The sequence below is a fragment of the Papaver somniferum genome, chromosome 1 (assembly GCF_003573695.1).
Source record: "Papaver somniferum cultivar HN1 chromosome 1, ASM357369v1, whole genome shotgun sequence".
Taxonomy (NCBI): Eukaryota; Viridiplantae; Streptophyta; class Magnoliopsida; order Ranunculales; family Papaveraceae; genus Papaver; species Papaver somniferum.
Window position 1 is genome coordinate 4,806,187 of NC_039358.1, and position 72,089 is coordinate 4,878,275.

Genomic DNA, 72,089 nt, shown 5'->3' on the forward strand with positions numbered 1-72,089 from the left:
GTAAAAAAATTCAAAAACAAAAAAAAAGAATTCTACTATAAATAAAACTCTTAAGAAAATATTTTTTGGAATTAATTTCCTAAAGAAAAAACTTCCAAAAATAAATTCTATTATACACGGGACTTGGTACATGTATATTTCGGCCCATCCCTTCCACCCTCATTTGTCAATATATCCATAAGCAAATAGTTATATAGTGGAGCTCCTCTTTAGTTTTCCACATTGTGGGACTAAAGGAACATGCATTTCATTTACTCATAAAATGAGTAAGTATCCTTGGACCCATAGGTCATTAGATCAAACTACACCAAGTCTAAAAATGAAAAGCGGGTCTAACAACCTCACCCAATATTTCATTTAGCAATCTGTATGGACTAACTCCAATATACTTATAAGAGAATTAACTACACAGTTAGACTCAATCTCAATAAAAGTATATCAAAGAGTTATTATCTCAACCTCTTGATTCAATCCTTACTCAAGAAAATATAATATGCGAGTCTAATTGAACACAAGAGAATAAACTTGAACAGTACCAAAGACCAATGTTCAAGGATCAATCAATTTCAATCAACAACCAAAGGTTGGATTTCACAATTTATCGATACAATGCACAACCTGTGATATTTCAATTATATAACAAAATATAATGCGGAAGAGAAATAACACAAACACCAGAAGTTTTGTTAACGAGGAAACCGCAAATGCAGAAAAACCTCGGGACCTAGTCCAGATTGAACACACACTATATTAAGCCACTACAGACACTAGCCTACTACAAACTAACTTCGGTCTGGACTGTAGTTGAATCCTAGTCAATCTTACACTGATCCAAGGTACAGTTGCGCTCCTTACGCCTCTGATCCCAGCAGGATACTACGCACTTGATTCCCTTAGCTGATCTCACCCAAAACTAAGAGTTTCTACGACCCAAAGTCGAAGAATTTAATAAACAAATATGTCTCACACAGAAAAGTCTATAGGAAATAGATAAATCTGTCTCCCACAAAAATAACTACAAGTTTTTGTTCCGTCTTTTGATAAATCAAGGTGAACAGGAACCTATCGATAACCCGGACTTACATTACCGAAGAACAGCCTAAATTATGAATCACCTCACAATAATATAAATCGTATGGAAGCGAAACTAGATATTGTGGAATCACAAACGATGAGACAAAAATGTTTGTGACTACTTTTATCTTGTCTATCGGAGATCAAATCTCGAGCAAATATTAGAGAAGATAGTAATCAGACAATAAAATCGGGCAAGATCGAAACACGCAACTACAAAGAAAATAGTTGGGTCTGGCTCCATAATCCCAATGAAGTCTTTAAGTCATTAACCTACAGGGTCTCGAGAAGAAACTTATGGTTAAAGGAGAATCGACTCTAGCTAATACAACTGGTATCACACAAGAGGTCTGGGGATTAGGTTTCCCAGTTGCTAGAGTTCTCCTTTATATAGATTTCAAATCAGGGTTTGCAATCTTAGTTACCTTGGTAACAAAGCATTCACTATTCATCCTTAGATGAAAAACCTGATTCAACCAAGTAATATCTTTCAATATTAGATCGAGTCTTAGCTTGTCATACACAAATGAAATGTGACTTATTTAGGTTTGAGTAACCGTACCTAAACGTATGTTCCTAGTTGGTTCAACAATATTTAACCAATGGTTAGCCATATGAGAACTTTCATATCAACCTTATTCATCTTCACCATACCTAGTCCAAATGACTCAAATGAACTAGTTTGAAAGTTTTTCAATTGCTTAGATCTCATAGAAGTATACAAGACACAATTGAAGCAAAAAAAAAATTGATTTACTCGAATCGATTCATGAACATTATAGCCACATTTTGCAAAATGCATTCCTTAATTTATAAATGTCATAGTTCACGAATTAAACTGCTTTTAGAAAATAACCCACTTAAGTATGCATATTGGTACGCATACTTAAGTACCCGTACTGAGCTTGTTTACAGTTCACAAACTCCAACAGAAATTCACGGGATGTGAACTTCCGACAGTACGCGTACAGGTACGCAGACTTAGCTCCGGTTATCCGGATCAAAAAAGTACGCATACTTTGGTTCAAGGATGTAATGATAGTAACAACTGATGGGAGGAACCTTAGATAAATCTGTTTCTTTCACTCAAGAAGACAGCCAGTAACTTCACTCTTTTCATTCATCAGAAACACAGAGAGTACAACTTCACTTTAAATACTCATTCGTATAAACCCTAATCGAATGAGTACACTCTGAGCCCATCTCAGCCATTCATCTCCAATCTTATCTAAACATTAATAAAAGTTATTTATTACTAATTAACTTTCTAATTAAGTTACTGATAATTAAGTAAACCCACACAGAATAGATAAAGGCACCACTACTCCTCTTAGGGTTAGCCAGGGATATGACAATGCATTCCCCTAAATGAGTTCCTTGTCCTCAAGGATAAAAAGCTGGAAAATGTGCCCTGATGTTACTGACATCTTCCCAGGTACTATCTTCAGTAGTAGTGTTGGACCGTTAGATAAGAAGTTGAGGAATGGTGGTGTCATTGCGTGAGATAATCCTTTCTACCATTAAAGCTACTGGCTTGACCATGATTTGTCCTTGTTGGTCCACCAGTGGTAGATGAGGGATAGTTGTGATAGAGGATCATATCTTCTTCTTGAGTTGAGATACATGGAAAATAGGGTGTACCTTAGAATGTGCAGGTAACTGTAGTTTATAAGCCACAGATCCAATCCTCTCAATTACTTGAAATGTCCCATAGTACTTCGCAGATAATTTGAAGTTCTTCCTCAGAGCTATAGTGGTTTTCCTATAAGACTGTAACTTGAGATATATCATGTCATTAACTCTGAACTGCCTATCAGTCCTTTTCATGTCTGAGAAGTACTTCATCCTCTCTTGAGACTTGAGTAGTGACTCCTTGAGTAGGTTGAGTACCTGATCCCTTTCCTTGATATAATCTTCAACATCTGCTACTGAGGAGGTGACTGAAATAGGAAAAGCCATATGAGGAGGGTTGTATCCATATAGATCCTTGAAGGGAGTCATATGTAGGCTAGTATGATAATTGGAATTATACCACCACTAAGATAAAGGTAACCACTTGTACCAAGATTTGGTTTGTGGCTAGTTGTTGTGACTAAGAAACGTAGTCCTAAAAATTCTACTGCAAGTGCACAGTGTCGGCAAGCAACACAGGGCAAGCACAGGTCAGTTCCACAGGGACAAGGGGGAGCAAGTGTGATCTTTCTTATTGTGACATTAAACAGAACTAATCATTAGCATTCAACAGAACTAATCATTAGCAGTTATTACTTCCCAATCATTACACAGAATTAGCATTTATTTTTCACTAACAACCATTAACAGAACATGCATTAAATTCTCAATCATTAACAGTTATTAACTGAGCTAGCATTAACTTCTCAATCATAATCAGAACTAGCATTTATTAGACAGACTAACATTAATTTTCCACTAACATTAAATCTTCACTGCATTGACTTCAGGTTAGCATCAAAATCAACACAGTATTTATTCCTAAAGCATTAATCACTAACTACTAATCATTTACATTAACTAAACATTAACATTAATCATTAACCACTGACTAAACATTAATACTAGCATTTATTTCTGGAGAACTAATCATTAATCATTGATACCAATCATCCACATTAACTGAATAGCTGATTTAGAGGCAGAACATTACACTAATTCAATCATTGAGATTGAAGCAAAGTTACAAAGAGAACTGAAGATGGACAAGCTAATGAGGAGGGTAAAAATTCTGAACAGTAATAAGGATAGGGTGAATCAGATGAATGGAAACTAGGGTTGAGAATTCACCTCTCAGCCCATACTAGCATGTGAACCAATGCACTACTCAGCTTCTTTAAGTGGATAAATTACCTCCAATCACTCAATCAAGGCAAGCATTAGTTGTCTGTTTAAAGCACAACTAATCAAAACACAATAACAAGCAATTTAGAGTCAGTGAACATACATAGGGGAATTCTAACTACCTAGGATGCTTGACATTCTAGGTGAAAGCAACATGTTGTTCAACACAAAAATTATATCCTACACAGTGATAATGATCATACATCAGTAGCAATAGACACACATTCTAATATTAAGGCTAAGGGTTTCATCTTAACCCTAGTTAAGATGCTTAGTTCATAATTAGAGAGCCTAACATGATACTAAGAGTGTTGGTGTTCATGGAGAAATCAATAGTAACAGGACACAGAACAATTTTAATTGATAGAGAAATTTTTTACTGAAATTCAACTTGGGTCTCCCCTCTTCCTCCTCTCACAATATTACACAGTACCCATTTTATATCAGACACTCAACCTAATGGTAAATCCCCAAAAAACAGAAAATTAGGTTTTCTAGAAATACAAAAAATTGGACTTACAGACTCCCAAAATCTGCTCGACCCATGCTGTCTTCTGCTATTTGCTGTGAATCACCCATACTTTCTTCTGCTATGAACTCAGTCACCATCACCCTACTTCTCTCATTTCAGAACCCTAACAGTGAGTAGAGTTAATGAAATGGGTGAAATAGGGGGATGGGCTTTGTTGTCTGTTGATGGAGATGGTGGTGTTGTCGGGTGTTTGTGGTGGTGGTGGAGCTCGAGGTCTGGTGGTGTTGCAGAGAGTTGCAGGTGATGGTGGTTCTGGAAGTGGTCGGGTGGAGGAAGATGAGATCGAGTTTTGGGAAGAAGGGGGTGTTTGGGTGGTAGTATAGGCTTTGGTGCTAGGGTGTGAGGCGGGATTATCTGAGTCGATGTTTGGCGAGCTGATCCGTAGGATGTGACGATGGTAGGTGGATCCAACGATGAGATGGGAGGCTGTGGGTAGCGACCGTCGGATGGAGAAATACAGCGAAAAGGACGGCCCAAGATGGAGATGGGCGTTGCGATGTAAAGCGGGAGCTTCGGAGTTTGATGTGCGATGATGGAACGACCGTAGGATGCTGAGATGCTTCAATCTGACGGCTGAAATCCGATATGGGTTTGGGTAGTAGAAATGGGTTTGAGAAAGGGTATTGGGCCTTGGGTATGCTGGGCCCATAACTTCTTTAAGAACAATTCTTCCTTCTTGAGCCCATTTCTACCCTCTTGGCCTTGTGCACAACATTCTTCGCGGCTTCCTCGCGTAATTCCTCCCGGCTTTTTACTACTTTTCTGCTCTTTTTGCTCCGCAATTCATCCAGACTTTATTTATTACCTAAAAATATAAAATTAAGTAAGAAAAAATATTTATTCTTGAAAACACTGAAAATACAGAATATGGGATAAAATGTAGAATTAGTGCACAAAAGATGAGTTAAATGCCAACAAAAATATATATAAATATGCATTATTTAGCACTCATCAAATACCCCCAAACCTGAATTTTACTTGTCCTCAAGTAAAAACAAACTAAGGAAATCCTACCTATACCACTGTCGCTGGTCTCTCGAATGCATTTAGCGTATGCACTAAGCCTTTTAAACCACTAAGTGTCCCTAGTGGACGAGTTGAAGTCTCGTGAAGGTTTACCAGAGGTGTGCCTACAAAACCTAAGGACAAAATATAAGCTCATATTCCGTCAAATGTGACATGTGCAAAACAGTTTAAAGCTCACAGCAAAATGGAGGTGTCAATCTAGCTATCAAGGCACAATCCTAGCACTGATAACAAATAAGGACATGTGATAAGAGTGTAGAGTGTATCTACACATGTGTAAAGAAAGATCTGAAGTCATGACTACTAATCACCAAGAGATAGTTTCTCAGGCTAAGAACTGAGGTCGAAATCTAGCTAGCTGTCCGGACTTTACGAGAATTGTGAATGAGTTGGAGGTATTTCACAATTACCCGCGTTGTACATCAATGGCATACACCCTCCTTGCTTAAAAGAAACAACAAAAGATGACTATTTACATGACTCTTATTTACATTGACAATTCTCTTTTTATTTTTTGGAACAAGAGATGATGGAATTGATAAATACTTGATTTTTTTTTGGTATTTGTCTGATATTTTTTTTCTGAATATATACATCGATTTTTTTTTTTTTTTTTTTTTTTTTTTTTGACTAGAATTTACATATGGTAGCACTTTTGATAATAACAAAAAGAAACAAAATTACATGACACTTTGCAAGAGGTAGCCCTTTTTGATGCACCCAGTTAAATTCGATGGTTGTTTTCTTAATGTAACCTCCATCTTCTATCCCAACCAACCAAAGAACAAGCTAGTCAAGTTTCGTTCAGTATTCTAAAGTGATTGGCAATCGTGACTTCCTATCCAACACCTTGAAGATCGAGGCCATACATGTATTGGTAGATCGTGCGCGTGCAAATTTCTTATCACTATGTGAATTGTGCTAGAATCAGGGTGCCTAAATATCTAGACTAAGACTCCTAATAATAATACATATTTGCACAAGAGTCAACATTTCAAGGTAAATGAGCTCCATTTTTTATGATTTTCATTTTTAATTTTTTGAATTTTGATTTTTTAATTAATTTTTTTTTTTTTTTTTTTTTGGAATTTTTTCAATTTTTTCAAAAGATGGAGTTCGTTTTCTATTATGGCAATTTATCATGGTATCTACTCTATACCCCCAAACCTAAACTAAACATTGTCCTCAATGTTTCAAAACATGGAAAGAATTATAAAACAATATATGAAGAGGAACATGCTGAGTAGAGTAAAAGGAGAGAGAATACCCGATTGTATGGTGGTAGCTCGATTAAAACTCCGTTATTCAAGGCAAAAATCCATCATATTAGCAGTCACAATGGATGAGCACAAAATATATACAAAAGGAAATTTAACTAACACATTATCTACAAGAAATTTTGGTTTTTAATGGGATTGGACTTTTTGGAAAATTTTGGTTTTGTCGGGCGACATTTGGTTTGGATGGGAAAAAGAAAATTTTTGGTTTTTAGGGGAGAAAAACATTTCGAAAACTTTTTGGTTATTTAGGGAAAGAGTGGACCAGTTTAGTCCACATAGACCGGGTCCTCCAGGTTGGTTGTTTCAATGTCGGGTGGGAATGGCTCAAGGAATGGCTTTAATCTCTGCCCGTTGACTTTGAAAACGTTTTTGTTGGAGACATCCTCCAACTCTACAGCTCCATGAGGAAAAACTGTGCGTACTAGGTACGGACCCTTCCATCTGGAACGCAGTTTTCCTGGAAAAAGATGTAATCGGGAGTCATACAGCAAGACTTTCTGACCAGGAGTGAAAGATTTGCGTAGAATACGCTTGTCATGAAACATCTTCATCTTCTGCTTGTACAGCTTGGCACTGTCATAAGCCTCATTCCTCAATTCTTCCAACTCGTTGAGTTGAAGTTTCCTTTGAATTCCAGCTTCGTCCAGAGAAAAGTTCAGCTCCTTGATTGCCCAGTAGGCACGATGTTCTAATTCCACAGGTAGATGGCACGGCTTTCCATACACTAGACGATAGGGGGACATGCCAATTGGTGTCTTATAAGCTGTTCTATAGGCCCACAAAGCATCATTCAATCTTAATGACCAATCTTTCCTAGACGGGTTGACCGTCTTCTCCAGAATGTGCTTAATTTCCCTATTAGAAACTCTACTTGTCCACTAGTCTGAGGGTGGTACGGAGTAGCAACCTTGTGAGTTATGCCATACTTGCGTACTAAAGACTCAAAGTACTTGTTACGAAAATGTGAACCGCCGTCACTGATGATAGCTCTAGGGGTACCAAAACGTGCGAATATGTTTTCCTTTAGAAATGAAAGTACCACCTTGTGGTCATTTGTTCTGGTTGCTATGGCTTCTACCCACTTAGAGACGTAATCAACTGCGACTAGGATGTACAATCTACCGTCAGAAATAGGGAATGGACCCATGAAGTCGATCCCCCAAACATCAAAAATCTCCACAATCAGAATGGGGTTCAATGGCATCATGTTTCTCCTCGAAATGCTTCCTAGCTTTTGACAGCGTTCACAAGCAACGCAATAATCATGACAATCCTTGAACAATGATGGCCAATAGAATCCACACTGCAAGATCTTTGCAGCGGTTTTCTTGGCACTGAAATGGCCTCCACATGCCTGGTCATGGCAAAAAGATATCACATCTTTCTGTGCGGTGTTGGGGACACATCTCCTAATGATTTGGTCCCGGCAATACTTAAACAGATATGGGTCATCCCAGATGAAGTGTTTAACTTCAGCCAAAAACTTATAGCGGTCTTGTCTCGACCAATGTGAGGGCATCCTACCTGCAGCAAGGTAGTTAACGATATCAGCAAACCAAGGAAGGTCTGAGATAGACATCAGCTGTTCATCTGGGAATGATTCTCTAATCAGCTCAGATTCATGAATAGACTCTAAAGTTAATCTAGACAAGTGATCAGCAACCACATTTTCACACCCCTTCTTATCACGGATTTCGATGTCGAATTCCTGTAATAAGAGTATCCATCGAATAAGGCGAGCTTTAGCATCCTTCTTGGAAAGAAGATACTTCAAAGCCGCATGGTCTGTGTATATGATGATCTTAGACCCTATCAAATACGATCTAAACTTGTCTAATGCAAACACCACGGCAAGTAACTCCTTCTCGGTAGTCGAATAGTTGAGTTGAGCATCATTAAGAGTTTTACTAGCATAGTATATCACATATGGTAGTCTATCAACACGTTGCCCTAGAACAGCGCCAACGGCATAATCAGAGGCATCACACATGAGCTCGAACGGCAGTTTCCAATCTGGTGGTCGGACTATAGGAGCGGTGGTGAGGAGAGTCTTGAGTTCTTCCCATGCCTTCACACAAAGCATCGAAGTTAAAGACAACATCTTTGGCAAGTAGGTTACACAAAGGTCTTGAGATTTGGCTAAAGTTTTTGATGAATCGCCGGTAGAACCCAGCGTGACCTAAAAATGATCGAATCCCCTTCACAGAGTGGGGTTGAGGTAATTGCTGAATGAGGTCGACTTTAGCTTTATCTACTTCAATTCCTTTTTCCGATACGATGTGTCCTAGAACTATGCCGGAGTTCACCATGAAGTGGCATTTTTCCCAGTTTAAAATCAGATTCTTTTGCTTACATCTTGATAGCACAAGGACTAGATGGTCCAAACATTCGTCAAAAGAGGAACCAAACACAGAGAAATCATCCATAAAGATCTCGAGAAAACTATCTATCATGTCTGAAAAAATGCTCATCATGCACCGCTGAAAAGTAGCGGGTGCATTACACAGCCCGAAGGGCATACGTCTAAAAGCAAATGTCCCAAATGGACACGTGAATGTATTTTTCCTGATCTTCTGGTGCTATATGGATTTGGTTATAACCGGAAAAGCCATCTAGAAAACAGTAGTGACTGTGTCCAGACACACGTTCTAGCATTTGGTCTATGAAAGGGAGCGGGAAGTGATCCTTCCTTGTTACTGTGTTCAACTTCCTGTAGTCGACACATACTCGCCATCCTGTGGTTGTACGTGAGGGGACTAACTCATTCTTTTCGTTCCGAACTACAGTAATGCCTGACTTTTTAGGCACAACTTGAATGGGACTAACCCATTTACTATCTGAAATCGGATATATGATACCCGCATCAAGTAGCTTCAAGATCTCACTCTTAACGACTTCTCTCATGTTAGGGTTAAGTCTCCTTTGCATTTCCCTAGATGGTTTGGCGTTCTCTTCAAGATTAATGTGGTGCATGCAAATGGTGGGGCTTATCCCTTTGAGATCTGAGATGGTCCATCCTAAGGCTTCTTTCTGCTCCTCAAGACTCCTAAAAGCTTGTTTTCCTGTTCTATGTTTAATTGTGAAGAAATGATAACAGGTAAAGTATCAGAAGGACCTAGAAATGCATACTTCAAAGTCTCAGGTAATGGTTTCAATTCCTGGTTGGCCTTAGGCGACTCATCCGAAGATATAACAAACTCCTCAGAAAGTGGGGGTTGTTCCACTGTATTCTGCCACTTAGTGATGTCCATTTGAGGTACAGATTCGAGCAAAGATTGGACTTCACTAGTGTATTCATCATCATACAACTCCAAGTTAACACCTTCCAAACATGCTTGCAGGGGATCTTTTGACATAATGCTAGTCAATGAATCTTGTATCAAACTCTCAATCATATTGACTTCATGTACCTCCTCATCATCAAGATTCACAGGTTGTTGACTAACATTAAACGCATTCAATTCTACAGTCATGTTTCCAAAAGAGAGTTTCAACACTCCATTCCGACAGTTGATGATCGCATTGGACGTCGCCAGGAATGGACGTCCTAGAATGACAGGAATGTGACAATTTGGGTTTTGGACAGGTTGGTGTCTAAGACAATGAAGTCTACAGGAAAATAGAATTTTTCAACCTTAATCAAAACGTCTTCTACCACTCCACGAGGAACTTTGACAGATCGATCTGCTAATTGGAGAGTTATAGGTGTAGGCTTCAACTCTCCAAGACCTAACTGCACATAAACAGAATATGGCAGGAGGTTCACACTTGCACCTAGATCTAATAAAGCTCTATTGACCGTGTGTTCTCCGATAGTGCAAGAGATTGTTGGACAACCTGGGTCCTTAAACTTGGGTGGAGTTTTGTTGAGAATAATGGAACTCACTTGTTCAGCTAAGAAAGCACGTTTGTGCACATTAATCTTGCGCTTTTGAGTGCACAAATCTTTGAGGAATTTGGCATATGCAGGGATTTGCTTAATTGCCTCAAGAAAAGGAATGTTGATGTTGACTCTTTTGAACAGTTCTAACATCTCATTGTAGTGGGTGCTTATCTGTTGGCGAACTAACCTCTGAGGAAAAGGAGCAATAGGAACATTAGGAGGTAGAGGGACATTCCTAGCAGTAGGTTTGTCGGCTTCACTAATGTGCTCGGATTCTTTTTCTGGACTGGAGGTTTCCTTAGGTGGTGTAGGCAATGCTAAGTTTGGCTCGGATTCACTTGTTTGTGGTATGCCTACATTGTTCTCAACAACTTTACCACTTCGGAGAGTGGTGATGGAATGGACTTGATCGGGTGAGGTTCTTTCGCAAGATGATGTTGTGCCTGCTTGAAATATCCTCTTTGGTTCTTGTTGGGGTTGGCTAGGAAGTTTACCCTTTTCTCTTGTATTCAATGCATCGCAAATTTGACCCATCTGTAGTTCTAGAGCGGTGACTCGCTGATCAGTTGCTTTCTCGTTTTTCATCAGATGTTGGGTCAATTGATTGATACTTTCTTCAATGTTGGACAATTTCTTGTCAGCAGTGTATTGAGGGTACGACTGCTGTTGAGGATTTCTCGGGTATTGATAGCCTTGGTTGTTTTGATAGCCTTGATTTGGTTGAGATGGTCCTCCTTGGGCAGGGCCTTTGGACCATGAAAAGTTGGGGTGGTTTCTCCATCCTGGATTGTAGGTCTGTGAATATGGGTTGTGCTCTTGTTTTTGAAACATAGCGTGTGCTTGCTCAAGCTTAGATTCCTGGAATGCATGCATTTCCGGACAATCATTGACTTGGTGATCAGATCCATTACATAGAGCACAGATAGCCATTTCGACATGTTCACAAAAGGTAGTGGGAGAAGGGTTTGCGTTTTTCTGTAGTTCTAACGCTTCTATTCTTCTTGCTAGCGCAGCCATCTTTGCACTTCCTTCAAAATCAGACTCAATCCTATGGACTCTAGCTACAGGTGTAGTCTTTCTAGGTTCACGAATGGATTCCCACTGTTGCGTCTTCTCAGCTACTTCAATCAGGAAGTCCCAAGACGCATCAGCAGTCTTTTACAAAAAGACCATTGCACATTGACTCAACCGTTGTTCGGGTGGACACATCTAGACCTTCATACAAAATTTGCACAAGTCTCCATTTTTCAAAACCATGATGGGGACATTGGAGCAATAATTCATTGAATCTCTCCAAGTATCTAGCTAGGGTCTCACCCTCTAATTGCACAAAGCTATTCAGACTTTGACGAATTGTCGCAGTCTTGTGATTTGGGAAAAACTTTTTGAAAAACTCCTTGATGAGATCATCCCAAGACATGATGGATTGAGGCTGTAAAGCATACAGCCAGGCCTTAGCCTTATCTTTAAGGGAGAAAGGAAAAAGCCTCAACTTTAGGATTTCGTCAGACATTTGAGTGAAACGCAGAGTTCCACAAATCTCCTCAAACTCTCTCACGTGATGGTACGGGTTTTCATTTTCTACACCTTAAAAACTGGAAGCATTTGTATTGTGCTCGATTTCAGCTCATAATGGCCATTGGCTTCGGGTAGCACAATACAAGATGGTTGACTAGTTCTAGTTGGGTACATATAATCCTTGAGTGTACGGGGTTCTCCCATTGTTTCTGATTGATCTGGACTGTCTACCTCAGAACTAAGGATTTCGATTGGATCGTCCGGGTTAATTCTAACGAGTCTGTTTGTTTGGTCTCTGTAGGTCACAATCATGTCCTAGCAGGTACCTCAACTAACATGTTGGTCAGAGCAGTCGGAAACAATTTTTGAACCACAAAAGGCCCAATATTTTGGTTTAAAATGGGTTTGGTTTTTGGTTTTTTTCACAATGGGTTTTGGTTTATAAAATGTAGAGCCCTAAATTTTTTTTTTTTTTGTTTGTATAAAGTTGGGAGCCTAATGGATGGGATATACACCTAAAGTCCAAATTAAAAGACAAGCCCACAAAAGATAAGAAAAAGAATAATCACAAACAATAAATACAAGCCCATAAAAGAAAAAAGAAAAAAAAAAAAGAAAATTAAAAATTATTACAGGCCCAAATAGAAAAAAAAGAAAATTGAAAATTATTACAAGCCCAATTAATACTTAAATACAAGCCCAAATGAATTTAATGAGGCCCAGTTGGGTTATCTCATGGGTTAGGCCTACCTGAATAGCACAGCCCAGCTGTTCGGTTTTAGTTGCAAAAGCCCAGTTGGGCTTGGATCGTCCTACACAGCTTTGGTTTTCTGAGGCCCAGTTGGGCTTTGATTCACTCTGCAGTTTACGCAGCTTACAGCCCAGTTGGGCTTTGTTCTTTCTGCACTTTGCAGCTTCAGCCCAGTTGGGCTTTTGGTTCAGCAAAGCTGCAAGTGCAGCAGCAGCAACACAACAGCAGCAGGAGCAGCAGCTTGGAGAGGCTAGCAGGTCAGAAGCACAAAGCAGCAGCAGGACAGCAGCAGAGGAGAGTAGGTTGGCAGGGAAAGAAAACTGCAGCAGCACAGCAGCTTGGCAGCCCAGTTCAACAGGTTCACAACAGCAGAAAGAAAAGCACCACAGCAGTTCAGTGAGCAGCAGCAGGAGCAGTTTAGGAGCAACCCACAAGAAAGAAAGATCAAGTGCGCCGCAACCGAGTCCCCGGCAGCGGCGCCAAAAACTTGTTGTGACTAAGAAACGTAGTCCTAAAAATTCTACTGCAAGTGCACAGTGTCGGCAAGCAACACAGGGCAAGCACAGGTCAGTTCCACAGGGACAAGGGGGAGCAAGTGTGATCTTTCTTATTGTGACATTAAACAGAACTAATCATTAGCATTCAACAGAACTAATCATTAGCAGTTATTACTTCCCAATCATTACACAGAATTAGCATTTATTTTTCACTAACAACCATTAACAGAACAGGCATTAAATTCTCAATCATTAACAGTTATTAACTGAGCTAGCATTAACTTCTCAATCATAATCAGAACTAGCATTTATTAGACAGACTAACATTAATTTTCCACTAACATTAAATCTTCACTGCATTGACTTCAGGTTAGCATCAAAATCAACACAGTATTTATTCCTAAAGCATTAATCACTGACTACTTATCATTTACATTAACTAAACATTAACATTAATCATTAACCACTGACTAAACATTAATACTAGCATTTATTTCTGGAGAACTAATCATTAATCATTGATACCAATCATCCACATTAACTGAATAGCTGATTTAGAGGCAGAACATTACACTAATTCAATCATTGAGATTGAAGCAAAGTTACAAAGAGAACTGAAGATGGACAAGCTAATGAGGAGGGTAAAAATTCTGAACAGTAATAAGGATAGGGTGAATCAGATGAATGGAAACTAGGGTTGAGAATTCACCTCTCAGCCCATACTAGCATGTGAACCAATGCACTACTCAGCTTCTTTAAGTGGATAAATTACCTCCAATCACTCAATCAAGGCAAGCATTAGTTGTCTGTTTAAAGCACAACTAATCAAAACACAATAACAAGCAATTTAGAGTCAGTGAACATACATAGGGGAATTCTAACTACCTAGGATGCTTGACATTCTAGGTGAAAGCAACATGTTGTTCAACACAAAAATTATATCCTACACAGTGATAATGATCATACATCAGTAGAAATAGACACACATTCTAATATTAAGGCTAAGGGTTTCATCTTAACCCTAGTTAAGATGCTTAGTTCATAATTAGAGAGCCTAACATGATACTAAGAGTGTTGGTGTTCATGGAGAAATCAATAGTAACAGGACACAGAACAATTTTAATTGATAGAGAAATTTTTTACTGAAATTCAACTTGGGTCTCCCCTCTTCCTCCTCTCACAATATTACACAGTACCCATTTTATATCAGACACTCAACCTAATGGTAAATCCCCAAAAAACAGAAAATTAGGTTTTCTAGAAATACAAAAAATTGGACTTACAGACTCCCAAAATCTGCTCGACCCATGCTGTCTTCTGCTATTTGCTGTGAATCACCCATACTTTCTTCTGCTATGAACTCAGTCACCATCACCCTACTTCTCTCATTTCAGAACCCTAACAGTGAGTAGAGTTAATGAAATGGGTGAAATAGGGGGATGGGCTTTGTTGTCTGTTGATGGAGATGGTGGTGTTGTCGGGTGTTTGTGGTGGTGGTGGAGCTCGAGGTCTGGTGGTGTTGCAGAGAGTTGCAGGTGATGGTGGTTCTGGAAGTGGTCGGGTGGAGGAAGATGAGATCGAGTTTTGGGAAGAAGGGGGTGTTTGGGTGGTAGTATAGGCTTTGGTGCTAGGGTGTGAGGCGGGATTATCTGAGTCGATGTTTGGCGAGCTGATCCGTAGGATGTGACGATGGTAGGTGGATCCAACGATGAGATGGGAGGCTGTGGGTAGCGACCGTCGGATGGAGAAATACAGCGAAAAGGACGGCCCAAGATGGAGATGGGCGTTGCGATGTAAAGCGGGAGCTTCGGAGTTTGATGTGCGATGATGGAGCGACCGTAGGATGCTGAGATGCTTCAATCTGACGGCTGAAATCCGATATGGGTTTGGGTAGTGGAAATGGGTTTGAGAAAGGGTATTGGGCCTTGGGTATGCTGGGCCCATAACTTCTTTAAGAACAATTCTTCCTTCTTGAGCCCATTTCTACCCTCTTGGCCTTGTGCACAACATTCTTCGCGGCTTCCTCGCGTAATTCCTCCCGGCTTTTTACTACTTTTCTGCTCTTTTTGCTCCGCAATTCATCCAGACTTTATTTATTACCTAAAAATATAAAATTAAGTAAGAAAAAATATTTATTCTTGAAAACACTGAAAATACAGAATATGGGATAAAATGTAGAATTAGTGCACAAAAGATGAGTTAAATGCCAACAAAAATATATATAAATATGCATTATTTAGCACTCATCACTAGTCATACACCTCAAATAGTTTTCCAAGCATGCATTCACTCTCTCAGTCTGGCCATCAGTTTGAGGATGATAAGTTGTACTGAAGTTCAGACTGGTGCCAATGGATTTGAACAAGTCTTGCCAAAAATTGCTGATGAAGATCTTGTCCGCTGGTAATCCATGGAGCTTGAACACATGGCTCAAGAAGTCTTGTGCAACAATAGCTGCTGTATAGGGGTGACTGAGGGCAATAAAATGACTGTACTTAGTCAAACTGTCTACCAATACTAGTATGACATCCTTCCTATCATAGTTTGGGAGTCCTTCAATGAAGTCTAGGTTGATGTATTGCCAAGCATGCTCTGGTATGGGAAGGGGATGTAAAAGACCTGTAGGGTGAGTGAGATCTCCTTTATTTCTTTGGCAGACATCACAAGAGACTACATATTCCAGTGTTTCCTCTCTTATCTTTGGACAGTATAAGTATGCTTTTTCCCTCTGGTAGCTTCCTTGAATCCCAGAATGGCCCCCCAATGGCAGAGGAGTGAAGATAAGATGGAACAGTTTACTTGACACCATTACTGTTACCTACATAGATTCTGGATTTATACCTCAACACTCCCTTGTTGTAGGTGTAATCCTCTACTGAGGTTGGTGAAATTATAAGTTTACCTATAATGTCTTGAGCTTATGTATCTTTCTCATAGCTTCTATAAATATCCACTGCCCATTCTGGTTGAGAAGTAGTAATGGTGTTACATGAAGAGCTAGGAATTCTGGAGAGGGCATCAGCTGCTTTGTTTTCCAAACCCTTCTTGTATTTCATCTCATAATAAAAACCAAGAAGCTTCATCAACCACCTCTGTTGCAATGCAGTTGACATTCTTTGCTCTAGGAAGTACTTAATACTTTGTTGATTGTGTGTATGATGAAGTGGCTGCTCATTAAATAACTTATCCGCTTGGTGACTGCCATAACAATTGCAAGAAGTTCCTTCTCATATGTGGAAAGAATTAATGATCTAAGACCCAAGGGCTTGCTGTAATATGCTATTGGCCTCCCTTCTTGCATAAGCACAGCCCCTAACCTTTTAGAGCAAACATCAGTCTCCACTATAAAAGTTTTGGTGAAGTCTAGCAAGGCTAACACTGGGTGATACTCATAACTTGTTTAAGATCCTTAAAGTCCTGTTCAGCTTCTACTGTCCATGAAAAAGCATTTTTCTTCAGTAGATCAGTGAGTGGTCTGCATATAATCCCATACCCCTTGACAAATTTTATATAGTAGCCAGTTAAGCCTAAGAACCCCCTCAGCTCCTTCACAGTTATGGGTGTAGGCCAAGAAATCATGTTGGAGACCATAGAAGGTTCAGCTGCTACACCACTCTGAGTAATGATGTTCCCTAAATATTCTAGCTCTTCTTGAGAAAAACAGCACTTGGATTGCTTAGCATAAAGTACATGACGTCTCAAAACCTCTAAGACTTGTCTCAAATGCTGAACATGCTCTGTATGTGACTTGTTGTAGATAAGAATGTCATCAAAGAACACTAAGAAAAACTTCCTCAAGAATGGTTTGAATACTTCATTCATAAGAGCTTGAAAGGTTGCAGGAGAATTTGTCAAACCAAATGGAATCACCTTGAATTCATAATGACCCTCATGAGTCCTAAAGGATGTTTTGTGGATATCTGGTACATGCATTCTTATTTGATAATAACCTGATCTTAGGTCAAGTTTGGTGAATACCTTTTCCCCCTTCATCTCATCCAATAACGCATCTATCACAGGGATGGGAAACTTGTCTTCGATAGAGATTTCATTTAGTTGCCTGTAATCTACACAAAATCTCCATTTGTTGTCCTTCTTCTTGACAAGTAAAATGGGTGAAGCAAAAGGGCTATGACTATTTTGTATGATTCCTGCCTTAAGAATTTCTTGAACCAATGATTCTATTACTGATTTTTGAACATATGGACACCTATATGGTCTTTGATTTGGGGTTGTGGAGTTTTGTTTCAACGGAATGGAGTGGTCAAGGCTCCTGTTGGGTAGTAGTGAGTTAAGCTCTTTGAAAACATATGTGAATTCTTGTAAGAGTTCTTGAATGGGTGAGGGTATTGATTGAGATATGGGTATTGCTGCGACTCCAAAGAAATGACCCATTACTCCATGGGTGTTCTTTTTTAAGAACTTCTTAACTGCCTTGGCACTAATCATCTTTAATGATGTCTTCTCCCTTGCTCCAGTGAGAGTAATATTCTTCCCTTGGTGTTTGAAACTAATGCTAAGCTTATCAAAGTTAAATAGAACATCACCAAGTGTCCTCAGCCAATCTTCCCGTAAAACCATGTCACACCCTCCAAGTGGTAAGAGCCTCAAGTCACTCTTGAATTTACTACCTTGCATTGCCCAGAGAAGTTCTTTGCATACCCCTGAACTGATTGTTTTTTCCCCATTGGCCACAGTTACTAATAGGTGGGCAGTTGGCTCTATCACACACTTTAGTTCTTGTGCTAAGCTGCTGTCTATAAAACTGTGTGTGCTTCCTGTGTCGATGAGAATTGAGATAGATTTTCCTTTTAAAAGGCCAGGAATTCTTATTATCTCACCACTAGAGCTCCCAGTTTGAGCATGTAAGGATATTTCCATGTCTGTCTCTACTGGTGGTTCTTCAACTTCTTCTTCTTCTTGAAAGTCTTCATGGTTCTCCACCTCCTCTGTCTCATCTACCTGCAACATGGATAGTTGTTTCTGCTTGCACTTATGTTTCCTTTGAAATGGTTCATCACAGTTGTAGCATAACCCTTTGTCTCTCCTCTCTTTCATTTGATCATAAGTTAACCTTCTGATTGAGGGATTGTTGTAATTTGGCCTTGTAGTGGAAAGTTTAAAAGGAAATGGGTTTTTGTTAAAACTTTTCTTGGGTGGTAGATAAGTTGTGGGAGCCTTTGAGGGGATTGGGTTTGAAGAAGAAGAGGGATAATGAGTGGTAGGTTGTAGTTTAAGAGTAGATCTGAATTTTTTTATGTTGGCCTTCAACTGTAAGCTCTTGTAATTTAGCTAGGCGAAAGGTTTAATTGAGTGTGGTGGATTTGAACATTTGGACAGTGTTTCTAAGTTCATCTTTTAACCCACTTCAGAAGCTTAGGATGAAATAATCTTCAGTAAGATGGGGATTTTTGCTTAACATAATTGCCTTGAGAGTTTCAAACCTCTCATAATAATGATCAACGGTAGAGATCTGTATCAACTTATTGAACATTCCAACATAATTATCATTTGCTAAATCCTCAGAAAGAGTACAAATGGCGAGAGAAAAATGAGACCAAGAGATCAGATCCTTACCAGTTTGGTAATCAAAGAACCAGGAATATGCCTTCCCAATGAGGTAAAGAGATGTTGTGTTAACTTTTTCTGTTTCCTCTACACCCTTCATACTGAAAAACCTCTCACACTTTTGGATCCAAGCTCTAGGATTATCACCATCAAACCTGGGAAAAATCAAGTTTAAGGGGTCTGTGATTTTGAAAGTTTGAGTGGTTGCTCATCTCTCTTGCTTTGGGTGATTCTGAAAAGAAAGGGTTTCAAGAGCTCTCAGCTTCTTGATGTGTAATAGTGATTTTTTTATTTAAGGAAGAGAGAATCTATGTATTTATAAAAAGTAACTCTTGCAATTTTTCCTGTGTGGTTGAGCTTTTAATGATAAGGTTGCGTATAGTCTCCATCGATTCTTCTGAACGTTTTGCTGCTAGTGTAAGAGCCTTAGATTCCTATGTGGAACTAGAGATGATCTGAGCCACGAGTGTCTCCAGATCTTTCACGTGATTATCAACAACTTTGACTGAAGGACCTGTCATGGTTGGATAGTAACCTGCTCCTGGTACCAATTGTTATGATAATAACAACTGATGGGAGGAACCCTAGATAAATCTGTCTCTTGCACTCAAGAATACATCCAATAACTTCACTCTTTTTATTCATAATAAACACAAAGAGTACAACTTCACTTTAAATACTCATTCGTGCAAACCCTAATCGAATGAGTACACTCTGAGCTCATCTCAACCATTCATCTCTAATCTTATCTAAACATTAATTAAAGTTATTTATTACTAATTAACTTGCTAATTAAGTTACTGATAATTAAGTAAAACCACACATAATAGATAAAGGCACCACTACTCCTCTCAGGGCTAGCCAGGGATATGACAAAGGATTTTGGACTTACAAAAATATGAATGTACATACACTGTTTATATCTAACCATGGTTATATATATTCTAAACTCTCTATTTCAATCATTGAAATATTCTTAGAGGATGTTATATAGTTGTTATTCACAAACTATTTTTCGTCAAAGCAATATTCAAGACATTGAAACAATCATCATGACAATCGTCACGAGTAAAGATGAACTTGGCTAAAGCGAAAGCTTACCAACACCTATTTCGAGAAATAGATAAGCGAGATAAACTCGGATCGAAATAGCAAATGTGTATGATCGAATTCTATATAGAAATACGAATTTTGTCTCAAGATAGGAGATAAAATAGATAGACTTTTGAGTGATAGATAAGTTCAAGTCTCCACATATCTTTTTGTCGATGAAGTTCCACCAGTTCCTTGAGTAGTTCTTCGTCTTTGGATGATGAACTTCGTGGAGTCTAGATCTCAACTACACTTACTATCCTAGTCCGAGACTTAGCTATAAGTAGACTAGAAATTAAGACTTATAGTTTTGATCACTAACATTGACAAACATGCTTGAGATAGCAACCATGCGAGTTCGACCAAGTAGTTCTCTAACAATCTCCCCCTTTGTCAATTTTAGTGACAAAACTATCAATACATATGGAATATAAAATAAATAAACTTTGCAGCTTCTCTTCCACATGCTTCATCCTCTTGGTTCTTCGACATTACTCAAAATCTTCGTCACTTTCAAGTACTCCAATGATTCCAAAGATATTCAAATCAAAATCATGGTTGTTGAAGATCCGTAGCCATAACAATGAGAAAACAATAGCTCTCAATCATTCTTATACAGTGTCATAGTATTATTACACAACTGTTTGTGGGTGAAAACGTTTTCTGCTGATTTTGGTAAATTCGTGTGTGTGGGTGAGAAACTAGTCTAAACCCTAAACAATGTACTGCATGGGAGTACTTTTGATTCGAGAGATCAATCTGTACAAATCTTGCCTAAACCAAGAAATGGTCGTTCCAGGCTTGCTTCGGTCACAAAGTGAATGAGAAAGGTTGGTCTTAGGGAGGGAAGCGAAGAAAGTATTGAGATCAAAATCATTGATTCAAGAAGTGTGGCGTTTTGTGACTTGTATCAAAAAATTGGACTGGCTAGCTGAGTGAAAAGCTATCAGGTGATTTCAGGATGTGTATTGTTCTCTGATCAAAAACTTGTTTTTGGTGGAAATAGGTGAGACTTATTTATACAAGTCGTAATAAAACGTACCCTGGTCCCGTAGGAAGTGAAAACGGTTGATTGGTGGAAGAAAAGAGTAATGGGTAATGCCTGGAATTGATGTTTCCATAATGAAGGATACGTTTCACCATTACTTATTTCCATTACTAACCGCCTCACTTTATGACACTTTCTTGTAACGGGCGTATTGCATGCCGCACGTTGTAAACCGCCAGACAAATACCCTGATGAGTATCCCCAAGTTTGTGACATGTTTTGATGTCTCAAGTGTTTTCGTGGAAAACATGTAGCACTTTGCTACGTGTGTCAAGTTGAAATTGAGAGGCTTGCCACAGGTAAATAGCATGTGATGCTATTAGGCTCGTCTTGGATGGTCGCCTAAAACTTGTCACAAGCTCGTCGACTTGGTGATGAACTTAGACGGATGAGATCGCATCTTATGAAACAAGGGTAGTCCTTGATTGTGGCTACCTTGTGTGGGATCCTGAAGATGGCACAGTGGCGTTTTGGTTCACGCCAGTAGCAATGCGGCATGACTGGCATGGCTCGTGCATGCCAGTGGCACGGTGGTGCAAGTGGTGCTTGGTGTATCCATGGCCATTAATTTTAGGCGGCTGGTCACCTAAAAGTTTCCACAATTTTGTTATCTCGGTGGCGAACTTGGATGGCTGAGATTGCATTTCATGAGGAAGGATAGTCGTTGATTATGGCTACCTTCTGTCGGCGCCTGGCAACTATGTCTAAATTAGGGTTTGGTATGCCGAAACCCTAACTAGCGCATGCCGCTTGGCATGTGCGCCTGGCATGCGCGTTTGGAAAGTTAGGCATGCCGATTGGCATGTGCGTATGGCACGCGTGTTTTGGCGGGTTTGGCATGTTGCTTGGCATGTTGGTGTGAAGAGAAAATGACTGCTCACAACTTGCCTGCAAGTATACAGGGATAAGTTGTAGCTAGTGGGTAAGAAGGGTCAGTTCCACAGGGATTAGGAGGTTGTAATTGAAGTTGGGCTAAGCTAGGCAGTGGATGCAAGACAAAGGTAGCAGTTCACTAAGTCACAGTGGAAGTAAAACAAATATGGCAATGAAGTAAACCAAAACTATGAGCTAAGGGCAGAGGAGAGCAGTGCACTATATCCAGTGCACAGCAGGATTGGAGTTGCACAAATTAAACCAAACAGTGAAGAAACACTTAAGAAGGCAATAAACAAAACAGAGAGAGAGTTACAGAAAGTGGAGTTACTAAGGCAACTGAGTCCACCATGTGCCTATATCAAACAATGCAGTCAAGGTTGAAATGGAATTCCTAAGCATACATCTAGAATGAGATGAAAAACAGCTTGCTCACTGATATGCCCCTAGAATTGATTGTCTTTTGACAGCACAATCAATCACAAGCATGCCAGAGCACTGAGTACTTCTCATTGCTCAAGCAAAATTGCAAGAAGAACACTATCCTAACCATGCATCATCCAACATTACACTAGGCTTCATCAGAGCCCTAGTTCAGTGCTATTTAGCTCATGCTCAACATTTTACTAACAGCATACATAGATTAAGCAAACATAACCTCAACAAAAATCAACCGATGAACAAGTTCCACACATACACTGTTGCTAAACAGAAATTTGAGAATTGATGCAATAATTTGTTCCTGGCTAGCCCAGAGAGCTTTCCTACCACACCCATATCATGCATTTATAGTTTTTACAGGGAAATTATATTTCTACAAACCCTAATTGGAAAATCCCCAAATTTGAAAATTAGGGTTTTCAAAATTAATAAAAATTAACCTACATACTGACCAAAATAGCTTCAACCCATGCTTGTACGATGCTTTCTCTGCTTTCCCTGTCGCTCCAAGTGAAACCCTAGCTCGAGATTTCTTATCAATTCCATACCTAGGATGCAGAGATATGAGTTTGATAAGAACTCTAGGCTAGGGGGAAAGTACTGATGGGTATGGGTCTCTGTGGTGTTGGGAGGTGATGAGAAGCGGCTCGAGGTGAACTGGGATGGTCGGGGAAGACGGTGGCAGGGTAGAGCAGGTGGTGGTGGTTCTGGAAATGGGGATGGCAGAGTGTGGTCGATGTTTTGGGAAGAAGGGAGTGTTTAGGTGGTAGTATAGGGTTTGGTCACTATGGTGTGTAGCGGCTGCAGCGAGGGATGATGTTTCGCGATCTGGTCTGTAGGATGTGACGATGGTAGGTGGATCCAACGATGAGATGGGAGGCTGTGGGTAGCGACCGTCGGATGGAGGAATGCAACGAAAAGGACGGCCCAAGATGGAGATGGGCGTTGCGATGTAAAGCGGGAGCTTCGGAGTTTGATGTGCGATGATGGAGCGACCGTAGGATGCTGAAATGCTTCGATCTGACGGATGAAATCCGATACGGGCTTGGGTAGTGGAAATGGGTTTGAGAAAGGGTTTTGGGCCTTGGGTATGCCAGGCCCATAACTTCTTTAAGAGCAATTCTTCCTTCTTGAGCCCATTTCTACCCTCTTGGTCTTGTGCACAACATTCTTCGCGGCTTCCTTGCGTAATTCCTCCCGGATTTTCACTACTTTTCTGCTCTATTCCGCTCCGCAATTCATCCAGACTTTATTTGTTACCTAAAAATGCAAAATTAAGTAAGAAAAATATTTATTCTTGAAAACAATGAAAATACAGAATATGGGATAAAATGTAGAATTAATGCGCAAGAGATGAGTTAAATGCCAACAAAAAAGGATAAATATATACAATATTTGGCACTCATCACATGTGTGGCATGCCGAATGTCGTGTGCATCTGGCATGCACGTTTTGGCGGGTTTGGCATGCTGCTTGGCATGTTTGGCATGAAGATTTGCATGTGCATGTGGCATGCATGTTTTGGCGGGTTTGGCATGCCGATTGGCATGTGCGTCTAGCATGCACGTTTTGGTAGGTTTGGCATGCTGCTTGGCATGTTTCGCATGCCGATTGGCATGTGCGTCTGGCATGCACGTTTTGGCGGGTTTGGTATGCTGCATGTCATGTTTGGCATGCCGATTAGCATATGGTATGGCACGCGCGCTTGCTTAGTTTGGCATGCTGCTTGGCATGTTTGGTGTGCCGATTGGCATGTGCGTATGGCACGCGCGCTTGGTGAGTTTGGCATGCTGCTTGGCATGTTTGGCGTGCCTATTGGCATGTTGGCGCAGGTTTTTGGGAAACCAACTTAGTATGGAAACCTCTTTTAAGGCTTCGGCGGGTTTGGAGCAACCTAATTGGTCAATGAAAGTAGGGGGCCGACCAAGCATTAGGGTAGCTCTCTGATTAGTGCGCGTCGCATATGGGCTTTGATCAAGGATTCCCATTTCGTCGCCAGTTGAAGCCCCCAAAATAATTGTTGCCAGCCGTCTTCGATAACCGCGTCTTCGTGCCTCACAAGAGTCTCCCTTTTTTTCCTAGTGGAGAAAACCGGTAACGACTCCTGGGGATAATGCCTTTTGGCGGGATGAGTTTCTTTCCATTCATCATTTCATATAGGATGTTGTGACGAAACCACGTGAAAAACCTTCCTCTGCGGTTCTGGCCAAGCATAAATTGTTGAAACAGCTTTCTTCGGGCAAGATAAAATCATCTATCTCGGATGCAGACAGTCCCCGGGTAAAGGAGCGAAGGTCGAAAAGTCATGTAGGTGGCTTCCAATCGGATTCGACGACGCTTGTGACCTTCAGTTCCTTCAACACGCATGTGCGTATGATCCCCTTAATGTCTTGGCCGAATTACACAAATTTTTCATTTCATTACTGACTTCTCTTTTTTTTTTTTGACTCAGGGTCTCGACAGCTCGAATATCTTTGCCAGGCTTGCTGACGGCCAAAAGACGGTGCCTCTTGATGAAGGAGACGACAAGACTGAATCTCTTGAAGAAGAATCCGAGGAGGAAAGGAGTTCGAGATCTGGTAGTGAGAGGAGCACTTCTAAATATAACAGTGAGTCTTCTTCTAGTGGGCCTACAAATGAATCGGTAAGTCTTCCGTACCCCCCCTTTTTTTAGGCCATTTATTTATTCGGAATAAATAAATCAATAGGTTCTATCACAGGAAGAAGCCATCGAAGATAATCCTGAGATGGAGATTCGTCGCGATAAAGATGTGGCTTTGTCTCCAATCATGGAAGGAGTTCCTGCTAGCAATCCAGAGATGGAAATTGATCGTCGTGATGGTTCTGTCATGCTTCGGATGTCCGAAAACGCTCCCACGGCTGCAAGTGCAATTGTTGTTAAGGAAGCTCTGCCGGTTGTGGGATCAGTTGCAGGTGCCAGTTTTGACCCCCCCATTTTTGACTCCTCACGAAGGTCATGTGCTGATCGGAGGCTTTAGCGTACCAGCTAAATATGAGAAGTTGTATACCAGAATATGGGAAAGGTATGGACATATTGCAACAACCATAAAGGTCACTAGCCGGTTTGTGCTAGTCAAGCGTGTGGAGGAAACTTTGTCCTCGGTTCACGACATGTGTAATGTCACTGGTCACACTGTTTTCGAGGATGTAATCTCGAGCTGGAAGTTTCATCGGGACATGTACGTTGATTTGGAGTTCAACGCTCCCTGGTTCATTGAAGGATTTAGTGGATGTGGTCCATAATTTTTTCATAATTGGCTTTATTCCTAGTAACCTAAATAAGACTTTTATATCTCTGATACCTATCTTAGTGAAGATAAATCCCTATATGACTTTAGGCCAATAGGTCTTTGTAACATCTCTTTAAGGTTATCTCTAAAATTTTGGCAAATATAATTTCTCTTTATCAGACAGCTTTTGTGTCTGATAGATCTATTCATGACAACATTATCGTTGTTATTGAGCTTATTCACATTATGAAGCAAAAGGAGGGTTGGAGTGGTAAAATGGCCCTTAAGTTAGATTTTTCTAAGGCCTTTGATAGACTTGAATGGCCATTTCTATTAGGTATTCTTAGGAAGCTTGGTTTTAGTAGTACTTTTTGTGATCTCATCAATCAATGTATTGCTATTACTAAGATTTCTATTTTGCTGAATGGTTCTCAGTGTCATGAATTTTCTCATACTAGGGATCTTAAGAAAGGGTCCCGTTGTCCCCTTACCTCTTCATTATATCCATGGATTATCTCTCTAGGTATTTTATTCATGCTAAAACTACTCACCCTATTGCTGGATTTAAAGAAGCCAAAATAGCTCATGTTGTCTCTCACCTTATGTTTGAAAATGACATCTTGATATTCACCAAGGCTGATATGCACAATGTTAGAGTATACTAAGTATTCTTCACAACTTTGGGATTTATTCAGGTCAACTTATTAATTTTAATAAATCTTGTGTTTATTTTAGTCATAATCTTAGTGATGGAGCTTATGATGACATTGCGAAAGAACTAAATATATTTAGAATAAAGGATACTGAAAAATATCTAGGTGCTCCTCTTTTTCTAGGGAGAAATAAAAATAAATCTTTCAAACCAATTCTCTGATATTTTGGCAGTCGCTTTAAAAACTGAAAGGGTACTATAAACCTACATGGTAGAACTACTATGGTCAAGACTGTCATTTACACTCTCCCTTCTTACCAAATGAGTTGTTTTAGGATTCCTAAAGATTTGATTAGGAAAATGGATACTATAGAAAGAAATTTTTTGTGGGGACATGCTGATGGTAAAGGAATTAAATTTATTGCATGGAAGGCTGTAAGTAAGCCTAAAGCTTTGGGTGGTTTAGGTTTTAGAAACCTTGAGATGTTTACAGGATATCCTTAGCAAGTTAGCCTGGAAAGCTTGCTCTTTAGAGGATGCCTTGTGGGTTCAGATCCACATGGCCAAGTACTGTAAAGATAAGTCTTTTCTTCAGCTTGATAAGCTGAAATGACTGCTCCTGGATTTGGAGGATCATTTATTCGGGTATTTGATACCATAAAACAGTTATCTATTTGGGTTGCTAGATGTGGTACCAAGATTAGCATATGGTTAGATTGTTGGGTTATAGGTTTCAATAGCCCACCTGAGCCAATTCCTGGTTTAGCTAACCTTTCTCAATTTAATTTGGTTTGTGACTTGTTTGTTGCAAGAAGTAGATAATGGGATCTGAACATTGTTGATACAATATTTTCACCTGATTGTGCTAGGAAAATCTTAAACATGCATGTTCCTTCTACTATGGAAGACACTTTAGTTTGTAAAGAAGATTAAAGTAAAATTTTATGTTAAAAGCGCTTATAATACTCTATGTAATTTTAGCAGTAAGGGCGATAATATAATCTCTGTTGTTTCTTATCAACTTGGAAAAAATTCTGGTCAACTAAACCTCCCCATAGAGTACAGATTTTTATTTGGAAATGCTTAAAGGATATCATTCCAACAAGGGATAAGATATATAGGTATAAGGATAATATCGAGATTCAGTGCAATTTGTGTAATGTTGAGTATGAAACTTCATATCATTTATTTTTGGAATGTCCCTATGCTATGTCTATTTGTCTAGGGATCAACATAAATACTCTGCATATTCAAAACCAATATTCTAATCTTTTAGCTGGTTTCACTATGATGGTAGTAATAACTCCATTTATATATTCACCTGTGAAGAATTATTATACAGATGCATGATTGCTTTATGGATGATCTGGAAGGACAGATGTTCCCTTGTTTTCCAGCAAACTAAACCTAATATAATGTGTACCATTGACAAACTTCTTAAGTTTTCTAATTATTGTTATGTTAATCTCAGGATTACTAATCTTGCTTCTAGTGTGCAGGTCAAGAACTGGATACCCCCAGAAAATGACTACATAAAAGATTAATGTAGATACATCTTTTATTATAAATAAAGGTGTTGGCAGTATTGGTCTAATTATTAGAAATTTTGCAGGGAGGTGTCTTGGAGAAAAAGGTAGGTATTATACTGATGAACTGACCTTGGAGTATGGAGCTGCAGGGCCATGGAAGAGGCAGTGAGATGGGCAGATACATAATTTTGGGTGCACGGGAGTGTGTGTGATAGTGGAGTCGGTTCAAGGCGAAAATTCATGCGACGTTGACTTAATCAATTTTGAATTCTTCTTCGTGCTCCTGACCAATTCAGAAATTTTCTCTATAATTCATTGATAAATTCATGTTCTCCTCTTAATTTTTACTTCTGTCTTTTAATTGCTGATTGTATTCCTATTTCTCAAATCCTTAATCTTAAGATATGCCCTAATTTTCTTTTCATTACAATTGAAATTTTCGGTATTCTTTGGATTTAACCAATCATGATTTTCTAATCTTATTGTTTTTTTTTATTCTTTTCCATCTAATCCTCTGACTATTTTGATTCGTTTGTAGTTTTTCTCTTTGGTTTTTTCATTTTAGGTCATGAGCTAATGGAGGTGAAGCCATAGAGTTTCCGAGTCTTCATCATGAGATTCGATAAATCAAAAGTGATAATTGAGAAGACTGGTTTAGTTTGGATTTTGGGTATGGTTCACTGATACTTCATTCTATTTGTATTTATCTCTTAAAAGATCTTGAAGTTTCTCTTTATGAAAGTTGTGAAGTTTAGTCATTCGAAGGATTTTGGGGAGTTTGAGATCCTACTATGTGTAGAAATTTGATAATATTCTATTTAATTAAATATTTTTTCTCTAAATCAAGTTTAATTTGAGAATTGTTCTGTATTGGTGTTGTTAAATATGCTTTAGTGTTGTGAAGTCTTTTTTTCATATGATTATGGTGAGACTTTTTCATAGACTCTTAGGCGCTAATCTACAGAGGGATTCTTGTTGGAATTAAATTGCTGCAACTTTGCATTAAAAGTTGTGTTTTCTTTTTAATTCCTCATTAAGAAGATAATTTTATATTAAGGTGATAGAGTATTTTTTAATCAATCTACTAATTCTCTCTGTTAGTGGGTGGATGTCTCAGAAGTTTTGATACACTTGGCAGTATTTTTGTTCAATTCAATTTCTCTTTGATTTCCTGTGCATTGAGAATAAGCATATTTGTCTTTTCAGTTACCTGCTCTTAATGGTTAATTCCAACTGAGCGTGATGTCTAAATCATTATTGCAGGCCTATCCTCTTTCAATTCCAAGGATTGATTTAATGCATATGCTAGGTTTTAGCTTTATATATTCCTTGGTTACTCAAGTTTTATTCCTTACACCTCTTCAGTTTCTGAGTTTTTCTAGTTACATTTTATCTACTTCATGTATTGATCCTGCTATGGAATTTTTTGCTGATCAAGTTAGGGTTGCTAGACTTAGATGAAGATGTAGAAGAGTTTCCTCACAGATTTGCTTCTTTACTATGTGATAAATCTTGTAGCTACTATAAAACTTCAGTGAAACATCATCTCAACAGAATCTGGACCATTAACTCTCCAGATTTTAAGCTTCCAAAACCTTATGTCCAAGGAATGGGTATTCAAAATTTGTTTGTTGTTATGTTCAAGAAGAGTTAAGATAGATATAGCATTTGCAACTAGACCTACCTTATTGTTTGGGCAGCTTTTTGTAGTTCAACCTTTAGGCAATCTGGAGTCTGTGTTTGATCTGGTTTGGGAAACTACCCTAATGCCAGTTCAAATTACCATACCGACAGATTTGGTTAACAAAGGAAAGTCTAGAGAAGTATTGGATCAGATAGGTACTTTTGTCACAGTTGATACCCCTTTTGGAAATAATTATGAAGCTAAGATTATGGTTCATTTAACTTTTCTTCTGGAAAGAAAGGTAGTTTTAAATACTAATAGTAAAACTTACTGTATGACTGCTTTTTATCCAAAGCTTCCTTTTCGTGCTTGCAAGAAATTCTTTGTACTCTACCATGATGAAGAAAAAATTAAGGAGATTCAGACGATAATCTATGTGAGAGCCCTTCCTGCTCCATCCCCTCGAGCTACTCATGTTGTTGTTACAAATGTGATGGTGAATCAAGCTGGTGGTGTGACCTCCAAGGCGACAAGATTTGTTAATGCTGTTATTGATGCTTCCTCTCTTCAAGTACAATCCAAGACGTCTGCCTTTTCAGTCAGCCTTCGGGGGTCTTAGGTAACAGAAGTTCGCCATTCTCTTCTCAGACTTTCTCCTCTGTTATGCCTACAGTTTCTGCTCTGTCTATTAGGGAGCCTTCAAATCCTGGCCTGTCTTTGCCTGCACCTACTATTTTGAACTCCTCGAGTTATTGGTCGCCTTTTGATAATATTTCACTTGGTCTCAATGGTACTACTTATGATAGAAAAGGTAAAAGACCTATGACTGCCTTTGAATCTGGTTCCCTAGTTTCTACCACCTTTGCTACTTCTTCATCATTAAAGCCTACCCCTCATTGGCCTCCTGTATCTTCTTTGCCCCCTTTTACCCCGCCTTTAGATGTTTCTTTTCATGTTGGGGGCTTAGGGGAGTCCTCTTATATTGGTTCTTTTGGAGGGAATGTGTTCTGGTCTACTTCATCTTCCTCCTTTTCTCAAACTGTGGTCTCCTCTTCGGGTTTTATTTTTAGCTCTGCTTCGGAAATGAATTACTCCTCAGAATAATTTATGTCCCTTAGCTCAGGAAATGATTTTATGGGTAATATTGGTCATAATGATGATTTTAAAGATACTATTGTCCTTGAACCGACTCCGTTATCTTCTCTTCCTCCTGAACCTGTTGTCACTGATGAGGAATTTGAAAAGGAAATAGATCTCATGATGTTGGACTCTGACTCTATGGCAGCTGAAACCTCCTCTGCTCATGATCTCGTAAGTAATTATCTTAAGCTCATATTTACCCTTTCTATTACAGTTAATTCTGTTTGTTTAGTTCACACTATCTTTTTATCTCCCATTTTGTTTTTATTGTCGTTGTTTCCTTTTGCTATTGAATTTTCATCCTTTTGAGCTGGTTTTCTTTTTATTCAAAAAATGAAGTTCTTGTGTTGGAACATAAATGGTTGTTGTTATGATAAGAAATGGCGACATCTGTTTAATCTTGTTAGGAAATATAAATTAGATAGTGTATGTCTTCTAGAAACTATGGTTGATGCTGATACAGTTAGAAAATACACTCATCACTTGCCTTTTGATGCTTGGACTTTCATTCCTGTTGTTGGTAAATCGGGTGGTCTTTCTTTTGGTTATTATGAAAAATCAAGTATTGAAGTGATAGGTAGTTTTTTAAACATGATTCATATCTTATGTGACATTACGCCTGCAATCAATAACTATGTTATTTCTTTTATTTATGGGTCTTTAAATTTGGCTGCCATGAGAAACCAATGGAACTTTCTGAGTGATATGTTTGATAATAACAACAATCCTTGGTTATTAGTAGGAGATTTTAATTTTATCTTACATAGATCTGAAAAACAAGGAGGTAATGTTGATTGTTCTTTTCCTCCTAATTTTGCTAGAGAAAACCTTTGAAAGATGAATACGAATGAAGTGTTTTCTTATGGCAATCCTTTCACTTGGTGTAATAGAAGATTCAAAAACCCTTTAGATTTGATATTTGAGAAGCTGGATAGGGGCTTTATGAATGATAAATGGGTATCTTCCCTTCCTCAAACTAGAGTCACCAACTTAGGTAGAATTTATTCTGATCACAGTCCTATCATGGTTAAGTGTTTTCATTATGAGAGGAATATTAACATTCCTTATAAGTTCTTTTAATGTTGGAATCTTAATCCTGAATTTAAAAATGTTCTTCATAATTCGTGGCCTAAAAGGGTGATTGGTTCTCCAGCTTTTGTTGTTGTTAATAAACTCAGTAATGTGAAGAATGATTTAGCGAAATGGAACATTAATTCCTTTGGACACATTAAAACAACTATAGGAAGGTTAAATTCTGAGTTAGAAAAACTTCAAGCTTTTCCTTATTCTCCTCAGATAGGAGGATATATTTTGAATTACTCCAAACAACTTGATATCTGGTATGAAACCGAACATAGTTTCCACAAACAAAAATATACGATTAATTACTTTACTCAATATCATAGGAATACCAATTTTTTTCATAATACTGTTAATCTAAGAAATATGTATCATACCATTCACACTATTAGAGATGATCAAGGCAATTGGGTAGAAAAACAGAGAACAAGTAGCTGGTTTGCTTTCTAAGCATTTTAAGAAAATCTATACTTACTCCAACCCTAGTAATCTTGATATTGAAGAAGATTTAAGGTTTGTTAGAACCATTATAATTGAAGATGTTAATACCTCTTTAACTGCCACTCCTTCGATTCAAGAAATCATGGATACGGTTAATATGATGGCTTCCTGGAGTTTTTCGGGTCCGGATGGTTTCCCGGCTCGATTCTTTAAGGATAATTGGGACATTGTTCATTCTGATGTTATCAGTCATGCGCAGAGATTTTTTACCAATAAATGTATTCTTAAACAAACCAATTTCAGCTTCATTACTTTAATTCCCAAAATCAAGAATGCTTCCTCCCCTCATGATTTCAGACCTATTAGTTTATCAAATTGTGTGTATAAATTCATTTCTAAGATTTTAACTATCCCTGATTTCTCCATTTCAGCCTGCTTTTATTGCTAATCGTCAGATTCATGATAATATTGTTATAACGCATGACATTATTCATTCCTTTAAAAGAAAAATAAAACTTCTGAAAATGGTCATTTAGCTACAAAGCTTGATCTTTCTAAAGAATTTGATATATTGGAATGGTCTTTCATACTTGTTGTTTTTCAAAAACTTGGTTTATCTGAATATTGGTGTAAGATGATTTACCAGTGTATTAGCACGGTGTCTTACTCGGTTCTGGTTAATGGTTCTCCTGGTGAGACTTTTCTCCCTACTCGGGGCATTAGGCAGGGTGATTGTCTTTCGCCTTATATCTTTATTCCCTGTATGGAGGTTTTATCCAGTTGCTCCTTAGAGCTGAAGAAGAGAAACTGATTCAGGGTTTCAAATTCAAGAAAAATAGTCCTTCTATTTCTTATCTGTTTTTTGCAGATGATTGTATGATGTTTGCCAAAGCTTCAGTCACCTATGCTAGGAATATTCTTAAGGTTATTAATGTTTTTGCTAAGGCATTAAGTCAGGCGATTAACTTTGAAAAATCTGGTTTTATTACTAGTAGTAAAATGCATCATAGACATATTAAAATCTTATCTAAAACTCTTAAAATGAAGTTCCTTAGTAGTTCTGAAAAATATTTAGGAACTCTTATTCATATGTAAGGATAAGACGAATCTTTTAACTTTCTCATTGACAACTTCTATTCCAGATTGAATTCCTCTAAGAAATCTAACTTATATGCTGCTGGAAGAAATATTGTTACCAAGCATGTGTTGTCTAGTTTATCTGTTTATCGTATGGCTTGCTTTCCGCTTCCGAAAACTGTTACTTCTAAAATTGATTCTATTCAGCGAACTTTTTGGTGGTCTAAAAAGAACCCTAAGCATGCTACATATTTTCGCTCTTGGGGTGATATTTGAAAATCCAAATTGAGTGGTGGTTTAGGTATTAGGAATACTTATGCTACAAATAGGGTCTTCATCTGTAAACTTGGTTGGAGATTATTGAAAAATCCGAACAATTTTCTTTTATCCTTCTTAAAAGACAAGTATTTTCCTTATCGGAATCTGTTAGAAATTGATAAGGCTGTTAATTCTTCTTCTTGGATTTGGAAAGGCATTGTAAATAGATTACAGTTCATTAAGGAAAATTAAGTGGTAAAAATTAATAATGAGGCTTCCTCTTATATTTGGAGTTCAAACTGGATTCCAGGGTATAGAAATCCTCCAGTTTCTTCTCATCCCGGTCACAGTAAGTATATATTTTTTAATGAACTCTTTGACTATCATCATAACTGTTGGAATGTTGCTCTGTTATTTTCTTTGTTCTCTCCTGAAGAAGTAACTAGGATTAGGTCTATTAGATTAAACCATAATCAATGTGATACTCTAATGTGCGCTCATACTAGAAATGGAAAGTTCACAATAGAATCATCCTATACAGTCTATATGAATGATTCTTGCTCTTCTGTTGATTCTGCTTTTCGGAGAAAAGTTTGGGGTATTGATTGTTTGCCGAAAATTAAGTTCTTTTTGTGGAAAATTTTTACGCATATGCTTCCGGTTAACTCTTTACTTCATATTTATAACCCGAATGTGGATGTGACATGTCCTCTTTGTCATTCTCATGAAGAAACTGTTATGCATTTGTTTATTAACTGCCATGTTGTCTCTCATATTTGGTTTGGGCTTTCTTTACAACACCTTACTTTGATTGATTTGGAGTGGATTGATGATATTTTTCTATATTGGCATGATTCTGCTCTTGGAATTTCTCCCTTTAAAGTTTCTTGGCCTAGTGTTGGTGTTGTTGTTATGTGGTGTGTTTGGAAGTTGAGGTGTGATGTTCTCTTCAGAAATGTCTCCATTGATTTGGAAAGGGTCATTATGGATATCAAGAGAATGATTAGTTCCTATATCACTCCTCAGTTACGCTCTTCTGGTATTAGTCGTGATGTTAAGATCCCAATTTCTGAAGTGGATCATTTTATGTTTGTTGATGGATCGTATAAAGATTTTAAAATGGGTGTTGGTGTTATCTGGTGTGATGTAGCAGGAAATGTAAGAAGTTCACGCTCGGATTTTGGGTTGATTCCAGATGTAGTAGGTGCTGAAGTTTCTGCTCTAATTTTGGCGATCTCTTGGGCAGAAGAGATGAATCTTCCCAAAGTTGTTTTTGTTAGTGATTGTCTCCAACTGGTGAATTTTGTGAATGGAGACAGTTCTAATGTGGAGTGGAGAAGTGTGGATCTTCTTGAACATTGTCAGAGTTTACTTTCCAGTTCTTTGTCTTTTAAAATTATGTATATTAAGCAGGTAAATAACTCTCTAGCAGACCAACTTGCACGTCGGGCTAGAAAAATCAGTCTTAAGGGTCCTTGGGTCTCCTTTCCTACTTTTTTGAACTCTCTTATTAGGAAGGACAACTTGAATGTTGTCTATAATTCTCTTTTTTGTTAATGCAATGATGTCTTTCTTAGCAAAAAAAAATAAAAAATAAAATAAAATAAAATAATGAGCAGATACTTTGTGTGTCATTTAAATAATCTTAGAGTAAGATAGTGAGACAATAATTAACTCAGTGAATGAACATGAGTCAACTATTCATTGGTTTAATCAGGGTCTGGTTTCAGATATTAAAAATAAAGTAGAAAACAACAATTTTTGGTTCTATAAGAAAGTACACGGTCTGGGAAATAGTGTTGCACATTTCCTTGCAAAAAAAGGCAAGGGAGGAGCGTAACAACTTTGAATTTTATGATCTTTTTCCACCTGATTTACAGGAATGTAATGTCTGGAAAAAAGACTTTTACTCTGTACTTTCCTAATCCTTCGATAAAAAAATTTGCATCAAAAAGAAAATGTTTGTTTCGGTGCGGTCACAATAGGGTGAAATCGAGCCTGGGAGGAAGAGATAAAATTTGCAATTAACCAGATCAGGTTCCAGGATGAGCCCACTCAATGGACACTGACCTGACGGTCTTATCCACTGATCAGCCTACATGGATTTGAGTTATTTCTTCTGATCAAAAAATAAAATAGAAAATAAAAAATTGAGTTATTTCAAGCCATGGAGAAGAGAATAGCGGAACAGACTTGAATAGCAAACATGATGGAATGTTTATTGACATTTATAATTTGACATGCATAATGTAGTTCTGCACTCTTAATCAATACAATAACGGTTTTACAGTGGACATACATGTCTGCACAAATCTTATTTTGGATGAGGATGTCCTCAACTATTTATTTTAACTGATCATCGTAGATCACAGACGCCATACACATAAACCAATCCTTAATGGTGCGCTCTTAGCATAAAATGTATAACCGACGCAGTAATACTTCTGTCATCTTCACAGACAGTGTGCATAGATAAACACTATCAAAGATTTTGTCGAAACGTCAGAAACGGTTTGAAGGTCATTAGTAATCCTATCACCTCAACCACATTTAGGATGAAAAAAACCATCTGAGTGCCTGCACAAGAGGAATAAAAATTAAGCTTGAATGAATTGACTCTTTCAATATTAAGGAAGCGATGGAATTGAACATGCTGCTATCAAAAGAGATTAAGACCAGGAAGAAATGAAGCATCCATGCGCGTTTGTGACCACGAAAACCTGGAAAATGAATGACAAATTAATTCAAGATCGAATAATATATTAAGATATGCAGCACAATGTTGGAGCTTAAATGGATGCTATACATAATGAGGTTACAAATACATTCATAACTAACACCATATCAGGAACACGAATCAAAACGACTAAAGGATCGAGTTCTTACAGAACACCACCACCAGCTGGACCAAACGCTTTAAAAAGAGACATCGCAGTCATTGACAGACCATTGGCAGCTCCTCTTTGGTTTTGAGGCTGTTTATTAAACATTGAGGCACAAAATTATCTAGTAAGTACGAAGATTTCACGAGAATCGTTAGCTAGAAATGTATGGTGAAAATTTCAGGAAGGGAGAGAGAGACCACTGCGCTGTTTTGAAGGATGAACATTCCAGTGATAATGGCAAGCTGAGGTTAACAGTCAAATTAATATAAGTTTTGTCGAATAGAATGATGAAATAGCAAATCAAAGCAACCTATTTGTATTCCTATGCTTTGTGTATAAAGATGAGATTTTAGTACTTACAGAAAGAACATTCTTGAACAGGGATGCCAAATTTAGTGCTATTGCGAGACTGATCCCAGATAGTTTTGCTATTAGTGTGTAACTTGTTAACAATGGTACAGATAAAATCTGCATTTAGCACCATAAAAAAGTAAAACACCATCAAAATAGTTTTGCTAGTAGAACTAACTCTGACGTACGGTTATATATAAAAAGGTGTTGATTAAGAGCGTACCGCTGCAACACGAGTTATCTTTATGTGTCCAAAAATCTTCTCAACAACCGGATACAGAAAAATTTGAAACGCTAGAAGACTGAAACCTGTGATTGCAAGAACTTCGCCAACGTTCTCAGTGGTAAAGCTCAATCCTCCAAGATTTCTAGGACTAACAGCCCACAACGAGAATATCTGTCGAAAATTGTATTAGCATCCGAATAAAATTACGAGAGTATGGAACCATGCATGGAATGCTACACAAGAGTACGTAAAACCATTTTTCCTTTGGGAAATTGGGTGAATTGTCCAAATATTTTTAAAACATGGTTCTAATGGACGAGTAAAAATTAATATGAGTGAAATGGACACAAAAAAAATACCGAGAATGAAATCGGATTTATCCTGGCTTAGACTTAAAAAATGACAAAGATGAAACTAAATGCATCCTGATGTAAATTAAAAATAAAAAAAAAGTATTTTTAAATAGGTAGGATGAAACTGTTTACATCCTTGTTATTTTTACATTCTCGTCCCTTTAGACAGTATCAAATTGTACATGTCTTTTTCACCCAGATATTATTGATTTTGGTCTATTTAATCAATTTTGTGTTTTCCTTTTGTTTTGAAACCCTCAAATAACTTAATTACCTCTGAGTATGCTGTTTCATGGAGTGAGAAAACACAATATACAATGATTGAAGATATTAATGGCCAATTCGTCCAAAGACTTTCTTTAGCATCTTTTGAATTTGCTGCTTCTATATTTTCTTTCCCACTCGATTCACCATGCATGTGTAATGTTTCCTAGAATAATAATAATAAAAGATCAACATAAAAACCTATTCAAGGAAGATACATGTCAACATAGAAATGTTAATTAATGGGTTAAGTTAAAGCCTACCGGCAGCCAAAAACAAGCTATGCATGCAGCCGCGGCATATATTGATATACAGAGACAGGGTAGGAAATATGGAAATCTACAGGAAAGAATACGATTAATACGTAGAATTGTGACAGCCGAGTCTCAAATTAAAAAATATATGTAAAATGCGCGCATACGTTGCAAAGAGAGATCCCTCAGGAAATAAGCTTGGATACTTGTCTGCAGGCTGCGTACAACATCGTCATTTGATTAAGTAAACTTTGTTTTAAAGTAGAGTTAACAGAAACTTCACAATTTAATCGAGAAAATATGTAAAATAGTGAAGTTGTGTCGATTATTATGTACCTGTGCTAAAAACCCTCCAAGTGCGGGACCAAGGATTAGCCCTACTCCCTTTGCGGTACTAACCTGGAAACAAGTTCTTAATTGAGCATTATTTTGGAGTTGATGTCAATTACAATTAGAAAAAGAAATGTGCGATTTTTCTTACAAGCGACAATGACAAAGCTTGATATTCATCTCGGCAAACTTCACACGCATATGCCTAACAAACAAAGACAAATTTTAGCATTCAGATACATAATCACAATGACATGTCAAGCACACACTTACCTTCATTGGACCAAGTAGACCATTAAAGCATCCAAGAAGAAACCTAGTAGCAATTGCCATCCAAAAGTTTGTACTGAGACCAAATAGAGTGTTGAAGATAACCCTGAAACGTACAACCAAATTCAATTAATTTTGTCGACTTATTATTTGTCAGTCATTCGTAGGCAAAAGTTGGAACAATACTTACACTGAAAAAGTACCAAACATTATAACAGGTTTTCGACCATATCGATCCGCTACAACTCCCCAGAAAACAGAAGTCAAAACTCTTCCAAACATAAACGCAGACCCTGAACATTACAAGTAGATGCAAAGAATTACTAGCACTGAATGGTACAGATTAGACAAGGCCGTTGATCTGTAAAATATATCTCAGTCGTGCCTGTCTAATAAATATGTACAGATTCTGACCTACATATCCTGCATAGTATCCAATATCTTCAACTTTCTTCGCAATATGGAAATCTCTTATCTACACAAGAAATCAAAATGCAAGTTATATCACCTTAACCTTAATTATATCACTTTGAGCACAACACACCTCAACCTGGGTTGCACCAATACCGCCACGGGTGTCCGACACAGCGGCGTGTCCGCGTGTCCAATACGGCAATTCTGAAAAACTATAATACGGGGACACAGCGATGTATGTTGAAGTACCATCAATTTTTAAGATATATATAGAAATGTAAACGAGAAAAACACACAACTGTATTTGTTTTGCACAAGTGTATTTCTGCTAACACATGCATGTTTTCGACTATAATCTTCCTTACAGGTAGGTGACCTTTAGTTTTCAGTTGTTTCCTAGTTTATAATAAGATAGAAGTATTTTAGGTGTGTCCGAATATGTTTGGTTGTGTCCAGTGGCGGATCTATAGCCAGACTTGGGCTGGCTTAAGCCACCCCCAAACGTTGAACTTATTTAAAAATACGTAGTGTAACTTAGCAAATTCCCGTGCAAATTCAGCTGAAATTGTTACAAGCCACCCCTAGAATGCATAAACTTTATCCAAGCCATCCCTAGATCCACATCCTAGTTCAGCCCCTTGCTGTGTCCATACGGGGACACACGATACAGGGAGGCCCAAGAAGTATTGGTGCAACCCTCAACTCATTTATCTAAAATCTTTTACATTACAGGCAAGTGCAAAAATTCGAAATTTAGTTTGCAAACCAATTCCATGAGTGAGCTGTTATACAAACAATCCTTTTGACGTCACACTTGAAAACTTGCAGGAAATAGCTAGCTTGCTAGTTTTCAAGTTGATCATTGCATACCATGAAGTATAGAAATGGAAAGAGGGATGATATTGGCAAAGCTGAAACAAAGAAAAATCAAGAGAAAGAATCATTAGAATGGGAACCGACAAACAAACAAATTAACAAACATGATCGTATGAAGGAGGGGAGTATACCAGTGCATAATACAACAATCCATATGAAGGAAAGTTCTTTGTAAGGAATCCCAAGTTTGGTCTCTTTCATTCGATCAACTTTACAACCAGGACAATTATCGTAATATATTTTCTCCAACAATGGTTCTTGATTTTCAGCTGCCATTTTATGACCACCACCCAAAAACCAAACTAATTCACTCGATATCAAATAAAGAAATGCAATCCTGAGGTATATATATAAGCTACGTAGGAAGCGTAATTAACGTCATAGGCGGAGAAAAATATCTACGAAATTCTATAAGGAGATTGATCTTCTTATTTTTTTTGTTAATTTCTGTAAAAAAATTCTATAGGTGGATTTGATCATTTCTGTAAAAAGTATTATATTTATTTTTGTCGTTTAGTACATTTGTTTCTTTAAGACAATAATGGACTAAACACCTGCAACAGTAGACACATTTAGCCCGTCATAGTCCTAAGCGTTAATAACTCATCTATCACGTCAGTGGTAGACTGATTGTCGAGGTAAAATGTTTTGAAAACTGGACTGGTTTTCGACCCAGTAAAATTGGATTGGATCAAATAAGGTTCATCCAGTGGGTTGTACAATCTTCCGTGGTAATTTAAGAACCATTTTTCGGGATCATGATTTTATTTCGGGTAAAGACATTAGAAGTAAATTTATGTCATCCCTTATCTAGATATTTATATGAATACCTAAATTACCCTCTTGATTAATTTCGGGTAATGATTAGTCAGTGTTATTAATAGTTAGTGTAATGATTAGTAAGATGATTAAGTTAAAGATAATTAGTGAGATTAAAAAATCAGATGGGTTTTTTTTTTTAAAGAAGTAGAATTATTGAGAGAGTAAAGTTAGAGAAGATGAAGAAGTAAAACATGAAAAACGATGGATTTTACCAACCACAACCAGAGGAAGGGTATTTGGGTACCTAGATATGCTTCAAACTTAGATAATGTTGGTTGAATTGTTCCAAATTTTCAAAAAACTGTAAAGTTTTAAAGTAGATTTGGGCTTGTTCGGTTACTTATGTGAATAACAGGTTACCGAACTCATCTGAAAGTGTAGTTCGGTTACTTCTTCCAAACACGCAGGTTACCGAACTCGCTCTTTAATGGAGGTTTTAGTCGTTCGGTAAACAGACATGTTACCGAACTTTGTTTATAGGATTTACAGAGTAATGTTCGGTTGGTTCGCAAACTTTAGCCCAACAACATATCTAACCGAACTCCACATGTATGCAATTAGTGAAGAGTCGGTTTGTCAGGATTTTTTGCGAACAAACCGAACAGAGTAGGCAAAGTTTGGTTAAACCATAACTCAACATAATGGGAAAAATAACACAGTTCGGTTACATTTTTTTATTTTGTATTATGGGTAGAGTTCGGTTACTAACTAGTTTTAGAATTTTCTGCGAATCAACCGAACACAATATATTGGATTTAAATGAGGAGTTCGGTTAAAACTATTTTTTGCGAACCAACTGAATACAATATATTGGTTTTGAATGAAGAGTTTGGTTAAAACTATTTTTTGCGAACCAACCGAACTCGGAGTTCGGTTACGAAAAAATAAATTCGTGATAACCAAAGTGTTCTTCGTGTTCTTGGTTTCAGAATGTTCGGTTACAAAACTAGTTTTTTTTTAAACTATTCCTAACCGAACATGCCACTTTAACTTCCATTTAAACCATATTTTGATGATTTCTACTCAATTTACCCAATCAAAAAACGAATTAAAAACGATTGATGGGTTTTCCAATTGAACGAGAAACGTCAAGGAAAGAGGGAAGAAGAAGAGAATTTTTTTTTCAAAACTAAATTTTTTTGATTCCCCTCCAATTTTTGTTTTTGATTTTGATTTTGGTTAATAGATTCATTTAGGTTAGATGTATATGATTAGATTTATATAGTTATTAGGTTAGTTTTAATTTAAATTAAAGTAAAGGGTAAATGTGTATTTACCTAACTTTAGGACACCCCTTATAAGTATAGAGAGGTTAGCCTAATAAGACCATGGTCCCCCAAAAAACCATGGTCCCTAAAAAATCGTTCTAATTTAATCTCGTGGAGAGCTCAAAAACAAAGAAGACTGTTTTGAGGCATCTCTATTTTTTGAGGCATACAAAATGATTTGTCTAGCTAGAGTATGTGTACAAGGGGTATCCTAGGATAGGTACTTTACTTAGTTATCATTGATTAATTCATTAATATACTTATTTATTTAATTAAATATTAATTTTTAAATGATTTGAATAATTTATTTAATGTTTTGTTTAAAAAAAATTGTGTTTTTTTCTTAAATTTAATTTTTTTTTTCTTCCTTTCTCTCTTTCCTACACCAACCGATACGTACGGCTAATAATTAAACACGGAAACGATAGTCGAACTTCACCACTTTATGAAGAGAAACACTAAGTTCTGTTATCCTATTTTTTACTCGAACCAGCCGAACCTAAGTTTGGCGGTTACAGACTGAAGTTCGACTGATAACTTGTCAGACGAACCTAGATATGTTCTCAAAACACCTAGGTTCGACTAAAAAGTTATCAACCGATCTTCTCATTGTTCTACGAAGAATACCCGGAGATTCGGCTGATAAATTGGCGGCCAAACCTAGTAAGTAAATAAAATTATAAAAATAAATAATATAATGACGATTTGTCCTTGAAACCAGCGGATATCCTAGTTTATAATTGGGATAATAGGCATGATATATGTTTGGATGTGACTGGCGTTTCTCCTTTTACAGGTGGTGGTGTTTGTACATTTATTCCTGCTCACGTTATTAATAATGTTGTCACCCGGAAAACGAAAAAAATATCTGGAAAAGTGTACAACGAAGGGATTTGGCTTTGGTGTTCTCTCCTTCACCACCCCGGGGGAGCTTGGTAGTGATGCCATAGATTTTCTGAAGAGGTTGTGAAACTACATGGATAGTCATGATGTGAATGTTAAGGTTGGAGAATTTTTTTTCCATAGGTTAGGAGTTGTCGTTCAAAAAGGGGTTCGATTCTAACTTGTTGCTCGGCTCCCATCCAATTTATTGTAATTCTTCTTCTCTTGTGATTTGGTTTTCCTTATTATATTTGGTTGGAAAATAAATTTATAATTATAATAAATTATTCAGAAAAAGACAAGAAAATATACAAAAAATTTACATAATCATGCCCATTAAGAAGATTACATAATCACATGTCTAGGTTCGATGTTAATGCTAAGAAATGTAATTTCTTTTTCCATAAATTAGGGTATTATTATTCAGAAAGGAGTTGGAGCCCAGCTTGTTGTTAGGATTCCTTCAAGTTTTTTGAAATGATTTACCTTTTTATTTTTGTAATTAATTTTCAATTATTATTTAAAAAGAAAAAGAAAAAAAATTAAAAGAAAGTTAAAAAAATAATAAAATATGAAAAATGACAGTTTTTCCATTAGAAAAATATATGGATAAGGAGTTGTTAGAATTATTACCTATTGACTCTATTTTGTCTTCATTTGATATGCCTCAAAAAAATTATATTCCTCAAAATAGGTTTAAAAACAAAGGACGGTTTCGAGATCTAGAACTAAGGTATCGAGGCTTCTTAATAGTAGTAACTGAACTAACGTGGGTATTATCTGAGTCGGGCATTCCCATTAAGCCTCATGTCCAATGGTGCGAAAATCCTTAAGGATATTTACTTGACTGCTAATCCAATGTCCCATGCCCGTATAATACATACATCAATCGTGCTATTTCTACAGCGTTTTAGGCCACCTGGACCAAAAAACAAACCTAAAAATTGAAGAGAGAGGATTCATGAACAATCTTATACGGACATTTTCTTACAAGATTTGCACCAGTTTTTTTTTTTTAAAGTCCAAACGACAATGAGTTTTAAGCCAATATTTTGGTGATACGTTCTTCTTATGAAAATCGACATTCCTAGAGTTAGAAGACTTGGTTCCCAAGTATACAAGGACACTAACATTATACACAAAGTGTGCATCTTAATAAATAAATTTTAGGTTTATAACATGCTGAAGTAAAAGTGATAAAGATTTTGTATTTTTTTTTACGTGTTAAAAATCTTTTTTTGAGTTTGATCTTCCTCTATGTACTCTTAAAAATATAATTGGTGCCCCCTGCCCCTTGTATTTATATACCTTTTGAATTGATCTTCCTACCCTATCACAACCAAACATATGCAAAATATAAAGGGGAATGACCCAATGACATGGTTAGAATAATATTCGGATGATTTGGGCGTTATTTCTGTTATGAAACCTAAACGGTAATAACTTTGAAGCTAATTTTTTTTATGACATATATTCGTCTTATAAAGATCTAACTCCTTACCAAAAATTAGTGCTTTTCGAAACGTATAAGGCCACCATCTGCCACTTCTAACTTCAATCCATGAAAATTAACGGATGGAATTAAAATTTATAGATATTGAGGTTTCGTATATTAGAATGCGCTCATCTTTGGCAGAAAGATAGATTTTTTTTAAGAAAAATAAGTTTTACAAGAAAAGAGGCACCAAAATGTCAACTAAATGTCATGTCACTGAATCCTCCCAGAAAATAAAGCCTTAATTTGTCATAATATATCTCATTCGTCATCAATAAAACCTTAATTCAATCAGCACCTGCTTTTACATAATCTCATTCTTCATCAAATCAATAGACATGCATCTACAGATAAGACTTTATCAAAGAAAAAAGTGCAAATGACTACAATCATTCATCAACGGTGGTGATGTAAATTAATCCAAGAAAACAAATTGGATGTGTAAAATTAATTGATTATTTTTAGTTTAAAAATAAGAATATTTAAAAATCCAAGGTTTCACTTATTTGTCACCCACGGTTTTTCTATTTACCATCCACCTCACAATTTCTATAATAATTCTAATTTTCATTTCTATTTTTCCTATTTACCACCTATGAAAGTCAAATAAATTTGACTATAACAATTACAATTTTTATTCCGCTTTTTTCTTCAATAATTTCTCTTTTTATTAAAAATTCATTAAAATAATCTTTTTTTTATAAGGCGCCTGAAAACAAAACAATTAAACCACTCTAACCATTCTCGGGTAAAACCCATCCTGAATGTCAGTGACGGAGCCAAGGCGCTCTGCTGGCGGGGTCAAAGCAAACTAAAAGATATAATTTATATCATATTATCTTTTTTGCCCCCATAAAAGCCTAAATTTAACTAGAAACCCTCTCACATTTACACTAATATCTGAAAACAAGTGGGGTCCGAGGACCCCATTTGTCTGCATAGCTCCATCCCCGTTGAATGTCAGTAACAAGATAATTAACTATTTCATTAGGTGGAGTACTAAACCACATTCCCTCTAGGAGTCTTTCAGAAACTTTATTTGACAAAATATCCGCCACAAAGTTGGATTCTCTATGTTGATGAATGAAAACAAGGTCTTCAAATTTCTCATTAATTCTTTAATATCCTGGACAAGTCCCTTGAGATACCATGGAGGAGCAACTTTGCCTTTACAAAGCTGAATGGTGTAGGAAGAGTCGCATTCAACTTCTCCATTAAATAAATTTATTAACCCTATTTAAGAATCTTAGGATATGCTTAAATATAGGACATCAAACTCTCATTACTTGTTTATGCTTTATCATTTAATCCATCGATAGATAGACGAATTAATCACTAATTTATCCATAAAACATTATCACGGAGGATTTCATTGTTGAAAATCTAGGATAAAAGAAAAAAAATTGTTGTTTTTTTGGCGACACCTTGAACGAGATTAAAAAATAGAAAACAGAAAAGAAACTCGAATGAACTTAATGAAATTGTTCCGTCGTATTGATTAGAGAATCTCCATTTCTGATATGGAACAAGCGGAAGCGATAAGAGACAATGAGAATGTACTCCATGAGGGTGATGGTAGAACACTCCAATCCAGGAGCAAAGAATCTAATCCAAAAGTTAAAAGACGACGATGGTGTTTAATCAAACAAACTTAATAGTTTCAATAATCAATAATAATAGCGAGCCGCGGCTACCTTACAAAGATGATTAAATATGCTATTTATAGACTCAAACATAAAACCTAGAAATCTAGAACATTCCTAACTATCCTAACAGAATACATTATTCTCATTAAATCAATATTAATCAAATAAATCCTAATAAATAAAATACTTAAATTAAGATATATCCATGATATTAACAATATCTTAAAATATATGCGGACTTCAAATATATGTCCCGTATCAGGTTCCTGTACTATGACGAAACTCACCTCGAGTTTACATAGAAAATGACTAATCGAAGAGAGAAACTTCGAGTTGTCCCTGGTGACACAACTTGATCTTGAATTGTGCATTGGTATCACTAGCCATTCCACGAATAAATCCATCTTTAAAATATTGTTCACATTCGCACTTACTTAAATTGTTTTTTATTTGTTTATTTATTTCCATGAAAACATGATTTCAGGATAACACTGGTCCAGAATCAAGAAGACTTGTGAAGTTTTTCGTTGAACTGTGGATAGGTGTTGGGGATTTCCCGAACCTCAACAAGAATGCAACACAAAACATTATCATATTCGAATTTAGGAAACAAAAATCCAAAGACTGACGTTTCCCATTTATAACATAAAGTAAACTAATTAACGTTAACTGATCAACGTTTGAAACAAGTTGGACGCATTTGTTCACATAGAGAAGCCAGAGAAAGTCCTACTGTTGGAAATTAAAAGTTTCTCTTGTGGTAAAACTTCAAAATTCTATTTTTCGTTTCATGACTCGAAACACAAAGGTTGGACACTATTATTTGGATGAAATTCTAAAAGCAGTTCTTGTGGAATGAACAAACTTCAAGTTTATTCATTTTTTTTCCACTATGGACTCAACAAACATGAAAAATGGATGTTCAAACCAATAAATTTGTTGATTTGTCCATTGAGTTGGATGATCAAGTGCGCGCTTGATATAGAAACAAGCGAGCGTGGGAAGACCAGAAGCTAGAAGGAAAATCGCGGGCGTTGGAAGAAAAAATGATGGCGGCTATTCCTCCAACGCCCATTGAAAATCCTGATCCCAATACTTACTTTAATACTTATTTATTCACTTTATCCTATTTTATCTCACTTCATCCTATTTTATTTCACCTAAATATATTATTTTATATTTTATCTTTATCCTATAAAACATTTTATATTAAAAACAAATATTAGTGGGTCCCTAGAAAACCAAATCTGTTCATTTTATTCTAGTTTTCCATAGTGGAAAACACAGTTTGTTTATCCACGTGGCTCAACAAAAAAAAATTATTCGTTGCAATAGGAACTTCCCCAAGCATTGATAGATCAGACTCAAAATTCTTTAGATCATAAGGTGGTGGAGGGTTGGCGGAGGCAAAGTAGAGAAGATGCTGGTGGACGGGCGGAGATGAAGAAGAAGAAATAGTTTGGATTTCCGAACTTGGGGTTATTTAGGTTGTTGGGTGGTTTGAGGTAATGGGTGTAAATAAAAAGTCAATCGGTAATATTTAAGGGGTATGAAAAATTCTATGGGAGGTAGGGGTGGGAATTAAGATGAGTGGTAACTAGGAAAAACGTGGATGAGTGGTAAATAGGTAAAACCAAATCCAAATAATATAATAATAAATTTAATTCTTTTAAATTCATGGATTAACTACAATCCCTATACAAGTAACTTTTTCTACTAATCTGCTAAAATGGTTTGTATAAACAGTAAAAGCATCTCCAATGCTAGGGGAGGTCATCATATGTGGAGGTCTAAATATCACATTTTTTATGGAGGTCATTGACATATGGACAAAACAAATAAAGTTAAGACCTTTCAACACAAAAATAGAGACAAATTGACGATGTGGTCTTAGACCCAAGGTTATGGAGAAGGTCGTATCTAGACTTTCTCTTCTACCCCACATAAGAATGTTACATTTTCCAAGGATCTTGACCCATGCATTGAAGATGTAATATTGGTGAAAAAAATCTTAAATCTTAGGTGGCATGCTCTTTTATACATGACCTCCACCCCTAGCATTGGAGATGCGCTAAGTAGACAAACGATCTTGTCAAAAATTATAATTTCAAACGATGCTCCAAGTAGACAAACGATCTTGTTAAAAATTATAATTTCAAACGATGTTGTTTTATCCTCCTCTTTCTCTCTCTTATCCTTTCCTCTTCTCTCAAAAAAAAAAAAACCCTTAGCCTCCATTAATCTCTTGCTCAGATTTGGTCCTTTTTGGACCAGATCTGAGCAAGATTTTTTTTTCTTTTTTAAGTTTTAATCAAATAAAAGTAGTTTTTTTTTGTATTTTTATGTCATTTGACATATTTCTTCGTTATTTGGAGCGATTTTTCTTCGCCATTTGGGGCGAGTTTCTTTTCGCTTTGTGAGCGATTTATTCAAACCTTGATCGCTGGTTCGTGACTTGCTATTCTCGATTCAAGAACATCGACAATCCAACACGGTATTGCTTAAAATTCGTATCAATCCAAGGGATTTAGGGCATCCGGGTTCGTTTGAATTTACAATATTTTGGGCAAATAACTCCTTTCTTATTGGAGTATCTCTTATTGAAGAAGAAGAAGAAAATCATATTAAATGGTCGGAATCGATTCCGGATTATACCATCATCCTTCCCTGCAACATTTACAAAAATTGGGTATCTTTACGGTATATGGCTCTTTCTCTTCGCGATTTAATTGTAATTGATATCTTTATTTGTATTAGAGTTCTTATTATCTTGTACTTTGATGATTTTGTTATTATTGTAAGCGGTCAAGTAACCACATTTTGATTTCAATAAATTGGAATTGTTGATTGACCAAAAAAAAAGTGATTTTTAATCATCTCCTCCTGTTTAATAACAACATCCCAAATTTAACACACTAACATTTTGGTGTATCAAAAACCTTTCTTCCTCTCTCTTCTCTCTCTCTTCTCAAAAACCTTGAAGAAAATTTATCATATTCCTTCTCCTTTGCTCAGATTTAGTCTTTTAGGGACTAGATCTAAGCAAAGAGTTCTTGTTTTTTAGTTTTATTTTACGTTTTGAATAATTTTCTTCGCTATTAGGGAAATTTTATCTACACTTTTATAGTGTTTCTTTCTATAGATTTGTTCGTGATTTGGTTTTTAGAAACAAGTACATCGGGAGATTTGACGGAGGCAAGATCAAGTTCTTCTTCAATAGAATAATAGATCTAGAGTTTCTGGGCTTCTCGCTAAACATGAGTTTTTGGGCAAATCACTCATCTCTAATAGGAGTATCTATTTTCCAAGAAGAAAATCAATTAAAATGGTCGAACCGTGATTTCGAGTACCATTCCTTCTCCAATATCTTCATACAAGATTTGGGTGCTACCGTTATGGATTACTCTTTCTCTTCACGATTTGTTTATGTTTTCCATTTTTAGTTGTATTTGTTTCATGTTTATAATGTACTCTTTTTTCTTGAAAACCATCATATAAACGTTTCTTAATGGATGAAATACTAATGGTTAATTATCAAAAAAAAAGAAAAAAAAAATTGGTGTATCGTCATGGAAACATTTTTCATGGTGTACTCATTTTTCATCTCCTCCTCTTTTATTGTATTTGTTTCACGTTTATGATGCATTCATTTTTCTTGAAAACCATCATATAAACATTTCTTAAAGAATGAAATACTAATGATTGATTATTAAAAAGAAACATTTTGGTGTATCGTCGCACTTGTCGTGTAGCACACGTATGGACACATATTTCAAAATGGAACGCTTATAAGATACTCGTTCCTGAATATGTGGCGAAATTATAATCTCTTTAACCCGTGCTCCAATGAAAGCGCTTATGTCAGTTACGTTTTTGGTGACTCAAATAGTTTTTTTCTGTTTTTGGTATAAGGTGACTCAAATAGTTGTTGCTAATAATTTGGGAACGAAAATCAGTTTCAAAATTGTGTGGAAGTTGGCATGAAACATATATACTTGCTCTCAACTCGTCATATTAATGGCATCAAGAATAGCTTTAGAAAGAGGGGGAACGTCCAGGGATGTGTTTGTTCTTCTTTTTACAAATAGGCAATAGGAAACGGTTAGTCGGAAGGGAGTACAAATAGTGTTTTGGAAAGTACATTATGTGGCTGTTTGGTAACCATTATTATAATGGATTATCAATCCATAATCCATTATTTGTTCATAATGAATTATGTATATGTTTAGTAACCATTATAATAATTGATATTTAAATCATAATTGAAAAGATCTATTATTTTCAGAAACAGAAAAAAATTGTTTAAAAATTATTATAATCAATTATTTTTTTTCTTAATAAAATTGAGTTGTGTTTTTCTTCTTATTTTCCATTAACTATCAAGAGAGTTAAAAAAACACTAGGGAACTTAGAAAAAAATTCCAGATCATTGTTTTTCCACTCCTTTTCGAGAGCATTTTTCAAAGATAATCAATTATTTGAGAAAAGTGTTTGTGAAAATTTATTATAAAAATGATTATACTAAAATCATTTATCTATTTATGATTATCTATAATCATAAATTTTGCCAAACAAGGCCTATACTAATAGAGGATCTTGTTTGCAAAGTGATTAAGGAGTGATGCTACGTTGACCAGGGAGTCTCACAGCTCTGCGGGCCCATCCGGAGGCTTTTTACTTGGATGTTGTTTACCCACATGTGGGTCTTGGGTGGCTATAAGTCACGGTAATTCTCACGGGATTTTCCACCCAGTAAACTAAGAATTATCGGTGATTAAGTAGTAAGTACTCGATACTTTATAGTGGGAGAATATTTGTAATCGAAAATACCATGATTTATAAAGGGGATACCACTATTAGCGGGGTGATATCAATTGAACGATCCGACGATTAGGATCTGTTTGTCTTATATGGAATGGTATACTCCCAAATAATACTGGTATCCCTTTATAAATCGTGAAAATACTAACCGTTGGATCTACGGTGAAAAAGGACGACACATCCTTTCATGCATTCGTCCGACCCTTTTGTCCCACCTTTAGTCGAACCGCTTATAATTAATGATTGAAACTCTTTGGAAACCACAATTTCTGTAATAAAAATAACTATAACAACAATTCTATTTGGACATTAAAAAAATCGATTCCAAATCTATCTCACCGGTACTTGGGATATGAACCGTTGAGCATGTATACCACCCCCAAGATAGAAAGAGATCTTTCTTTTTCTGGGGTATCATTTTTCTTTTTTTGTTTTTTCTTTTTCTTGCCTCCCTGATCCGAGGCCTAGGCATTTTATTTGAGGCCTGCCAATACGAATCAAAAATAGATATTTAGAAGTAATATAGAAAATCCCTTATACAACTATTTTACTTAATGGTCATATTCAATCATGTTAACTTATAAATCAATTAATCTTAAATCATCATCAAAACATTAAAAAAATTTTTTTTGAAAATCTCAACCCAGAATTCGTATACGTCCATGCACTTGTAAACCGATTCTAGAAATCGATTTATAAGACTTAACATAGACCGATTGTAAAATTTAAGAATTTTTTTGTGATTTTTTTCGCTAGCATCGGTTTTCAAATGCCCACGTAAAACGATTGTAAACATGGGCATTTCTTCGATTGTTTTGCTCATAACTTCTTCGTCCAATGTCGGAATGACCTCATTCTTTTTGCGTTCAACTCGTATTTTCATGCTCTATAAAACAGGGATTAAAATTTTAGGAATAATACGATATAATTTTATTAGTTTATCCCGATTGTGGTTGATGTTCATTACATTATCCCAAAATCAGTTTATGTAGTTGTACGATATCTACCGATTCTTGGGAACATCAACAAGAATCGGCATACATCAATGCCTACATCGACCAATTCTGGTCGAGTTTCTGAAAATCTTGATGAGAAATTTCAGAGATTCATATTTAAATCATTCATGATGCCCTTAAAAGGAACAGATTAAAGGAATTTAACTCAATGACTCAAATTATCTGTCGCAGAAATATTGTTTGAAAACCCAAAAATGGAGAATTGAATTGTTAATTTGTGATTAGGTTATAGTTTTTGATTATCATGAAAATTGACAAAAATAATTAGGTTTTGATTAATTTAGGTTTTGTTATAAACCATTGTTTATTTACTAAGATATCCATGTGTCTGACATTAGGATTGCTGCTATCTATATAAATATAGTCCTAATCTCTTGTATTTTATACACATCTAATAAGAATTTCTCTTCTTCTTCGTCTCTACTTTGTGTCTCTTGTTACCTATTTTTTATTTCACAACACGTCATCGGCACGTGATTCTAATCACTAAGGGGTAGGTTTTTCTCCCAACAGTCTCAAAAAAAAAGTTGAACAAGTATATAGCAGACCGTATGATTGGATAAGCAGCATCATTGATCAACTGATGATGCACTTACCTATTCGATTGCCAGTAGCATCAAACAACTAAAGATAAAAAAAAAAAAAAAAAAAAAAAAAAAAAAAAAACCAATGGATAAAGTATGTGATTTCAAGGTTGCATCCGTGTGTTTCAGTCCAAGCAACTAATCATAGGCATTTTAAAGTGATGGCTGTCCACCATTATACTATAAAATCTCAGTAATGTTTTAATTATAGATATTTAATTTTATTTAATTTTGAGTTTTTAATCGCTTTACATATTCTGTTTTATTACATATGGGTGATTAATATTTAACAATATGTTTGATTGTCCTCTCTTCTATTATTCTTTTTACGGAGAAAGCGAGCAAAAAAGAAAAAAAACAATTATGGTTTATGATATTTATTTTTCAAAGAAACTCTAATCAACAAAAATTGGTGTCATCGTGAATTGGATTATTTACCTTTACGGTAATGAATCACATGCATGGTTTTAAAACCTCAAGCCAAATTATATTGGTATCTTTTTCATTGGATAATGATCATGTGATTCGTATTTGGTATCTATTTTCTTTTAGAAAACATTAGTCAACTAGACAATGTATTTTTCCAATGTGATGACTAAAACAACAATATTTTTTCTTTTGTTGATACGATTTGACGAATCATAGAAACCAATTGATGCTGGTTGTTCCCCCATCGATTTTCCATAATGAGATATAAAAATTGGCATTCTAAGAAATTTTAGCCAATATTGATTATTTATTCCTATTCTTTCAAAGAAATATTCATTAACCAAAAAGTAGATTTTTCTCTACAAAGAATACGATAATGATTTCTTTATTTTTCTCAAAAGAATCATTTAAACCAATTGGAATTAGATTTCTCTATGGATCCTAAAAGGATGAGATTGATTATTACGTATTCATAACTGCAAACACCAATTGATGCATTCATGAGGGATATTGAGCAATTTTTACATATATTAGTATTTTTCTTCTTAGTGCTACTCTCCAAAATTGTGACCGTTCAACTTGATTTAGGAATACGGCATGACATAAAAGATAAATGGGTGCACACCCAGTTTGGTAGACAATATTATTAGTCTTTTAGTGACTATATTGATCTTGATTTAATTCTTTTCTTGATTAAAAAAAAAGTGTTCATTACTTCACTCTAAATCATTACTCGTTGGGCTTGGGGTCACGGTGTTATTTGAGATTCGTTTGCATATTTCAATGCTTTTGGTTTTAGCATATACTTTTTTCTTTTTTTTTGTTCCAAATATAATTTATGGTTGATACTAAATATGTATAAGACTACGCTTTTTTATGTCTAAAGAAATATTTTATAATGAGTATATGTCTCGAATTAATCGGATAATATTCAACGAAATTGAAAGTTATCGTTTATGAGTTGAAAAACAATTCCACCATGTTCCGGGGGAGACATACACTATTAGAAGCTTGTGTTAGTTAACTTAAAAGTTATATCAATATCTCTTCCCACGTGATCAAATTGAAAAAGGTTGTCACTAATATTAGGTGTGACATGTTTCATTTTTCTTTTATATAAGCTTTTGCCTCTTGAAAGGAAACTCCAATCACATATAGCAAAAAGTAGCATTTATAAAAGTACTTCAATAGAGTCCATCAAAACAAGATCCACATTTTCATAATTCAAATCTCCTCACTGGAAGATGGGTAGATTATAATGCCTGCGGGCTTTGGTATCAATAACTCAGTGAAATTTTCAAGATATGCATACACTTGAGAATGTGGGATAAGTGCTAGTTAATATTGTCGAACATTCACTTACAATAGCTACTGAAATAATAAATTGTTAACCCCTCTGCAGAAAAATATCGACATATGTGCTTGGATGGCATGAAACCCAAATTAGTTTGGATTAATTTCTCGATTGACACATTTTTGGATCCAAAATTCAACACCTTAAACATGCCAAGACAATTAATTACATGTTGGTGCAGTCAAAATGCGTCGTTATACGGGAAATTTGTTCATTTGTAAAAACGATTTGAGGGTCTTATCTATTTTACCTATTTTTCCAGACCCTAGGATTGATCCAATAATTGTTCTATTTATATAATTCACTTGGAGTTGTAATATTTGAAGGATTAATATTGCATTCACACAAGAAATATGGTCGGAGAACATATTCAATTTGTAATTCTTGGAGGGTTCAAATTATATATATTCAGGCAGCCACCTGACTCTATCATATCGGGTTTAATAATCCTTTAAGTGTTTTTCAAAAGTTTTGCAAAGTAATAAAACGCGAATTAGTTGATGATATCAACTTCATATGTATTTTGAATAGTCCTTAAAAACAATGAAATCCACGCCTTTGCAGCATACGCATTACTTATTTTTTTCCCTTAACTCTGCAGTTCAAAAATTATGCATGCATGAACTTTATCTATCTGTGTGATACATGAAATTGATTTAAATATTTATTTTGATGGTTACTTTTTCTAATACTCTTAAAGTTAGGTTAGCATCCATAAATCGTCAAAAGTTGTACTCATTTTTCGTCGTTTCATGTTTTTTCCTATGTGGTTTTTCTGACAAGGTTTTAACGAGGAAATATCTCGCCGACGATGAATTTTTATTCACAATGTCGATTTTTGCTCTTTTTCCTTCATCCATATATTTTTTTCCATTGGGTTTTTACTCAAAAGGTTTTAGTGAGGAAATTTAATTCAACATGGTGGTCATCTAAGGGGGAGTTATGTCAATTTCGGTTACTTGGTGACTAGGTTATTTTGTTAACTTAGACCACATCATAGTAACCATCTTCTATGAATTTGGATATTATTCTAATCCATATAAGGCATGATCACAAATTTTGTTCACATATGTAACTGTAACTATATATTGGAACTTTGCTGAAAAAATTACATCAATTACTTCTACAAATCATCTTCGAGAAGCTAGCAATCCAAGAACCAAGTCTCAATATATTTAAAGAAGCGTGATGACTTGATAACACTACCATTAGAAGACTAACACAAAAGAAGACTTCATCAACTGGAAAATTTCTCACGAAAGCATTGCTATCTCCAGCATTCAAGAAATTCGTTTGACGAAATTGGGAAATCTCGACTTGAAAATTTACAAGCCAAGATTTAACTGAAGTGCTTATCAGAGGGGGTATCAAATTAGAAGGTATTTTACTGGACTATCACGTTGTACTCTTTTTCCTTCATCAAGGTTTTTCCCACTGGGTTTTCCTTGTCAAGGTTTTAATGAGGCAACACATACATGTTCGTATTTGTACTACGTTTACGTACTCATAATTGTACTTTTTTCCCTTCGATCAGGTTTTGTCCATTCAGGATTTCTGACAAGTTTTTAACGAGGCAATTATCTTAGACGGTCTCATCAGCGGGGGTGTTATAAACCATTATTTATTTACTAAGATTTTCATATATCTAACATTAGGATTTCTTCTATCCATATAAATAGAAGCCTAATCTCTTGTATTTTACAGACATATCAATTATAAATCTCTCTCTCTCTTTCCCCTCTACTATGTGTCTCCTCTTTACTTTCTAGTTTGACAATAGGTTTTGTATTTGTTTTAGATAAATAATGAAAAGACGAGGGTACCCAAATACACCACAATCTTTCGAATATCAACCTATAAGTCCTATACCAAGTGTGATCGTCTATGAAAAAAATCGAGACAATACGAAAACTATGTATAAACTTTGTGTGATCGTCTATGGATATGAAATCGAGACAATACAAGAGAAAAGTGTTCACTTGATAATAAGTACGGTGTTAAACCGAAACACTATAGGATCAATATCAAGACACCATGAATTAATGTACAAGTGTATTTACTTTAAGTTGTAATAACTAAATTATAATTACGGAATAATAAAGTGAATAATACAACAAGATTTTGTTAACGAGGAAACCGCAAATACAGAAAAACCCCGGGACGTAGTCCAGTTTTGAATACTCTCAGAATTAAGCTGCTATACAAAATCTAATTCCAACTTCGTATAGTTGAGACCAAGTAGACTACCCCTAACCACTTAGTTTCCTCAGTATCCCTGCGCCTTCGACTTCTAGAGTCACGCACGTGAATCACTACTCCTTTATATCGTATTCCAAACAGCAAAGGAATGAATCTATTTGGTAACCACTCTATTCAATCTTTGATAAAAACATATGTATGTTTTTTCAACAAAGGTTCTTCTGTTTAAACTAATAAACTCTTTTGTCTGGTTAGATCAACCCAAAACTTGATTACGAAATAACCAATTTACGGATTCGCAATCAAACAATATGTTAGAGCGTAGCTCGGTTGAACTCACCAAGCGTTGGTATGTCAAGTTTGGTTGTCATATTTTAGTGTGTAAAAACTCATCTAAAGTCGCTTGATTAAATACTAGAGTCAACTTCATTTAGGTTAGACTAGAAAGTCTAGGAATGTTGAGACATACAAGTATTACTCCAAAGACCTGAAGAATGTGAAGAAGTAGCGAACTAGAACGACGACATCATCCTTCCACTTGAGGTTAGTAATATTGACATGAACTATTTCATTCCTAACGTATCATTCAAATCGTGTTATATTGAAAATATAACTGCGAAGTTGTATATACTGTACAAATTGTATAATACTTTAGTGATGTGACATGATCATAATAGTATGATCATAGTATTATGGTATTAGACTACGAAGTATAATGCTTATCTTTTGCGTAGATATGACATCAGCATAATCTTGTATATATTGTTACGATTATGTGAACGGGTTATGGTGAAGATGTCATCCTAGGATACAATGTTTTACATTTGTTTAAAGGAAGTACATTCATGAACTTGTTTCGTGAATCGAAAGGGATATCATTAGGCTTATTGGTCCGGCTATTCATTGCGAATCTTTGGATGACCAATATGTGTGAGTTGGTAGAACAGATCATAACTATTTTATGTATATTGGTATAACTAATCAAAATGCCCGATTTATGATTTGGTATGACTGGTTTTTATTAATTAATGTAACCAATCCTAAGTAATCACCATGTGTTGGTATGATCGATCCTTGTAATTGGTGTGAGATCCTAGTAATTGGTCTAACCGATCCTAGTAATTTATGTGACCGATCATGAGTATGTGTAATCGATCCTTGTAATTAGTGTATCCGGTCCTGGTAACTGGTGTAACCGGTCCTGGTAACTGGTGTGACCGATCATAAGAATTACCATGTGTAGATGGAACCGATCCAGGTAACTGGTGTAACCGGTCTTAGTAACTTGTGTGACCGGTCATAAGTATTTCCATATTGAGGTATACCGATCCTGGTGATTGGTAGAACCGATTGAACCCATGTATGTGATTTGGTATTTGATCAATCACATAGTTGTCTTGGAATATAGGGAAACTAATTCTAAACTTTCTTGGATGTGTAGTATGACCGATTCCAAGAATGTAAATCCATGTGAATATGAAATAAATATTTAGAGTGAAAAGATGTCAACATACTTTGAACACGATCAGTAACTCTTATCATTTATTGTTCAAAGATATTCCTTAGTACTCAAGGAGATCCTATGCCGAAATAAATTGAGAATCTTTTAATTAAGGTTTTTGGTTTTACATGCTTTAATTACCGGCAATTTAATGCATATCTCTAGAGAATAAAAATTAGTAATGTGCATTTACTAATTGGAGATTTTATATTAAGAGATTTCGGAAATATTGGAGAAGCCTTTATTGGAATTATGAAAACGCAATCTTGCTATTCATTGCATATCTTGAGAATATTTTCGGTTTTGGAAATTCCTTGCTTTCCAAACATCCTTGGTCTATAAATACCTAAGTTTTCATTTCTAGCAAACCATCCTAAGATCCAGGTGTTGATGGCGGTTTTTAGCATAGGGTTAAAATCATAAAACCTTACATCTGACATGACGTCACTACGACCACTAGCGCATTTATTGAATCAATCAACATGCTTACGGAAGAATTACCAGGGTAACTTTTTTTTTATATACATGTGTCATGTTCCACGGCAGAACCCTTAGTATTGACCGACATCATCTTCGTACATACCCTAATTCTCACGCCACTGTGCCAATGGAAAACCATGCCAACCACGTTTCCGCACCAAGGCATGCCGACCATGCCAGCCACGTCTCCGCGCCAAGGCATGCAGACCATGCCAGCCGCACCACCATGCCAACGACAAACCATGCCAGCCACGTCTCCGCGCCAAGGCATGTCGACCATGCCAGCCACGCCACCGTGCCAACGACAAACCATTCCGGCCACGTCTTCGCGCCAAGGCATGCCGACCATTCCAGCCGCATCACCGTTCCAATGGCAAACCATGCCAGCCACGTCTCCGCGCCAAGGCATGTCAACCATGCCAGCCGCACCACCGTGTCAATGGAAAACCGTGTCATCCACGTCTCCGCGCCAAGGCATTCCAACCATGCCAGCCGCACCACCGTTACAATGGTAAACCATGCCATCCACGTCTCTGCAACAAGGCATGCCAACCATGCCAGCCGCACCACCGTGCCAATGGAAAACCATACCAGCCATGTCTCCGCGCCAAGGCATGCCAACCATGCCAGCCGCACCACTGTGCCAATGGCAAACCATGCCAGCCACGTCTCCGCGCCAAGGCATTCCAACCATGCCAGTCGCACCACCATGCTATCCACGTCTCCGCGCCAAGGCATGCCAACCATGCCATCCGCACCACCGTGTCAATGGAAAACCATGCCAGCCACATCTCCGCGCCAAGGCATTCCAACCATGCCATCCGCACCACCGTGCCAATGGAAAACCATGCCAGCCACGTCTCCGCGCCAAGGCATGCCCAACATGCCAGCCGCACCACTGTGCCAATGGAAAACTATTCCAGCCACGTCTCCGCACCAAGGCAATCCAACCATGCCAGCCGCACCACCGTGCCAATGGCAAACCCTGCCAGCCACATCTCCGCGCCAAGGCATGCCAACCATGCCAGTCGCACCACCATGCCAATGGAAAACCATGCCAGCCACGTCTCCGCGCCAAGACATGCCCAACATGCCATCCGCACCACCGTGCCAATGGCAAACTATTCCAGCCACGTCTCCGCGCCAAGGCATGCCAACCATGCCAGCCGCACCACCGTGCCAATGGAAAACCATGCCAGCCACGTCTACGCGCCAAGGCATGCCAACCACGCCACCATGCCCATGGCAAACCATGCCAGCTACGTCTCCGCGCCAAGGCATGTCAACCATGCCAGCCGCGCCACCGTGCCAATGGAAAACCATGTCAGCCACGTCTCCGCGCCAAGGCATGCCAACCATGCCAGCCGCGCCACCGTGCCAATGGAAACCATGCCGGCCTTTCCTTCACGGCTGCCAAAACGAAGGGTTGCAACAATCAACGGCCACCCTTCCATCTGAGATGCAAATCTTAGCCGTCCAAGGTCTCCAGGTAACGCGTGGTAGCCTTTGGCCCAAATCTTGGCTGCGGCCAAACTATGCCAAAACCCTATTTTTTGGCCGCGCCTAAACTATGCCAATATCCTATCTTGGCCACGCCTAAACCATGCCATACCGGCCTTTCCTTCACGGCTACCAAAACGAAGGGTTGCAACAATCAAAGGCCACCCTTCCATCTGAGATGCAAATCTTAGCCGTCCAAGGTCACCAGGTAACGCGTGGTAGCCTTTGGCCCAAATTTTGGCCACGCCCAAACTATGCCAAAACCCTAGTTTTTGGCAGTGGCCTCACTTAAACCATGCCATACCGGCCTTTCCTTCACGGCTTCCATAACGAAGGGTTGTAACAATTAACAGACACCCTTCCATCTGAGATACAAATCTTAGCCGTCCAAGGTCGCCAGCTAACGCGTGGTAGCCTTTGGCCCAAATTTTGGCCGCGCCCAAACTATGCCAAAACCCTAGTTTTGGCCGCGCCTAAAATATTCCAAAATCCTAGCTTGGCCACGCCTAAACCATGCCATCCGCACCGCATATGCCAATAGCATGCCGTGCAACCTTTCCGCACCAAGGCACGCCAACCGTGCCACATGTACCAATGGCATGCCGTGCAACTTTTCCGCGCCAAGGCATGCCAACCATGTCGCATGTGCCAATGGAATGTCGCGCCACATCTCCGCGCCCAAAGCATACTAACCATGCCAACGCTCCACATGTGCTAATGGCATGCCGTGCCAGCCACATCTCCGCGCCAGGGCATGCCAACCATACCAGCCTTTCCTTCACGCTGTTGGCTGCCAAAACGAAGCGTTGTGACAATCAACAACCACCCTTCCATTTAAGATGCATATCTAACTCGTCCAAAGTCACCAGCTAACGCGTGGCAACCTTTGGCCACACGCCAAGCCCTAATTTTGGCCGCGCCCTAACTATGCCAAAACCCTAGTTCTTGGTCGCGCCTAACTATGCCAAAATCCAATCTTGGCTACGCCTAACCATGTCAAAGCCATACCGGCCATGTTTTCATGCCGCTGGCTACCAAACGAAGGGTTGCAATAGTCAACGGCTACCCTTCTTTTCAAGATGCAAATCTCGACCGTCGAGATTCACCACCGAGCCGGTAAGTCTCCCAAGCTCAACTTTCCAAACAGCAGCAACCTGCTACATGTTTCCCACGAAAACACTTGAGACATCAACCTGCTCATTAGGGTATTGGTTTCGCGGTTTACAGCGTGCGGCGTACACTACGCCCGTTACAAGACAATGTCATAAGAATGAGGCGGTTAGTAAATACCGGGAGTAATGGTGAAACGCTTTCCTTCATTATGGAACATCAATTCCAGGCGTTACCGGTTACCACCTCCTCTCATTTACTCATCCGTTTCCATTTCATACGAGATCAGAGTACGTTTCACTTCGACTTGTATAAATAGGTCTTACCTATTACCACCGAACAACAAGTTTTGGTCAGGAGCATACAACACTCAAAAATCACCTGTTAGCTTTCCCATCTGTTAGCTTACGCTTTCTGATACAAGTCAAAACAACTACTCTTCCAGAATCAATTATTCTGGTCTCAACACTCTCTTCTCTTCCCTCTCAAAACCAACCCTTCTCCTTCACTTTGTGACCGAAGCAAGTCTGGAACGGTCATTTCTTGGTTTAGGCCGGATTTGTACAGATTGATCTCTCGAATCTAAAGTACTCCCTTGCAGTACATTATTTAGGGTTTAGACTCATTTCTCACCAACAACATACGAAATTACCGAAACCAGCAGAAACTGTTTTCACCCTCAAACAATTGGCGACCACAATGGGAGATTAATCTCTCGGTTACAATATCTATTTCCAACTTCCAATCTCATACTTCAACCCAGACATCATGGTGGTAGAATAAAACGATCCGCTCAGGGATCGGCGACTCAGTTACCAGGCGACTCAGTTACCAGTCATAATCACGGCGGCGCTTCTCACAAAAACTCAGACTTACACCCGGAAGATTCATTTTCGTCAAGAGATCCGAAAAACCGAGTAAGTCTTGCCTGGAAAAAATGCATGGTTTACTAATTCAAGTTTTCACGGGAATGATAAAACCGATATCCATGTTATGTTTCATCCTATGCTCTCTACCGACACGAAATGCTCACGGTTCCGTGGTTTTCCTGGGATGTTTGCGTCACTTGCAATCATAACCAAGACAACATTATTCTAAGACAATTCATTCAAAAAAATAATCCAAAACCCTCGTAGATAACAATTATCTATCAATTCAAATAAAACCATAAACCATGCGCTTTTTTTGCCTTTCAAAAAAAAAAGGAGAGCCAACCCCTTTTATAGGCATAACACTTTTGGAATTTGAATAAGGAAAGGATTTCCAATTTGAGATACGTATGGAAAGAGACAACTGGGCCCGCAAGAACAAGCCTCACGGTGCTCAACAATCTGCGCCACGCCAAGCCAGCGTCGTGCCAAGCCAACAATCCGCGCCACGCCAAACTAGCGCCGTGCCAAGCCAACAGTCCGCACCATGCCCAGCCAACAGTCTGCGCCATACCAAATCCAAGCAGGAGCCCACGCCAAGCCAGCACTCATTCCAAGCCGATCCAGCGCTAACATCTTTTATCCTTCCAGCGCCAGCAGCTTGCATCCTTCCAGCGCTAACGGCTTGCATCCTTACAACACTAACAACTTGCATCTTTCCAGCGCCAGCAAGTTGCACCCTTCCAGCGCCAGCAGCTTGCATCCTTCCAACGCTAACAACTTGCATCCTTTCCAGCACTAACAACTTGCACCTTCCAGCGCCATCTTCTCCGCTCCACAACCATCCAAAGCAGCGTCATCCTCACCCTTCGAAACAACGCCATGGCTCCAATACACTGTGATCAAAAAAACGCCATCTCTGCACGATACACCTATGATCACCAGAACCAGAGTCGCTTCCGCCACCCCAACGTTTCTTCAAGTATGACTGCTCCAACCATCATCAGAGACGCTGCTACTCCACCATCAGGGCAAGATACTGGAATAGCCGGAAGAAGCCAACCTCCTTTTACCACTGTTGATTTGATGGAAAGACAAAAGGTTCTCGTAAGGCTCAGACAGATGTGTTTATAACTCGGAAATAGATACTTATTTTCTCAAGACAGTGACGGAGCGGCCACCATAAGAGTCACGTCGACCCAAGAGGGAGCTGACAAGGAATACTTTTAACATCCGATACAAGCACTTTAGCAGGACATACGTTGATAGATGAAGGGTATCACATTGCTCTTGAACGCCCAGTAGAAGGGAATCAGCAATCCAATTTCATCACACGTAAAGATCAGGAACGACTTCTCCACAATCGAGGCAAAGAAAATCAGCAACCCTCCTGAATTCACAGAGACCCTCTTCCCGTCAGGAGATGCATGATTTCTGGGGACCTCGCCCACAAAATCGTGCAGTCTATGATGAAACAGTTATGTGAGATTCTATATTTCTCCAAGGCATAGCGTCAAGACATATTTGCATCCCCCAACCGCACTGCATCAGGAAAGCAGTTGTTTCAAGCCAGTGAAGCTGTTCCCAAACCCCAACCTCTCCTGGAAAGCACGATCGATAGATGGAACTGGGGACTCCTAACCACTGTTCACTTGAGGGATTTCTAGTTTGATAGAACGTTGAGTGACGCAGTCTCCGGCTTCAACATTGTAACCATCAAGGCTCTGAGAGTTTCAAGGCGCTGTTTCGACTTTCTCTTCAGAAGTGGCTCCGCTTCAACGTTCTCCAGCAGAGGCTCCGCTTCAACGTTCGCTTCCGCAGCCGCTCCGCTTCAACGTTCACTCCAGCAGCCGCTCCGCTTCAGCGATATCTCCATAAGCTTCTCCAGGATCCGAAACATCATTTGGCTCCTTAAGTTTCAACGTCCTCTCCAAGAGACGAAGCCGCTTCAACACCACTCCTTCCTGCAAAGGGTCGTATCACCACACTCCCCATGTCAAGGATCATGATCGCAGCCAGCCAATCTTCATAGTCATGGCCACCGTTTGATCCATCCCGCCAAAACTCGTGACCAATGGACAGTTTGCACGCTTACGCATCCATACAATCTTGTTTACTTCCATGGATACCCATATAATTCTAGCCAACCTACTTTGTTCCCACGATAATGTAGTCTCTTCTGATTACATCCGCTACCAAGAACTGTTGCCGCTCATTTTTTGATATCAGCCAGAGCTTCACCGCAGCAGCAATCACTGCAAAGGTAACCCGTACTCCTCCATATTTTAGCTTCACGTGGAAGAAGTAACAAAATCACCAGTACGAACTCACGATGGTGATGTCTTTATCATGGTCAACCCACTGACCATACAAGATGGAAACATGTAAACCATACTTGGGAACTGAGGATTTACACGGAATGCTTTCACTGTCAAAGCTCAGAAGACACAGTCAACCAAAAGGCCATAACCACAACAAGGTCATCTACTCTTCAAGGGTGTAGCGTAAAAATATCATCACCTCTCTGTCTAGAAGACGCTTTCAACACTTTACGAGGCCGCGGCGGATCCCAAGCCTTCTCAGAGGAAAACAACTTCAGAAGCTAAAGAAAAATACGACTGGGGACTGCTCATCGCAGTCCATCCCGACGACCATCAAAGACTCATGAGATAACTCCAGAGACGCGGCTGAAATATTTTCTTGAAGAAACAGAGGGAGCTACGATAAACAACATAACTCTCTCATTCCTACCTCTTCGTTATCCAGAATATTTCATCCATGTGCATCCCAGCGTCACATCCATAAGAGTACAATAAGCTTGTATTAAATCCCGTGTACATGGATGCAAGGCGATGTGATGAAAGTAGGCTACACATGGGGACTACCAGTATGAGACGCTTTCGTTCCCCTCAACCTGGTTATTTCTTATTTCAACATCATCACTGCCAAAGTTTTACGAGTCGCGGAAATTTCTCAACATGAAGCCGTACATGTGCATCGAAAACTCCAAAAACACGCCACAAAGATACATTCACATATTCAGCCATGCCATCGGATCTAACAGAAATATAACTGGGAACTTCTCACCGCATCCCATTCCATACGATAGTCCAAGATTCAGAAGTTGGTTCGAAGGATGTCTCTTGGAAAAAAGTCCTTGAAGACTTGATAGCAGCACATCGGCAACAAAATTTCTCCCAACTCATCCATTTCATCTGTGTCTTCGGAAGATTTCTACCATAGAATCATCCACAACATATCAATCATCGCGATCAGAAGGTCCAGACACTGAACAACCTAAAGTCAAGGATGGACCGACAACGCAAAAACAATCTCCAATATTATCCCTGACATGATCGTTGCCGAGCATATATTTCATCCATCCATCCCAAGAATGCAGTGGAGTTTTGGTAAATTTTGGAATCCACTGGAGAGACACTGCAGACGAAAGCACAGATCCATACGAGCAACAGAAGAGGGTCGATACCTCTTTTCATGAGGACGAAGTTTCTAGAGTTTGAACAAAATGAAGATTCCTTCTTGCACGACTATGCTACCTCGGGCCCGTAACATTCCTCCTGAATTTTAATGTCGAGCTATTTTCACCTCCTGAACAAGATCAAAACCTAAATATTCCCGCGGTGGGAGATAGGAAATTCATTCTCGTTCAGAAAGGAGGGGAGGACTATCAAAATCCGAGTACATACGAGAATTCTACAACGATTCTAGTAAAGGGCGCTAATTAGGGTTTCGGCAGCCCGAGCACTAATTTAGACAAAGTTGTCATCATTCCACGGAACTGAAGTCGGTCGTAATCCTTCCACGAAACTGAAGCCAGTCGTCATCTTTCCGAGGAACGCAAGATAGCTCCACTTCAAGCCGCACAACGCAAGCGGCCCCATTCCAAGCCGACCAATGCTGACGGCTCCACTCCAAGCCGACCAATGCTAACGGCTCCCTTCCAAACCGATGCCAACAGTCTGCATCCAGGCCAGAAATCGTCTCTACCACTCCACGGCCTAACCTGCAGTTCCACGAGCAGAATTTACGCAAAGCTACCAAATGCAAAGATCACGGATTTTCCTTATTTCTCGAAAAAGGTTAGACGAATTTTCCTGACCATCTTTCATGACTTGTGTTTCGTTTTTGTCCATGCCTGTCACCATCTTATGCTTACCTCGCAACAATGCTCCTGTTCCGAGCTAAGCAGGGGACTTAATATTGACAGTGGTTTTTAACTTAGGGTTAAAATCGTAAAACATTACATCTGACATGACGTCACTACGACCACTAGCGCATTTATTGAATCAATCAACATGCCTACGTAAGAATTATCAGGGTACCTTTTTTTTATATAATGTGTCATGTTCCACGGTAGAACCCTTAGTATTTACCGACATCAACTTCGTACATACCAAACCCTATTTCTCACGCCACCGTTCCAATGACAAACCATGCCAGCCACGTCTTCGTGCCAAGGCATGCCGACCATGCCAGCCGCACCACCGTGCCAATGGAATACCATGCCAGTCACGTCTCCGCACCAAGGCATGCCGACCATGCCAGCCGCACCACCATGCCAATGGAAAACAATGATAGCCACGTCTTCGTTGCAAGGCATGTCGACCATGCCAGCCGAACCACCGTTCCAATGGAAAACCATGCCAGCCATGTCTCCGCGCCAAGGCATGCCGACCATGCCAGCCGCACCACCTTGCCAATTGCAAACCATGCCAGCCACGTCTCCACCCCAAGGCATGCCGACCATGCCAGCCGCACCACCGTGCCAACGACAAACCATGCCAACCACGTCTCCGCGCCAAGGTATGACGACCATGCCAGCCGCACCACCGTGCCAACGGCAAACCATGCCATCCACGTCTTCGCGCCAAGGTATGACGACCATGCCAGCCGCACCACCGTGCCAACGGCAAACCATGCCAGCCAATTCTCCGTGCCAAGGCATGCCGACCATGCCAGCTGCACCACCGTGCCAATGGAAAACCATGCCAGCCACGTCTCCGCAACAAGGCATGCCAACCATACCAGCCGTACCACCGTGCAAATTAAAAACCATGCCAACCACGTCTCCTCGCCAAGGCATGCCAACCATGCCAGCAGCACCACCGTGCAAATGGCAAACCATGCCAGCAATTTCTCCGCGCCAAGGCATACCAACCATGCCAGCAACGTCTCCGCGCCAAGTCATGCCAACGATGCAAGCCGCACCACCGTGCCAATGGAAAACCATGCCATCCACGTCTCCGCACCAAGGAATGCCAACCATGCCAGCCGCGCCAATGGCAAACCATGCCTTCTACGTATCTGCGCCAAGGCATGCCAACCATGCCAGCCGCACCACCATGCCAATGGAAAACCATGCCAGCCACGTCTCCGCGCCAAGGCATGCCAACCATGTCAGCCACGTCTCCGCGCCAAGGCATGCCAACCATGTCAGCCGCACCACAGTGCCAATGGCAAACCATGCCAGCCACGTCTCCGTGTCAAGGCATGCCAACCATGCCATCCGCGCCACCGTGACAATGGAAAACCATGCCAGCCACGTCTCCGCGCCAAGGCATGCCAACCATGCCAGCCGCGCCACTGTGCCAATGGAAAACCATGCCATCCAAGTCTCCGCGCCAAGGCATGCCAACCATGCCAGCCGCACCACCGTGCCAATGGAAACCCATGCCATCCATGTCTCCGCGCCAAGGCATGCCAAACATGCCATCCAAGTCTCCACGCCAAGGCGTGCCTAAACCATGCCGGCCTTTATTTCACGGCTGCCAAAACCAAGGCTTGCAACAATCAACGACCACCCTTACACCTGAGATTCAAATCTTAGTCGTCCAAGGTCGCCAGGTAACGCGTGGTAGCCTTTGGGACAAATCTTGGCCGCGCCCAAACTATGCCAAAACCCTAGTTTTTGTCCGTGCCTAAATTATGCCAAAATCCTAGCTTGGCCATGCCTAAACCATGCCATATCGGCCTTTCCTTCACGGCTACCAAAACGAAGGGTTGTAACAATCAACAACCACCCTTTCATATGAGATGCAAATCTTAGCCGACCAAGGTCGCCAGATAACGCGTAGTAGGTTTTGGCCCAAATTTGGCCGCGCCCAAACTATGCCAAAACTCAAGTTTTTGGCCGTGCCTAAACTATGCCAAAATCCTATCTTGGGCACGCCTAAACCATGCCATACCGGCCTTTCCTTCACGGCTGCCAAAATGAAGGATTGCAACAATCAACGACACCCTTCCATCTGAGAGACGAATCTTAGCCGTCAAGGTCTCCAGGTAACCCGTGGTAGCCATTGGCTCAAATCTTGGCCGCGCCCAAACTATGCCAAAACCCTAGTTTTTGGCCGCGCCTAAACTATGCCAAAATCCTATCTTCGGCACGCCTAAACCATGCCATATCGGCCTTTCCTTCACGGCTGCCAAAATGAAGGGTTGCAACAATCAACGACCACCCTTCCATCTGAGATACAAATCTTAGTCGTCAAGGTCGCCAGCTAACTCGTGGTAGCCTTTGGCCGCGCCCAAATTATGCCAAAACCCAAGTTTTGGCCGCGCCTAAACTATGCCAAAATCCTAGCTTGGCCGCGCCTAAACCATGCCAGTCGCACCACATGTGCCAACGGCATACCATGCAACCTTTCCGCGCCAAGGCACGCCAACTGTGCCACATGTGCCAATGGCATTCCATGCAACCTTTATGCGCCAAGGCATGCCAACCATGCCGCATGTGCCAATGGCATGCCGTGCCACATGTCCGTGCCCAAAGCATACCAACCATGCCAGCGCTCCACATGTGCCAATGGCATGCCGATACAGCCACATCTCCGCGCCAGGGCATGCCAACCATGTCAGCCGCAACGTTGTGCCAACCATTCACAAACCTTGATCGGCTGGGATCCAACTAGAATCGAATTTATTCGATTGATTAGTTGCATGAGATCGACATGTCTTTATAGTTTATCTTTGAGATCTATACTGACTGATTGCAAATCTAGACTTTATTATTTCGATAGTTAAAGTTAGATTAATATAACCAAGCAAAAGAGTTTAATAGATTAAACAGAAAAGCCTTTGCATATGACTTAAGATATCTTTATCTTGAAAAGAATCTAAGAAGTTGTTACCAAACAGATTCGTTGTTCCTTTTCTATTTGGAATACGATCCAAAGGAATTGTATCAGTGCGTGACTCTTGAAGTCATAAGCGCAGGGATACTGAGGGAATTAAGTAGCTAGGGGTAGTCTTCTTGGTCTCAACTATATGAAGTTGATTTATATTTTCTATAGCGGCTTAATTCTGAGAGTATTCAAATATGGACTAGGTCTCGGGGTTTTTCTGCATTTGCAGTTTCCTCGTTAATAAAATCTTGTTGTGTCTTTTACTTTGATTTCCGAATTATAATCGTTATTATAATACGTTAACTCCGACATACTTGATAGTGATCTTATAGAGTTTGGTTATTACCGAACCTATTATCAAGTATCACAATTTGATTGTTGTATTGTCTCGATCTCGTATCCATACACAATCAAACAAAATATGAATACCGAAGTTGTTGTATTATCTCGACTTTGTCCATAGATGATCACACTTGGTAATAGGACTTATAGGTTGAAACAAAAAGATTGTGGTGTATTTGGGGACCCTCGTCTTTTCAAAATATAGAACTCAAAGAATAACTATAAAGTGATGTTGATCTTACATAACTAGATAACCACAAGTCTATCAAAGATAAACAAGATCTAGTTGGATCCCAGCCGATCAAGATGTGTGCACAAATTCACAAGATCCAAAAACTAATAAGAAGATCTTCTTTTTGTTCAAATCTTTAATTTCCTTCTTAATTACCTGCACAACACAAACTTGAATCCTCTTGTGACCAATCACATACAGAATGGAGTCTGTTAACAATGGATTATCACAAGATGTCTTTATATCCACAAATGGTACTAAAGATCCCCTCGATATTTTGTTCTAGTTTGAGTGACCCTTATGTCAGAAGAAAACGCTCTCAAAAATAGTCAAACTAGGTGCAATCAAAGTTTCAACGACCGTTAGTCAATCAAATCAAAAGTCAAAAACTAAAATAACAATGCAATTATCTAGTTTCCCACCAACGGTACACATAGAGCTTCTTGATCCCACAGAAGTCTTTAAACGAGCGGTCGTAAGAGATTTCGCCTAATTAGGGTACTTTCTTCTCCAGATAGATGGCTCCACCAGAAAAAACATGAATGAAGTTTGCTTGTCTCTTAGGATAATTTACAAGAAATTCAAACTCAAGTATTTATAGACCAAGGTTGTTTGGACAACAAGGAAATTCCAGAACCGAAAATATTCTCAAGATATGTATTAAAGTACCTAATTTCGGTTTTCTTATTTCCAATAAATGTTTGCCAATATTTCCGAAATATCTCTTAAAAAATTTCTATTATTAGTATAGCACATTTAATAATAATCTTTTTCTAAAGTATATGCTTTAATTGCTGGTAACTAAAACATATATACTTGAAAATCATAAGTAAATGTTTTTCAATATTTCGGTATGGGATAAACTTGAGCATCAAGGAATATCTTTGAAAATAAATGATAAGAGTTATGTACATGTCCAAATAATGTCGACATCTAGAAGTTTGCCTCAGCAAACCCGTTTTCCTTAGCAAACCCTAATTCTAAATTCACACACAACATGAAGGAATGTGTGAACTTTGAAAACTCGGTTTTGCTCTTGGGACCGGTTATATCATGACTCACAATATTAGTTGTGACCGGTTATACCATGCTCCCCAAGATAGGTTGTGACCGGTTACACCATGCTTCCCAAAGTATCTTGTGATCGGTTACACCTTACTTCCGAATTAGCTTGTGATTGGTTACACATTGCTTCCCAATGTAGCTTATGACCGATAACACCTTACTTCCCAATGTATCCTGTGACCGGTTACACCTTGCTTTTCGAATCATCTTGTGACCGCTTACACCTTTCTATACGTTATAGTCTATGACCGGTTATACCTTGATATCTTGTAGTGGTCATTCAAAAGATATTCAATAAAGAACCGGATCAACACACTTGATTTCCCTTTCGATTATGAAACAATTTCATACACCTACTTCCTTAAAATAATGTAATAATACATAGTTTCCTAGGATCAAATCACACCTATATCTTACACATAATTAAGTAACTAAATACATAGATTATGCTGATGTCATATTTACAAAGTTCAAAAGATAAGCGTCATACTTCATGAAATAATTCCTTGATACTTTGATCATAATGCTATGACTAAGTCTAATCACTGGAGTATTCTAAATACAGCTTCGCATGTTATGTTTTCAATATAAATATACTTTAAAGATACGTTAAGAATCGAAACAAGATCAAGTCAATATTATCAACCCCAAGAGGAAGGATGATGTCTTCATTGCAGTCGCTAGTTCTTCACATTCTTCAGGTCTTAAGAGTAATACTTGTACGTCTCATCATTCCTAGACTTTCTAGTCTAACCTAAACGAAGTTGAATCTAGTAAATAATCAAGTGAATCTAGATGAGTTTTGATACTAAAATGTAACACCCAAACTTGACATACCAATGCCTGGTTGGTTCAATCGAGCTATGCTCTTACAATCTCCTCCTTTGCCAATTTTAGTGACAAAAATCTATTACATATGGAGATAAAAGAATTACAAAATAACTCATTCTTTGTACGCTTGATTCCAAGTTTCAACAACACAATATTCTGCATATATTCAAAAATTAAATGCCGATGTTGACATTTGAATAACTAAAGCTTTACTCCCCCTGACGGCAAGCTAGGTAAATATTCAATCCGAACATCTTTGTTATTCCCCTTTTGTAGTATGAAATACTACACAACAAGATGATATGTTTCTCCCCCTTGGTATATGCTTTACTCTTTCGTTAGATATAAAGTTTATGCGCATATATCCTTTTCTAGTGATCATAAATCACTTGTTTACTCCATATTTATCTCCCCCTTTTTGTCACAAAAATGACAAAGAAACGAAAAAACAAAAGATCCAACCGAAAGGATCTTACAAATCCATAAGACTTGTACAACCTATAAGGGTTAAGCACGAAAGTTTCACATACCATTTTAGATAACCAATACGGAAACTGAAACTACAAAGTAATTTTGTTTTAGTATGTTATGAAGTAAACAATTGCCCGAAGAAATTTTACCTTAGTCCGATAAAACAACTAAGATAACTTAGTTTTTAATCAAACTGATTGTGTATGTATAATCTCTTGTTTCAATAAGATACAAATAGAGATCAGAATTAACTCTATTTATCTTATCAGACTCTAATTATTCAAAGAATAACTTAGACCTCTCTTTTAGACAAAAC

The 72,089-nt window shown here is 38.2% G+C and overlaps 2 protein-coding genes across 3 annotated transcripts; one reads left to right on the forward strand and one right to left on the reverse strand.

Annotated features, from left to right (window-relative positions):
• The first annotated feature begins 34,037 nt into the window (after positions 1-34,037).
• On the forward strand, positions 34,038-35,032 carry LOC113278893. Its single transcript, XM_026527802.1, has 2 exons — positions 34,038-34,904; positions 35,006-35,032. Exons 1-2 carry the CDS (start codon positions 34,038-34,040, stop codon positions 35,030-35,032), a joined length of 894 nt encoding a protein of 297 aa, XP_026383587.1.
• Positions 35,033-35,667: 635 nt separating this feature from the next.
• Positions 35,668-40,152, reverse strand: LOC113278056 (protein ZINC INDUCED FACILITATOR 1-like). Of its 2 annotated transcripts, XM_026526994.1 has the most exons (16): positions 39,846-40,152; positions 39,709-39,749; positions 38,839-38,899; positions 38,615-38,717; positions 38,428-38,530; positions 38,306-38,359; positions 38,161-38,223; positions 37,992-38,041; positions 37,834-37,909; positions 37,581-37,736; positions 36,951-37,124; positions 36,737-36,844; positions 36,574-36,618; positions 36,378-36,466; positions 36,168-36,211; positions 35,668-36,068 (listed from the first exon to the last, which is right to left on the reverse strand). In XM_026526994.1, the coding sequence occupies exons 1-16, from the start codon at positions 39,988-39,990 to the stop codon at positions 35,974-35,976; spliced, it is 1,407 nt and encodes a 468-aa protein (XP_026382779.1). In that variant the 5' UTR covers positions 39,991-40,152; the 3' UTR covers positions 35,668-35,973. The 2 variants fall into 2 exon arrangements, with proteins under 2 accessions (XP_026382779.1, XP_026382786.1); XM_026527001.1 differs by lacking the exon at positions 36,574-36,618.
• Positions 40,153-72,089: the final 31,937 nt, after the last annotated feature.

Bases quoted from the DNA above. Each gene is read 5' to 3' on its own strand.
- LOC113278056 (XM_026526994.1), bottom strand. From the start codon at position 39,990: ATGGCAGCTGAAAATCAAGAACCATTGTTGGAGAAAATATATTACGAT. The intron at 38,718-38,838 runs GTCAGAATCTGT...TGTAATGTTCAG, and splicing joins ATACTATGCAGGATATGTAG to GGTCTGCGTTTATGTTTGGA. The intron at 38,042-38,160 runs GTACATAATAAT...TGTTGTACGCAG, and splicing joins TTGGAGGGTTTTTAGCACAG to CCTGCAGACAAGTATCCAAG.
- LOC113278893 (XM_026527802.1), top strand. From the start codon at position 34,038: ATGAATGATTCTTGCTCTTCTGTTGATTCTGCTTTTCGGAGAAAAGTT. The intron at 34,905-35,005 runs GTAAATAACTCT...CTCTCTTATTAG, and splicing joins AAATTATGTATATTAAGCAG to GAAGGACAACTTGAATGTTG.